Raw genomic sequence first — 72,089 nt, forward strand, 5'->3', positions numbered from 1 at the left:
ACAAATCCCATGCACTGCTACAGGCTGCGGACCGAATAGCTAAACAGCAGTTCTGCAGCAAAGGACCTGGGGATTACAATGGATGAGAAGTTGGATACGAGTCAGCAGTGGACCCTTGTTGCCAAGAAGTCTAACTGTATATTGGGCTGCATTAATAGGAGCATTGCCAGCAGATCAATCAACTTTTTTTTTAATTTCAAAATAGTTCTTTTTCAATGGCAACACTCACCATCATTTCAAATAAAACAGCATTTTACATCATGAAAAAAAAAAAAGATTCAATGAAAAATTTCCAAACAGCTCTACTATTACCCTTCCCTTTTCCCAGCATCTCAGCTACTTCTCTACCAAAGCACAGGACAGAGTTCTGTCTTTTCTGGACATATCAGAAAAGCATTACACAGAGTTAAACCTCAGAGCTATGGGATGCATAACCCTGAATGTTAATAACAGCTGCCAGTTGGACTCAGAGAGAAAGCACCATAGAATTTCACAGTGAATGAGCATTTAATACCTTTAATACATACACAAATATTTCCAAACAGTATTTGGAATACTGTTGAATAATGTCTTGCACAACGCTATTAGATAAAGACTCTAGAGCTCAATGGCTATTAGCCAGGACAGGCAGGGATGCAAAACCATGAATCTGTTTGCCAGAAGCAGGGAATAGGCGACACATGATGGATCACTTGGTGATTACTTGTTCTGTTCGTTCCCTCTGAAGCAGCTGGCATTAGCCACTGTCAGAGGACAGAATGCTGGGCTGGCTGGACCACTGGTCTGACACAGTATGGTTGTTATTTGTTCGTATGAACTCATTGGTGCTCTTTATTTAGATTTCCCCATTTTGTTGCTGTTACCTACATTTCAGTGCCAGGTTTCAACAGAGCATGTGCCCCTTTATACTTTAATATATATATATGCAGACATCCACCCCTCTGAACATCTCCTGGAGCAGTTCCCTCTCCCTCTCAGTCTCTACAGCGTGGCCTCAATGTATGTGTGTGTCACCTGGATTCTCCAGAGCCTGCGAATGGCAGCCTCATTTCCCCTCCAGAGACTTCACAATCTCCTTAGCACACAACAGTCCAAAGAATTTTGCAGCCAGCAGCAAATTTCAGTCCAGAACTAATAGCAAGCTGTCTCCTTGTTTCGAGCAAGCCAGGAAATCAGCAGCCTGTACCCAAAGTGGTACAGGTATTGTACTGCCCTCACAGCGCACACATCCCTAAGTCCTGCATCAGTCAGCTGCTAAGTCCACAGGGTTGTCTCCAACTCCCATACTTATGACCATTGTTTTTTGAGCTCCAGTTGGCTCCATTCTCAGATTATGAATGCATGGAACCTGCAAGACTGCTTGGCCTTAATGGAAACTTTCTGTACAGCTTCAGAAACTGCTATTCAGCATGTCTAGCAACTATCACGCCCCCTCTTCTAGATGTCTCTGGACCCTTCAAACTAAATTGCCCAAAATTTGAAATTTTGAAAAGACAGACAACATTTTGAAAAATTTTTGCAAAATTTCCCCCTCTTCTTCAACCAGTTCTAATATTCACCGTTCAGCATATTGAAGTAGCAGGAAGACTTGCTATCGAAAGCTCTCCAATAGATGGGAGTTTGTGCAGTAGTTGAACCTTGGGTGCTGATCCTGTGCCTGCATAGTGCTGCTTGCAGGATCGAGGCCTTAATAAACAGCTAGCTGAAAGCCAGCTTTCTTTTTTCATATGAGGAGTTTTCCAAATCCATAAGCCAGCTGACATGGTATGCTTCATGCGACACATGAGGAGCAGATAGCCATGCTTTTCTTGACAGTGATGCGATTCTTATTTCCTTCTTCTCACTTGCATTTTGTGCTGACTGCAGGCAAGTTCAGTTCTTTGGAGCTAATGTACATGTGCCAGCTTTGTTTGAGATAACAAAGCTTTTCGATAAGCTAAGTACAGGTAGGAGAATCAAGCACAGAGCCTCTATTTACAATAGAAACCTACACATAAAAGGCATGTGATTCTTAAGTTCAGAGGGCTCAAGAAGATAAAAAAAAACCCTGTCAGGCTGTATGCTTACTAAACTAAGAGAAAACTATTCAATATACTAGAGAGAAAATGATCAAAAGTTCAGAATGATTAACTATCCAAGGTTCCAAGAAGTTGTGTTGAAAAAGTAGTGCGCAAAGTAAGGAAAAAGCATATGAATCATATTGTTAACATTGTTGTTTAAATGTACCTGGGAAGTCTACCTAGGTATCTAAGCTCACTCATTATTAGCATGTTAGCCTAAAGTGAGATCTTGCTCTCCACATTAATGAGATTTCTTGATCACAGAGTGTTCAACAAAGTCACTATGTGCTTCCACTGCTACCAGCTAGTAACATTCAATTTCTACTAGTTATGTCATGCAACTAGGGACATTGTGATGCGATGGGCATTGTCAGTTTTATAGTTCTTGCCCATGCAATAATTGTTGTAACTCATGCTTCCACAGTGTGGCTCTCTGTCCCCATCTAGTGGCTGGCCCACATAAAGAATCCCCTTCAGTCTTTCAGATAACATGGCCTTTAGGCTCAGGCACTGGAGGCTTGTGATTTTAGCTCCAGAAGTCCCAAATTCAATCCCACCTACTGATGACCCATCCTGGGGTGTCGCATTACATACTGATTTAAAGGAATTTTCATCATTCCCCATTTTTTTCCTGGAATATAGGGCTGAGTGGGGACTCAATAAGCTAGGATCTCCTTCTTTTCCCTTCCCAGAAAATAAAACTGTACTTCTTTCTGTAATGACAAGCCATGTGAATCCCTGTATAATTTATAAGACTCACAAGGCACCAGTGGAACCTCAAGGAAGCAATCTTTAATTAGAGATAAAGGAGAGGGTTATCCATGCCAGTCAGACCCACACAGCAGTCTGCAGAGCCCAAATATATAAGAAACACAAAATTTTTCTCCTTCCTTCCTCTGTCTCACCTGAAATCTAAAACCTTTTAAGTGCCTCTCCCCCATGCCCTCTGCTCTGTTATCCCCTGATCTTTCCTAACTAGTTAGAACTGTTCAAAAGGGTGACCCAGGACACTTAACCCACCACTAGCCCAGAACACCAGGTCCACAGCCTGCATGTGTCAGCATGAGCTTCAAATAAATACACAAGGAACAAAAAGGAGAGAGAAATCATCAGGACTGTTAATTTGATACCAGCTCTTTTGATCTTCTCTTTGGATTGCAAGGAAAGGGGAAGTGTGCCTCCTTTTAATCTTCACTCCTGCTCTTTAAAGGCCTTGATAATGTTCCCACCAACCAGATCATTTTCATTTGCAACTCTAATTAATCTGTGAATAAATATACTTTGGAGAGGTGGATTGATTTAAATGAGGGCTGTCTTCCCACCTTTAATCTATAACACTACATTTCTCTTGAGAGAAAATAGCTCCTAGCTCGCACTCTTTCTTTCTTTCTTTCACCAAGTTCATGCATGACTCTCTCTCCTCTTTTTTATTATTATAAAATAATGGCCTCAGTAGGTGAATAAAAGGTTAGGCAAGTTTTACAAAAATGGGAGGCTATTCACCCTTGCTACCTTTAATCTACTACATTCTCCTCCTAATGAGTGTAAATTACCCAAGCTATTTCACAGAGTCTTTATACTGTACAATACCAGCTAGCAAGCCATTCTCAGAAGGGCATTCTTGTATTATAGGTATTAGTATTATCTTCAATCTTTTGTGGTGTGAAAAATGAGGACAACACGAGGCTTGACACAAAGCAGCAGCCAGGCACAAATGAGTTCTGTAGGCTCCGGAGGGATATGTAAAGGAATGGTTTGGCATGGACCTCTGCCAGGACTGTACAGGGAGGTGCGTGCATGTGTGGCTATGGGGGGAACAGATATAAATCATGGGATGGGTGGACCAGCTGGGATCTAACTTGAACCTTTACTCAAAGCTCAAATTGAACCCCAATGAAACTAATTTCAGGGCTTTGTTTTTGTTCATCTTTGTGCTTCACGGCTCAAGCCAGGATTGGGAGGGGATGAAATAAAACACCTCCTTCTTTTCTTCCGCAAGTTCCAGCCCAAGTTTGCACAGCCAAGATCTACAGAAACTTACACAAGTAGGTAACTTAAAGCATGTGAGTAGTCCCATAGACTTCCATGGAAGAGGCTGAAGAAGGTTCCCAGGCCTTTTAGCTGCTGATGCAAGGACCTTGCACAATAGCTGTGCCTGTGCTCTCACCTGAAAGGGTCTGGGAGGGGTAGAGAGGAGTGGTGGCGCCAACTCACCTGCAGGGAGCAATCTGCACCAGTCCAATGGCTGATAGAAAATGCAACCCTCCTCTCCCCCCACCGCCCACCAAGCATGGGAAGCAGCACCTGGAAAGATTGGGGCTGCATGAGGAAGCCCAGGGCATGGTAGCTATTCCACCTTCTCTGTAGAATCACAGACATGTAGGGCTGGAAAGGGCTTCGAGAGGTCATCTAGACGATCCTGCTATGCTGAGACAAGATCAAGTAAACCTAGACTGTCCTTGACAAGTGTTTGTCCAACATGTTCTTAAAAACCTTCAGTGGGGGGAAATCCACAATCTTCCTTGGAAGTCTGTTCCAGAGTTTAACTACCCTTACAATTAGAAAGTTTTTCCTAATATCTAACCTAAATCTCCCTTGCTGCAGATTACACCCATTACTTCTTGTCCTACCTCCAGTGCACATAGAGAACAATTGATCACTGTCCTCTCTGTAATAGCCCTTCACATGTTTGAAGACTCTTTATCAGGTCCTTGCTTAGTCTGCTTTTCTCAAGACTATACCCTGTGCATAGGCCTACTATAAAAGAGCCATGGTCTAGTCCCCCAGGATAGAAGAACATAGCAGAGGCAGGTACAGAATAGTTTGAAGAAGAGTCAGTTGCAATTTATTAAACATTAACCTTGCTAGGTAAACTCAATAGCTTGGAGCTCAGCAGGGGTCAGGGTTGGATTTTAGTAATGTGTCTCACAAACTCTTCACTGAACAAAACATTCCCATTGGCTCTGAAGGGAATCCATGCCAGATGGACTGGAAAATAGCTAAATTAAAACCGGCTAAAATACTGTAAAATAAATAGTTTTGATAAATGTCAAGGACCAAGTTGGAGGACATGTATAGGGGAGCATCACAGGGATAAGTCTTATTCAAGTCTTTGTTAGTGAGCACCCTAAAAGATACCTGCAGATGGGACAAGATTGAGGAGGAGCTGTGTACACCAGAGTGGGCAAAGAAATGAAAGGGATCTAAAGAGATTTAGGAATATGGACAGAAAATGAGATCCTGCAAGGCACAGCAATATATCTGAAACACACATATTCAATGGGAAAAGCAAGAAGCTTTGGGATTATAGTGTGCAGCAGATCAGATGTGAGTTTGCAATAGGATGTGGATGCAAAACAGTTCCACACAGTTTTGGGCTGCACACGCAAAGGCATATGATCTTGCCATAGGAAGGTAAGAGTCCAGGTGACCACAAGTGGAATATTGTGCTGAGTGAAAACCCTATCCAGAGACTTTTATGACCAATAAAAGGACATAAAAGACCTTCAGATGTTGTAACTCAGCATAGCGATATAGAGGTTAATATGCCAGATCTACAACTGGTTTAAATCCATGTTGCTCCACTGAAATCAATGGGCCAGATTCCTACCAGGTGTAAATCGATGTTGCTCCACTCAGGTCAAGGATCTAGCCCAGAGGCTCCATGAAATCCACTAGGGACTTTACTGATTGACATGGAAGACACTCAGATACTATGATGATGGGTGGCAGGACAAATCTCTGAAATAGATGGCTGATACCTTTCTGAAATCTGGCTGGTCCTTTGTTAAGGGGTGAGAAAGTTGCATTTGAGACTATAGAAAGGTAGTGACAAGATATAAGTAATACATTTTGGCAGTAGAAAGAAAACCTTCTTGATTTTCTTCTCTTCTCTGTAGGTTGTAACGAGGCTGTTTGCTAGACAAGGCCACTTTAATCCCCTCCAGTTATTCTCTGTAGTTACAAGTTGATTGAGGTCCCTGAGATGTCTATTATATTACATATCTTCCATTTTTAAAATTTGCCACTCGTGCTTATTATTCTCTGCTATAAGAATGCCTCATATTCAGGGATTTCTTTGTTTCATTCTTATTATGCACACCATCTATGTTCAAGGTCGCTAGTTACTCTATTATTCAGGCGGGCACTTTTTTTTCGTTATTTTTTTTCAGAACAGTCTCAGTTCAAGGTCTTATATTCTCCGTTTTTTCCCCTAAGTTTTGCCATTTCTTCTTCTTATAAAAACATTTTCCCTTGCTTCACATTCTTCAGCAGTTTCCATTCAATTCAATCTCGCTGAGCACATATCCACAAGGAACCGAGGGCAGCCTCAAAGTCAGTTGCTTCTGCTATTTTAAATGAAACAAAGACCACTTTTTATTTTCATAGATCTTCAGCAATTTACTGAGTTACAAACTGATTTACAAAGCATTCTTAGAAGTAGCCAGGAGATTTTCATACTAATATAGCCAGCATGGGCTAAATCTCATTCTGTGCTGCATGGGGACTGAGGTGATAATCACAACAGAAATTGAGAACTTAAAGCCCATGCACTGCATTAGAGTTTAACCCTACTAGGGATTAGCTCATGATACAGTAGGTAAAATAATAATGGAATGCCTATCAACCAATTAGGCTGAGGTTTAATTCGGAATAAATGACAAAAATAAAACTTTAGCCCATCAGAAACCAACATGCTTATAAAAATACTGTACAGTGTACTTATCAAAAACTAGGCATGTCACCAGGCTTTTATTGATAATTATTTGGGTCTATATTTATGTAGCATCATTCATGCAGAAAGGACCCCAATTGCTTTACAAACTCTCTCAACAGTGCAGAGGAATCATAATATCCACTACCTGAAGCAGAGCTCTGTGCAAGCTTGAAGGCTCGTCTCTCTCCCCAACAAAAGTTGATCCAATGAAATATATCACCTCCCCCACCTTATCTCTCCGATATCCTGGGGGCAACACAGCCACACCAACACCACATCCAATATCCACCGCTGAAATGCAGCCAGCTTCGGCAGGAGATGTGGCAGCTATTTAACAACAAACCACACAACACAGCTGTTTAGGAACTGAAATGAGGACCATCTTATCCAACTGGAAGTCAAGTAGGTGCCAGATCCATCCCTGCTGAGGCAGGGTGGTGTAAACTACCCCGCCACATACAAGCAGGAGCTACTGCACTTAGAGAGCTTTAGTTTCTGAAAGAGGCTCTATAGGAGCCTCAATGGCAGAGGATACCAAGGAGATGCCCAGAATCAATGTTTTATTTTGACAAACTCACAATCTTGATTACAACCATTTCTACATATTTTTTCAAATAAAGTTAAAGGACATTTTGAAATGGAAAATTGTTTCAAACAGTGATTTCAAAATGCTTCTTTTTGAAAATGGCAAAAAAAACTTTTAGATTTTGGGAGGGTTCAAAATGCACAATTTGTGAAATCGACATGATTTCACAAAGCATTTCAGTGTCACCCAATCTGGATTTTTTTGTCAAATATATATATGGCTAAAAATTTTCACCTAGCATGCACAGCTACTCCTGAGGTTGCTGGGAGCTGGACTTTGAACATCTAAAGTGCAATATAATGCTAAGTTTCAGAGTAACAGCCGTGTTAGTCTGTATCCGCAAAAAGAAGAACAGGAGTACTTGTGGCACCTTAGAGACTAACAAATTTATTAGAGCATAAGCTTTCGTGGACTACAGCCCACTTCTTCGGATGCATATAGAATGGAACATATAATGAGGAGATATATATACACACATACAGAGAGCATAAACAGGTGGGAGTTGTCTTACCAACTCTGAGAGGCCAATTAATTAAGAGGAAAAAAAAAAAAAAAACTTTTGAAGTGATAATCAAGCTAGCCGAGTACAGACAGTGTGATAAGAAGTGTGAGAGTACTTACAAGGGGAGATAGTCAACGTTTGTAATGGCTCAGCCATTCCCAGTCCTTATTCAAACCGGAGTTGATTGTGTCTAGTTTGCATATCAATTCTAGCTCTGTAGTCTCTCTTTGGAGTCTGTTTTTGAAGTTTTTCTGTTGTAATATAGCCACCCGCAGGTCTGTCACTGAATGACCAGACAGGTTAAAGTGTTCTCCCACTGGTTTTTGAGTATTTTGATTCCTGATGTCAGATTTGTGTCCATTAATTCTTTTGCGTAGAGACTGTCCGGTTTGGCCAATGTACATGGCAGAGGGGCATTGCTGGCACATGATGGCATAGATCACATTGGTAGATGTGCAGGTGAACGAGCCCCTGATGGTATGGCTGATGTGATTAGGTCCTATGATGATGTCACTTGAATAGATATGTGGACAGAGTTGGCATCGGGGTTTGTTACAAGGATAGGTTCCTGGGTTAGTGGTTTTGTTCAGTGATGTGTGGTTGCTGGTGAGTATTTGCTTTAGGTTGGGGGGCCTCTCAGAGTTGGTAAGACAACTCCCACCTGTTTATGCTCTCTGTATGTGTGTATATATATCTCCTCATTATATGTTCCATTCTATATGCATCCGAAGAAGTGGGCTGTAGTCCACGAAAGCTTATGCTCTAATAAATTTGTTAGTCTCTAAGGTGCCACAAGTACTCCTGTTCTTCTTATAATGCTAAGCACTCTGAAAAATCAGAACCTAGGTGGCACCCCAAATTAGTGGATATGTCTGACCTCAATCTCTTTGTGCTTTAGTTGCCCACCTGTAAAATTAGGATATGATTCCCCTTCATCTCATAGGGATATTGTGAAAATAAATTAATGTTTGTGAAGCACTCAGGCCAAAATAGGTACTGTTGTGATGAGTACGAAAGAAAAGCCCCAGGGAAATTAATAATTCTGTCTTCAGAGCAGAATACTTTATTTGTCAAAACATAGCTTTCATTGACTTCAGTTGTAGCTGTTTGTGCTCAGCACTTCTGTAAATCAGACCCCAGGGTCTCAAGTCAGGCACCCAGAAAATGAAGGACACACAATTAGTGACCACTTGTGAAAGTGACTTGCCCAGAATCAAACACTCCATGGCAGAGACAGGGATAGAATCCAGTTCTCCAGGGCAGCATTCAACTGCCTGAACCATGAGACCCTCCTTTCGCTTCCTGCAACCCCCCGCCTCGTTCACTACTTGCCTTCTAGCTTCTGCAATAAATGAGACAGGGTCCTACAGACAACAGCCTCCTTTACAACAAAACCCTGCTCAGACAGGTCCTTCCTGTGCACTGAATGATGCTGTAATCTTATTGTGATCATGTAATTAAAGTCTGTATCATAATACGTATGCATAAAAAGGTCAAATTACGGTTGCACAGACAACCTTAATCCTGGCATTGCCTAATGTTTGAGTGCTTGACTTTGCATTTAATGTTCTTTTAACTTGGCTTTTAAGTATAATTTCCTAATTTTTCAAAAAGACTATCTGGAAAAAATAGAAATTCCAACATGTGGCATTGTACTGGAACCCACATCATTCATCAGCAGGGTTGGAATTTTTAGATCTACTGCACAGACCTGAGTTTGAACTAATGGAGTAATTGATAGCAATTGTCAGTTGTCATCTTCTATGTGCACCAGCCATAGAGGGAGGGGAATGAAGTACACACTATGCCAGTGGGTTTCAGAGGTATCTGCTTTCATCTCAGGAAGGAGGAGACTCAGGAATCAGGTTCTGGAGGGGAGCATTCTCTAGTGGTTACAGATCCTTCTGCTTCTTCCCCCTAATCTTGGTATCTTCTGCCCCATTCCACCCAATCTGTCCTTCTCCCAGTCCAGTCTCTTCCCAACCCCTGGTTCTTTATTCCAATGCCAGCCTCCTCGACCACCAGTCCAAGTCTCCCACTTTGGGCTCTCCATCTAAAGCCCAGTCTCCCCCCCAGACTCCATCTCTCTCCACCTCCCCACACCCAATTCCAGTCTCCTTGCCCAGCCAGTGCCAGTTTCCTCTTCCTGCCTCCATGTCTAAATCCTTCCTTTCCCTCCTCCTAGCTTTCAGTCATCTCCTCAAACCCCCTTGTCTCCTTATCCCAGTTTTCCCCTTCCCTGGCTCCTTGTCCCAGTCTTTTTACCCAGCTAGTCCAGTTTCTCCTCCTGCCACACCAGTTCCTCATCAGATCTGTCTCCCTTTCCCCAACTACTGTTCCTTCCCCACTAGTCCACTTGTCGAGCCAGTCCCAGTCTCCCCTCCTCCCCCCAAACTCCTCATCTAACCTCACTGTTCCTCTCTCTGGCCAACTGGATCCCAGTCTCCACACCCCTCTTTCTCTCAGGCTCAGTCTCTCCCCATCCCACCCCCAGACTCCTAATCCCATTCTCCTTGCCCAGCCAGTACCAGCTTTCTCGGTCCTCACCTCCCAGTCCCAACCTCCCCTGTCTACATCCCAGTCTCCTTGCCCTGTAACAGCCTCCCCTCCTGCCCCCAGCCCCCAGTCCCAGTCTCCTTATCTCACCTCCCCACCAGCTCCCAGTCCCCCCTCACATCTCCTGCCTCTCCCAGTCTTCCTGCCTATCACTCCAGCCCTAATGTCACCTAGAGTTGCCAGATGTCCCATTTCCAACCGGAACACCCAGTCAAAAAGGGACCCAGGTGGCTCCAGTCGGCACTGCCAACTGGGCCCTTAAAAATTCGGTCGGCAGGGGCCCGGGTCTAAGGCAGGCTCCCTGCCTGCCCTAGCTCCATGCAGCTCTGGGAAGTGGCTGCCAGGTCCCTGCATCACTTAAGTGCATGTGCAGCCAGGGAGGCTCCACACCCTGCCCCCGCCCTGAAGGCCAGCTATGCAGTTCCCACTGGCCAGGAACCATGACCAATGGGAGCGGCACCTGCGGGTGCAAGGGCAGCACATGGATCCTCCCTGGCTGCCCATGCACCTAGGGGCTGCAGGACCTGGCAGCTGCTTCCTGGGAGCCGCAGTAAGCGCCACTGGGACCCTGCACCCCAACCCAGAGTCCCCTCCCACATCCAAACTCCCTCCAGGAGCCTGCATCCCACACACCCCCAACACCCTGCCCCAGCCTCCTCCTGCACCCCAAACCCGTCATCCCCAACCCCACCCCGAACCTGCACCCCCAGCCAGAGTCCTCACCCTAACCCCCTGCCCCAGCTCAGAGCCCTCTCTCACACGCTGAGCCCCTCATTTCTGGCTCCACCCAGAGCCCACATACCCCCTGCACCTCAACCCCCTGCCCTGCCCTCTCCCACACCCCCAACCCCTCATCTCTGGCTCCACCCCAGATCTCACACCCCCAGCCAGAGCCTTCACCCACCTACTGCACCCCAACTCCCTGCCCCAGCCTGGTGAAAGTGGGGGAGAGCAAGCAACAGAGGAAGGAGGAATGGAGCAAGTAGGGGGTAGGGCTTTGGAGAAGGAGCAGTGCAGAGACAGGACCTTGGGGAAGGGGCGGGTTAGGGGCAGGGTGGTTTGGTTTTGTTGCCAACTTTCTAACACCTTAGTGTCACCAGGCTCCTGGTCACGATATATGCCCTTCTCTACAACAGCTCTAGTCCCCTCTGCATTTGAGTCAGGCAGTTTCCTCCTCCAAACTGTCTAGGTACCAGCAGAAAGGTCACCCAGAGCACAGGAGAGACAGGCTCCCTGCTGCAGCACCCATCCCAGGCCTGGCATAGAGCTGCAATTACAGGTAAAGTTCAGCTACTCCCCTCTATCCCTGGGCTGGAACATGTGCAGTCACATGTGGGGATAGTGCACATGCTGTCTGGCCAGCATGAGGAGCCATCAGGCACTGCAGTAAGCTGAGTGAGGATGGAATCTTCAGAGAATTTAGTAACTAAGTTGTAAGAAGTCTCTATTGAGTATATGCAATTCAAAGGCTTTTAACCGACTGCATTTGGACAGATTTTCAAATAAATAGCAAAAGGCACATCCCTGTCACAAAGGCCACCTCCCTGCCAAATTTCGAGGCCCTGTTACCAAACATGCCTGGGGGCATTAGAGCTTTTCAAAGAAAGTGTTCCCAGATTTTTTTTAACCTTGCAAAAACAATGCATTTTTCTCAAACCTCATTCTCAGAGATGGCAGAAAACTTTTGGCTGAAACTTTCCAAAATCATTCAGCCTGAGGCAGATGTTTGGCATGGAAAATTTCATCTAAACAGTTAAAGATTGGCAAAGTTATAAGCAATTGAAAAAGGGTTTTACAGTCGGACATGTTGGGCAACCATAATTACAGATGGTGCTATCATAGGGCTACCATATGTCCGGATTTCCCCGGACCTGTCCGGCTTTTTGGTCTATAAATAGCCATCCGGGGGGAAATCCCGGACATTTTTAGATTTTTAAAAATCCCCCCCCCCGGTCAGCTATTTATAGATAGAAAAGCGGCAGCCAAGCACCGCTGAGCACCCAAAGCCCCTTCCCGGCTCCCCCCATTCCCTGCAGCCTTACCACGCCGCCGGCCCCGCAGCGGTCTTCCCCCTCCTCCCCTCCCCTGAACGCTCTGCCCCCTGCTCCTCCCCCTCCCCTGCTTCCCGCCAATCAGATCTTCGCGGGAAGTCTGAAAAGAAGCAGGGGCAGGCGGGGGGCAGCAGCAGGTAAGCTGGGGCGGCGGGGGCACGAGGAGGAGAGCTCTGGGGAGGCACAGCCCTGGCCAAGTGGCTCCCTCCGGCCCGGGCGGCGCCTGGCACCCCCAGCCCGGACCCGGCCCAGCTCGGGCCCCAGCACCCCGGCCGAGCACCTCCGGCCCGGCCCCAAGCCCCGCAACCCCGGCCGGAGCGCAGCCTGATTCCTGGGCTCTTTAAAGCCGGCCCTGGTCAGGGGACAAGGAGGGGGGGTTGGATGGGTCAGGAGTTTGGGGGGGGCTGTCGGGGCAGGGGTGTGGAGAGGGGTCGAGACAGGCAGGTAGCAGAGGGGGTTGGCTGGGTCAGGAGTTCTGGGGGTCCTGTCAGGGGCGGAGAGCAGTTGGATAGGGCATGGGAGTCCCCAGGGGTCTGCCTGGGGGTGGGGTTGTGGATAAGGGTTGGGGCAGTCAGGGGACAGGTAGGGTCGTAGGGCGTTCTCAGGAGGGGGCAGTCAGGGGACAAGAAGCAGGGCGGCTTAGATAAGCGGTGGGGTCCTAGGGGGCAGTTAGTGGCAGGGGTCCCAGGAGGGGGCAGTCAGGGGACAAGGAGCAGGGGGGGGTTCAGGGTTCTGAGGGGGGCAATCGGGGGTGGGAAGTGGGAGGGAGTGGATGGGGGTGGGGCAGGGCTAGAGCAGGACTCTTCTCTCCCCCCCCCTCCCCGGTGTCCTCTTTTTTGCTTGTGGAAATATGGTAACCCTATGCTATCAGTCCTGCCTATAATGTATAGATAGATCAGATAGTGACAGATTCAGACCAGAAGAATATAAAAGAGTGGTCCTATTGGGTACTGGGAAGTAGGCAGGTGGAAGCCTGCCCACAGCTAAAGGCCTCTTCCCCAGCCTAGGGAGGAGCTATTGAGCCCAGACTTCAACTGTAGTTGTGGGACCACGAAGGAAAAAACAAAACAGGACAGGTGTGGGGGTCAAAGGGCCATAACTAGGGAACCGGAAAGGGACACTGAGAACCCCAGACAGTGCCCACTGCTCCTCAAAAGCATCCAAGGAGCCAGAGGACACCGCCCAAAGGAACTCCACCCAGATGCGTGAATGGATGAAAAAAGAAAAAAAGGCCCCACAGTTGCAGCCCCTCCCCCCAAGCCAACCTCCTCTCCCTACTGTTATAAATGGCCACTTTGGCCATGGCTAGGAGGAGGTGGATGAGATGGTCCCACGACTTCTTGGGGCCATGGATGGGGTGAGCATATAGAAAAAGGTGCAGGGAAAAGTACACCCAGAACCCCAACAAGAGGTTCTGGAGGAGCTGGAAGAGGGGCTGCAACTTAGCACACTACAGATAGACATGCGCCAGGGTCTCCCTCACACCACAAAAAGGGCAGGTGTTGGGAAGAGGGGTGAACAAGGCCAGGTACATGCCTGTGCTCATAGCTCCATGAAGGAGCTGCCAACTAATGTCCCCAGCGGGGCCGTGGAATCAGGATGGAATACAGGCTGGCCTCCCAGGGCCCCTCATCCTCTCCAGCTGGTGAAAGGTCTTAGTATTGGGGTGAGACGTGAGGGTGAGGAAATGAAGAGTGTGAAGCACGAGCATGTACAGATGGTAACATGCCGTGGTTCAGAAATGAACCAGCTGCAAATTGCGCAGCCAACTCGGGGTACAAAGGAGTGGGGGTCTTGAAGACTCATGGGGCAGGGGCCCGATAGAGATCCAGAGGACCTGGGGTAAGGGGTGGGCAGGGAATACCCTCTCGCAGGACCCGCTTGAGGAAAAACTGAGAAGTGGGCAATAAGGCTACCTCCACCTCCTGAAGTATGTGATGGGGGGTGCCAAGGGCGGAGAGCCCCAGGCGTCTACCGAGCGCCTAGGGATCCACCTAGTCCACCCGGTTGTAGTCCAGGAGGTCTCCAATCCTGGTAGCTTCTGCCAGGACCAACCTCTGGTGCACCGAGGGGGACTCCACCACCTGCACATGAAGATTAGGAAAGACAAGCTTCCAGGTCCGGAGGAGGTCCTAGTAGAAGACTGGAAGCTCAGAGAGGTCTCGCAGAAGACCTCTCGGATGGAAATAAAAGAGCTGCCAGTCATATCAGAGCCCTCTGAGGTGGGGGAGGAAGGCGTGCGTTAACGTACACCACGCCAAGCTACCTGCATCATAAAGGAGTCTCTGCAGGGCCTGGAGGTGAAAGACATGGACCTGCATGCACAAGCACATCAGGCCCTGTCCTCCCCCCTCCAGTGGAAGAAGCAAAACCCCAGCAGAGACCCAGTGCAGTCTTAGCCAAAATAACTCCAGAACCAACTTCTGGAGCCAGGCCAGGAACTCCGGGGCTGGGCACAGGGTGTTGAGCCGGTACCAGAGCATGGACAGGACTAGTTGATTAAGCACCAGTGCCCTCCCCTGAAAGAAAAGGCACTGGAGCATTCCTACCCACCTCTGCAGTTGCTCAACCACCCTGCCCTCCAAATCATGCCAGTTCTCCGGCGGCGAAGGATGTGTGGCAGAAAGATAAACGACAAGATAGAGCAGTGGACCGGCACCCCACCAAATGGCCTGAAGCACGGGTGGGAGGGAGCTTGCCTGCCACCCAACCCCAACCATCAGGCCAGAGCTCGACCCAGTTGGCCTGGGCGGAGGAGGCCACAAAGTACACAGCTTGGCAGGCCTCCACCCACACCAGGTTGCCCGGGTCCTGAACCATGAGGAGCAGATCATTGGCATACACTGACAGGACCAGCCACATCCCTGGCTCACGGATCACCATCCCTGTCAACCTCTACCACAGGAAATGGAGGAAGGGCTCAATGGTCAGAGTATACAACTGGCCTGAGAGCAGCCAGCCTTGACACACTCCTCGCCCAAAGCTGACAAGTTCAGTCAGGGTCCAGTTGAGCCTGACCAAGCACTCAGCAGAAGCGTACAGCGCCTGGAGAAATCCCACAAAACTGGGCCCGAAGCCAAATGCCCACAGAGTGCCCAGGAGATACCCGTGGTCCATCCAGTCGAACGCCTTCTCCTGATCCAGGGAAAGGAGGGCTAACAACAGAACATCCCTACACCCAACCTCAAGGAGATCCCAGACCAAATAAAAATTGTCAAAGATGGTATGGCCCGATGTAAGTATGGTCAGCATGGACCCCAGTCGCAGCGAGATGGCCTTTGCCACGACCTTATAGTCCGTGCTGAGAAGCGAGAGGAGACACCACTTCCTAAGGTCGCAGAGGTCCCCCTTCTTCAGAAGCAAGGCGAGCACTGCTCGCCTGCATGACAGAGGGAGGATCCCGCTCTCCAAGGCCATCGTCTGGGCCGAGTCAAGGTCCAGGCCGAGGACATCCCAAAACACGCGGTAGAACTCCTCGGTCAGCCCGTCCATGCCCAGAGACTTGTTAGTGAGCATGAGATGGAGGGTTTCCGAGAACTCTGCCAAAGTGAGAGGCAGCTCTAGCCAGTCCCCGTCACCTGCACTGATCGCTGGGAGTTTGTCCCAAAGTGCCCCACGGGCATTGGCTTTGGTAGGATCTTGGGAGAAAAGGCCAGCGTAGAAGGCCCTGGCCCTCTCACGCATCTCCACCAGATCTGTGAGCGGGGTGCCGTCCTCTGCCAAAAGGCAAAGGACATACTTTTTCATCCCCCTCTTTCTCCAGGGCATAGAAGAAGTGGGAGCCGTGATCCATCTCCTGGAGGAGACGGATGGGAGATCAAACAAAAGCACCCTGGGCCCAGATATAGTCAAGGTCCCGGAGCTCCTCCTGCTTATCCCGGCATGCTCCGCAGAGGGATAGATCTCTGGGGCAGGCAGCCAGACGCCTCTCCAGCTCTAAGACCTCCCATTCCAACTGCTCTATCGCCACATCCCTCCGCCAGCTGGCGCCCCGGGTGTAGCTCTGGCAGAAGAGTCGGACGCGAACCTTCCCCACCTCCCACCACCATTGCACCAAGGGAAAGGCCTGCCTTTACCTGCTCCAGGCCAGCCAAAGCTCCTGGAAGGACACCATGAAGCCCACATCCAGCAAGCTCTTACTAAAGTGCCAATAGGCCAGCCCCGGGCTCTCTGGAGTAAGAGAGGCCTTCATGGCCACCAGATGGTGGTCCGAGAACAGGGCCGGCTGGACGCTGGAGGAGTAGGCCCGCGAAAGATGGTAACGAGATAAGTAAATGCGATCCAACTCGGAGTGGCATGACCCGGACATACGTAAAGGTGGAGTCATCATCCGGGTGGTGGTTGTGCCAGACGTCCACCAGGGAGTGATGATCTATGATCTCCTGGAGGATGTCCGCGGCAGCCTGGCACTGCTTGGTCCCTGAGCAGTCCCGTTCAAGGGTAGTGTTAAAATCCCCACCCAGAACCAGACACTCGTGAGGATCTAGAGATCCGAGGAAGGCGGACATGTGCTGGAAAAAACACACCCGCTCCGGGCCAGATATCAGGGCATAGACGTTGACTAAGTTCAATGTCAGCCCTTCCACCCGAGCCTGGAGGTGCAGCAGGTGACCTGGAAGGACTTCAGCTGTCCCCAGCACCTTGGGCTGTAGGTCAGGGGAGAACGGGGTAGCCACCCCAGCCTGACGAGCCAAAAGGTGACTAAAATACACCCTGTCCCCCAACTCCAGCTGCCAGCTAGCTTTGGCGACCAGATCCGTGTGGGTCTCCTGTAGGAAAATTACTGAGTACCCCCCTACCCAAAGGGGGGAGAGCACTTGACACCTGTGGAGACCCACCCTACAGCCCCGGGAGTTCAAAGTGGCAAAGATGGTCATCGGCATAAGGAGGGCTTTGGAAGATCCTCACAGGCAGACATGCTAGCAGTCCCTATTGGTCCCCGCAGCAAACTGTGACCTACCCCGAAAGCCATCAGGGAGTCACAGAAGCAGCGGGTCAACTGGTAGGCCCTTTGCCCTCCCCTAAAATGGCCCTCACAGCCCGGAGGACAAGATGAAAGTCCCCTCAGTGCTGGAGAGCGAGCTGCACCCTATTTCTGAAACCACAGGTATCCAGTAAGAAAGAGCGCAGCTTGTCTCACATTGCCTGGGGACAGGGGTCAGAGACACCTGACCATCCCCCGGTTGGGTTCCGGTACCAGCCCCGCCGCTTGACCCCAGCACAGGGGACTGCGATGGAGGGAGAACTGCAGCTCCAGATGGGCCAGGAGAGGGAAAAAAACAAAAGCCGCCTCCCAGGTGCCCTTGTAAATGGAAAATGAGGCAACCCCGGGGGTGTCAGCAACAGGAGGAGGGAAGGAAAAAGGGTTAAGGACAGTAGCAGGGGCTGGAATGGGGTCAGTGGAAGGACACAGACCAAGGACAGGGACAGGGTTGGGGGCTAGGGTGACCAGATGTCCCAATTTTATAGGGACAATCCCAATTTTTGGGTCTTTTTCTTATATAACCTCCTATTACCCCCTACCCCCATCCCGATTTTTCACACTTGCTGTCTGGTCACCCTAGTTGGGGCTGGGGTCAGGGACGAAATCAGGGGCCTGAGTGGCAAAGTCATCAGAGCTCGGCACCCCGTGACAGGGCACGGTGGTTAGAAGGGCAGCAAGGGCTCGGGGTGCTGGGCCAGTGCCCCACCGCTTACAGCACCTCCCTCGCACAAGCTCCCAGCTCCCCGAGGAGGGTGGCTGGCCAGCCAGATCAGAGCCAAGGAGATGACAGGAGGGTAAGGGAAGACGAGGACAGGGCACCAGGGAAAAGGACAGACTCCCCATGAGGCAAGCCCCACTCAATTCCCGCCACCCGCTCTGCCACCCTCTACTCCACGGGCCCTAGTCTACTACACACCACAGCGGCGGGGCCCGCTCATCTGGGCATGCCAGGGGGGGGAGGGAGGGCCTCCCCTGGGATCCGAATGGAGTTGACAGTGGTCACAGATGGGGGGGGCGACCCCTGGGACTGGGCGATCAGAGCCGCCAGCAATGAAAAAAGCTGACGTCCTTCCTGGTTCTGGGGGTCCCAGATGCCCCTCCGGACATGCTACGCCACCTAGCAGACAAAGCACTGGGCCTCCCCCAAAGAATAGTAAAACAGAAAGGACCCCTCCAGAGCTTCCCTGTCACACGCCACCTTGAATCTGCACCTGCCGGCGGAATGATAAAACCTGGGGGAAGGCAGGGTCCTTACAGCCCAATGGAAGGGAGTTGAGGACAGACAGGGGCTTCCCCAGGGTGGAAAGGAATGGCAGAAGGGCGGCATTGGGGAGGAAGGGAGGAACAAAGGAGACCACCACCCATTTGCCCAGGTCCTCCAAAGGCTCAAGGGGGTCATGAACGCCCCCCCACCGCCAAGCCCCTCTCCACCACCTCCTGGGCAGCAGCCTCCGACGCTAGAAAGAACACAAACTTTCCCAAACATCTTAGAGGCTGCCACCACAGCTGGGGGCCCCACCACCTCCGCCATCACCCACACGTAGATTTCCACATGGAACGAGGCCGACACCAGGAGGCAACACACCCCGTGCCCCATTGTGAGGGTGGGAAAGGATCCCCAGCCACCCAGAATGGTATTCCGGGAGGCTGCTGGAGCAGATGGCAAGACAATGAGCAGAGGGGTCGCAGCCACCTGGGCGTATGCCCTGGGGGCCAAGGAAGCAGCACCGCCAGGGTCGGGCAAAAACTGGGGCTGAAGCAGTTGATGGGGCCGCAGCAAGAGAGGGAACCACTGCCACAGGGTGTTTCACCTTTCGGGGAGGCCCCTTGCCCTTCTTTATCCCCCAGCCCTTCCCACCGGCCAAGGGAGCAGTCTCAGAAGTGGAGGCGGCAGAGGTCGCGGCAGCAGCAACGGAGTCTTGGGAGTCCCTTCCAGTGCTGGCGCCGGGGCAGGCAGCAAAGAGAAAGGGCAAACAGCTGCAAGAACAGGATAGTGGGTGAGGCAGAGGAGAAGGGAGCCCACTAGCCAGATGCAACAGGGGCGGGAGGACAAGTCAAAGGAAGGAGACAGGGAACGCGCACCCACGGGTGCCCAAAAACAAGTGCCTGCTCGCTGCTGCTACTGTCCCAAGATGGGAAAAAGGACACAGAAAACTGCTGGGCTGGGGAGTGGAGAGCAGAGCCAGATGGTAATTGGGAAGGTGGAGGGGGTGGTGGTGGCGGCAATAGGGGAACAGACAGACCAGGGGGAGGGCTCCATGCCACCCCCACCCCCCGACTCCTCACTACAACGGCTCCTACCACCACAGAAGCAAGGATGTTACAAACCCCCTCCACGAAGCAGGGCCTCCTCCACTCCCTCCTCAGCTCCAGCAGCAGTAATAGGCTCCCCAGCAGTAGCAGCAAGGGCAGCAGCAACCCAGACAGGGGAGGCCCCAAAAATTATGGAAAAAGTGGGACCTTACACTCCCCTCTGAGGGTCACACCAACAGGGTCCTCCCCGCAGCAGCAGCCGCCACCACCAGGGGGGCAACTAGCTAGCAGGACAGCCTCAAAAGAGTCCTTTTGAGCACCGGGATATGGGCGAGTGCTAGCCTCCTCCAGTCTAGGGAAGGACTATCAAACCCAGATCCCAACTGAATTAGGGGGACAATAAATGCAATAACGGGAACAGGCATGGGGGTTAAAGGGCCAAAACTAGGGAACCAGAAGGGGACACTGACTAGAGAACCCTGGAGAGCGCCCAGAGGGACTCTACCCAGATATGTGAACGGATAAAGGAACGAAAAAACAGAAAAGGGGCTGCAGCCTGGTGCACTGAAGTTACATGTGCGCCAGGGTCTCCCTCATGCCACAAAAAGGAACAGGCTTCAGGAACAGAAGTGAACCAGGCCAAGTACATGCCCGTGCTCAAGGCTCCATGGAGGAGCTGCCAGCTGATATCCCCAGCAGGCCGCGAGACTAAGATGGAATATAAACTGGCCCACCGGGGTTCCGCACCCTCCACTGCTGGCAAAAGGTTCCGCCACTTAGTATCTGGGTGGGACACGAGGGTGGGGAAATGAAGCGTATGCAGCACGAGCATGTATAGATGGTCTCTTGGCGCGGTTTGAAAACGAGCTGTTTGCAAGACATGCAGCTGGCTCAGAGTATGAGGAGTGGGAGGCCGGGAAAGCTCACGGGGCCGATGGAAAGATCCGGTGGGTCTAGAGTGAGGGGCGGGTAGGGCGCACCCTCTCGCAGGACCTGCTCGAAGAAAGCCCGAGCTGTGGGTACAGGGCTGCCTCCACCTCCTGGAGGATGCACCGGGGGGGTTAAGGGTGGAGAGCCCGTGGGCCAACTGAGCGCCAGGGGATCCACCCAATCCCCCAGGTTGTAGTCCAGAAAGTCTCCGATCTTGGTGACTCCCACCAGGATCAACCTCCGGCACACCAAGGAGGACTCCGCCACCTGCACACGAAGATGAGGATTGTGTAGCAGCGGCTCCATGAGGAGATTTACCCCCTCAGTGGCCACAAGGAACCTGGTTGCTGAAACCAGCCTCCAGGTCCAGAGGAGGTCCTGGTAGAAGACTGGCAGCTCAGAGAGGTCTCACGGAAGACCTCTTGGATGGAGAAAAAAGAGCTGCTGGTCGTATCAGAGCCCTCACAGGCGGCGGAGGAAGGTATTCACCAATATGCTCCACACCGAGCCACCTGTACTATAAAGGAGTCTCTGCAGGGCCTGGAGGCAGAAGACATGGACCTGCATGTGCATACACATCAGGCCCTGTCCTCCTTCCTCCAGGGGGAGATGGAGAACTCCTGCAGAGACCCAGTGCAGTCCTGGCCAAAAAAACCCTCCTGAATCAACCTCTGGAGATTGACCAGGAACACTGGGGGTGGGCACAGGGTGTTGAGCCAGTGCCAGAGCATGAACATGACCAGTTGGTTAAGCACCAGTACTCTCCCCCAGAGGGAGAGGCACTGGAGCAGTCCTGTCCAGCCCCACAACTGCCCAATCACCCTGCCCTCTAAACCGTGCCAGTTCTCCAGCAGAGACGGATGTGTGGCAGAAAAAGTAAATGCCAAGATAAAGCAACGGACCCGCGCTCCACCAGATGGCCTGAAGCGTGGGTGGGAGGGAGCTTGCCTGCCACCCAGCCCCGACCACCAGGCCAGAGCTCTTGACACAGTTGACCCGAGTGGAGGAGCCTGCTGAATAAACAGCTTGGCAAGCCTCCACCCGCACCAGGTCTTCAGGGTCCTGGACCAGGAGGAGCACATTGTTGGTGTACGCTGCCAGGACCAGCCGCGCCTCTGGCTCCCGCAGCACCAACCCCGTCAGCCTCTTACAAAGGAGACAGAGGAAGGGCTCAATGGCCAGAGTGTGCAGCTGACCTGACAGCGGGCAGCCTTGACACACTCCTCGCCCAAAGCGGACAGGTACGATCAGGGTCTAGTTGAGCCTGACCAAACACTTTGTGGAAGCGTACAGCACCTGGAGAAACCCTGCAAACTGGGGCCCGAAGCCGAATGCCTGCAGAGCGCCCAGGAGATACCCATGGTCCATCCAGTCGAATGCCTTCTCCTGATCCAGGGACAGGAGGGCGAACGACAGACCATCCCTACACCCAAGCTCCAAGAGATCCCGGATCAGATAAAGATTGTCAAAGATGGTACGGCCCAGGATGGCGTAGGTCTGGTCAGGATGGACCACGTCCACCAACACAGACCGCAGCTGCAGCGAGATGGTCTTCACCACGACCTTATAGTCCGTGCTGAGGAGCAAGACGGGATGCCAATTCCAGAGATCACGGAGGTCCCCCTTCTTTGGCAGCAAGGCGAGCACCACTCACCTGCATGACGGGGAAGGACCCCGCTCTCCAAGGACTCGGCCGAGACGGTGGCATAATCCGGGCCGAGGATGTCCCAGAACACGCGGTAGAACTCCACAATCAGCCCGTCCATGCCCAGAGATTTATTGGTGGGCATGAGATGGAGGGCTTCCAAGAACTTGGCCCGAGTGAGAGGCAGCTCCAACTGGTCCTGGTTGCCCATGCTGACCGTCGGGAGTTTGTCCCAAAGCACCCCACAGGCATTGGCTGGATCCAGGGAGAAAAGGTTAGTGTAGAAGGCCCGAGCCCTCTTGTGCATCTCCACCAGATCCGTGAGGGCGGTGCCATCATCTGCCAAGAGGCAGATGTGCTTTTTAGCCCACCTCTTCTTCTCCACAGTATAGAAGAAGCGGGAGCCGTGATTAATCTCCCACAGGAGATGGATGCAGGATTGAACAAAGGCACTCCGGGCCCAAAGATCGCCAAGGGCCTGGAGCTCCTCCTGCTTCTCTCAGTATATTCCACAGAGGGGTGGATTCCTGGGCCTGGCGGCCAGACGCCCCTCCAGCACTAAAACCTCCCTCTCCAACTGCTCTATCACCACATCCCTCTGCTGGCTGGCTCCTCGGGTGTGGCTACAGCAGAAGAGCCAGGCGCACACCTTCCCCACATCCCACCACCGCTGTGCTGAGGGAAAGGCACACCTCTGTTCCCGACAGGCCAGCCAGAACTCCCAGAAGGATGCCACAAAGCCCATATCCTCCAGAAGGCTGTTACTGAAATGCCAATGGGCCGGCCCCGGCCCCTCTGAAGAAAGAGAGGCCGTCACGGCCACCAAATGGTGGTCCAAGAATGGGGCCGGCCAAACACTGGAGGAGTGGGCCTATGAAAGATGACAACAAGAAAAATAAATGCGATCCAACCAGGAATAGCTTGACCGTTGTTCCTCCACCAGAGAAAAGTGAACGTAGAGTCGTCGTCTGGATGGTGGTCGCCCCAGATGTCCACCAGGGAGTGATGAGCTATGATCTCCCTGAGGAGATCTGCAGCGGTTGGGCTCGGCTCGGTCCCCATGAGGTCCCACTCCTCGAGGGTGCAGCTGAAATCTCCACCCAGGACCAGGCACTCGCGAGGATCTAAAGAACTGAGGAAGGCGGACACCTGCTGGAAGAAATGCACTCGCTCTGGGCCGGATGTCGGGGCATAGACTTTGACAAGATGCAACGTCAGCCCTTCCACCCGAGCCTGGAGGTGCAGCAAGCAACCAGGCATGACCTCTGTAATCCCCAGCACCTTGGGCTGTAGGTGAGGGGAGAACAGGGTCACCACCCTGGCCTGAGGAGCTGAAAGGCGGTTGGATCCGTGTGGGTCTCCTGCAGGAAAATAACTAAGTACCCCTGCTCCTGAAGGAAAGAGAGCACCTGACACCTGTGGAGACCCACCCGGCAGCCCCGGGTGTTCAAAGTGGCAAAGATGGATGGCAGCATAAGGAGGGCTGGGGATGAGCCTCATGGGCAGGGGCACTAGCAGTTCCCAACCCCAAAAGCCATCAGGGCGTCACGGAAGCAGCAGATTCGTTGGTAAGCCACAGCGTCACGCTTCACGGGCCCTTTGCCCTCCCCCAAAATGGCCCTAATGGTCCGGAGAACAAGATGGAAATCACCCCAGCGCTGAAGAGCAAGATGCACTCTGTTTGTGGAGCCACGAGTGTCCTCCAAGAAATAGCACCGCTCGTTCCTCTGCGTGGTGGGGACGGGGGTCATGGACCCCGGAGCGTCTCCCGATTGGACCCCCCAGCAGACCCGTGACCTATCGAGATGGGTAAGCAGGGATCAGATCCCCGCTGCAGCACCCGTCCCACCAGTGCCGCGCCACCCGCTTCAGCACTCAGCACTAGGGACAGTGGCAAAGGGAGAACTGCAGCCCCAGATGGGCAGGAGAGGGAAAAACAAAAATCGCCTCCCAAGGTCCCTTGTAAAAAGAAAATGAGGCAACTTCGGGGGCGGCAACAACAGGAGGAGGGAAGGAATAAAGCTTAAGGATAGGAACAGGGACTGGAACGGGGTCAGGGACGGGTCAGGACATAAACCTAGGATGGGAACAGGGTCAGGGCAAGGGACAGGGACAATATCAGGTGGCCAAGTGGCAAAGCCACCGGGACATGGTGCCCCTCGAACCGGTATGGTGGTCAAAGAGGCAACAAGGGATGGGGCACCCCCACAGCACTAGGCTCAGGGGCCCCACTAAATGAGGCACCCACGATTACAGCACTGGGGGGGGGGAGGGCTGCCGCCCTGCCTCATAGGGAAGGGCACCCATGGGCTTAGAGACCAGCTGCTTGGCGTCAGCCGTTGGCTCACTGGGCACGGCGGCAGCAGCCAGATTACCAATCGTGGCCAGGCAGATGGTCAGCTCCCTGGGCGTTGCAGAGGCCAAAACGGGGGCAACCACCTGAATCGGGGGGAAAGGGGGAGAGGGAGTGACAAATTGCAAGCATCCTGACTAAGGACCTCAAACAGGGGGCCATCCACCCCCTCGGTGCTTGGGGTCAAGCCCAGGGCCTCAATCTCATCAAAAATAGAGGCAAAGTCCCCACCTGCCTCTATGGGGTCCCCCTCAACAGCAGCCAGGGCAGTAGCCACTTCGGCGCCTACAGGGGGCACAGATGGCAAAGCGGCAGGGGGGACTCCTTCGTAACCCCCTCAGGGAGGGACGCCATGAGAGAGATGGTACCTCCGCAGCTGCAGCGACCTTGGCCGATTCCAATCGGTGAACATGAGCAGGGGAGACAGCGGAAAACCCAGCATCAGCAACCCCCTTCATAGTTTTACAGGGGGTCTCTTCCCCCTCGCCAACAAGAGGGGAGTGCTGGGCCCACACTCCCTGCTTATGGAACCTCCTTTACACGAGGTCCCAGCGCCTCGAAGAGGGGGGCTGGCCAGCTGGGTCAGAGCCAGGGAGCGAGGGTGATGACTGAAGGGTAAGGGAAGATGAGGGCAGGACAGCAGAGAAAGGGACAGACTCCCCCGAGGCAAGCCCCGCTCGATTCCAGCTACCAGCCCTGCCACCCTCTCCTCCAAGGCCCTGGTCTACCACCCACAACAGCGGCGGGTCCGCACGCTCATCTCCCCCGAGACCCAAGCAGAGTTGACAATGGTCACGGATGAAGGAGGAGCGACCCCAGGGACTGGGCAATCAGGGCCACCGGTGATGATAGAGCGGACGCCCTTCCAGGTGTCGGGGGTCCCAGATCCCCCTCCAAGTCAGGCCAGGGGCAATCCCTCCAGACATGTCCCACCACCCGGCATAGAAAGCACTGGACCTCCCCCGAAGAATAGTAAACCCGGTACTGGGCCCCTCGAAGGGACACCAGAAAGAACCCCTCCAGAGCCCCTCCATCACGCGCCGCCAGCGGCACTTGAACCTGCACCTGCCAGTGGAATAATAAAACGTGGTGGAGGGCAGGGTCCTTACAGCCCAATAGAAGGGGGCTGAGGACAGACAGGGGCTTCCCCAGGCGGAGAGGAATGGCAGAAGGACAGCATTGAGGAGGAAGGTAGGAACAGAGGAGAACACCATCCGCATGCCCAGGTCCTCCAAAGGACCAAGGGGAACATAAATGCCTCCCACCGCCAAGCCCCTCTCCACCGCCTCCTGGGCAGCAGCCTCCGACACCAGGAAGAACACAACCTTCCCAAACATCTTAGAAGCTGCCACTACGGCCATGGGCCCCAGCACCCATGCCAACACCTGCACGTAAGTTTCTACATGGGGCAAGGCTGATACCAGGAGGCAACACGTGCTCCCTGGTGAGGGTGGAAGAGGGGCCTCGGCTGCCAGGGGTGGTATTCCGGGAGGCATCTGGAACAGGCGGCAAGCCAGGGACGGCTCCAGGCACCAGCGCAGCAAGCGCGTGCCTGGGGCAGCAAGCCGCGGTGGGCAGCGTGCCGGTCGCCGTGAGGGCGGAAGTGAGGTAGCCTTCAGCAGCATGCCTGCGGGTGGTCCACCGGTCCTGTGGCTTCAGGGGCAATTCGGCAGCGGGCATGCTGAAGGCGCAGGACTGGCAGATCACCCGCAGAAACTCTGCTGAATCCATGCGACCAGCAGACTACCCACAGGCATGCCACCGAAGGCCGCCTGACTGCTGTGTTTGGGGCGGCAAAAAATATAGAGCTCCCCCTCGGCAAGCAGAGGGATCACAGCTACCTGGGTGTACGCCCTGGGGGCTGAGGGAGCGGCACCTCCAGGACTGGTGGAGGGGACAGCGGGTCAGGGGAAAAGGGGGGCTGCGGCCGTTGACGGGGCTGCAGCGGGAAAAGGAACCACTGCCACGGGGGTTTTCGCCTTCCAGGCAGGGCTCTTGCCCTTCTTTGTCCCCCTGCCCTTCCCACCGGCCGGGGGAGCAGTCTCAGAGGCAGAGGCAGCAGAGGTCGCAGCAGCAGCAACGGAGTCTTGGGAGTCCCTATCTGTGCCCACTGCCAACAGTGACTCAGAAGCAGCGATGGCAGGCAACCCAGCAGTGGCAGTCGAAGCGGCCATTGCAGGAGAGGGCGTAGGAAGGGAGACTGAAAGGGAACAGCAGGGGCATCCAGGGATGTCCCACCCCCTGAATCACCCACTACAGGAATGGAGGGATAGGGACAGACACTAGGGCAGGAAAAAGGGAATGGAAGGAAGGAAGGGGTAAAGGGGGGGGGGGAGAAATGGCTATCACACCCACCTACTAGGCTGAAAGCAGGGTGGAGGGGCACCAACAGAAAGGGCACAGGAAAACAGGAAACTCCTCCTGGCACAGGATGAAAAGACCGGCTCTTACAGCTGCACGAAGGAGCGGGGGAGAAACTAAACCATCATGAAGTGTGAAGGGAATAACTGAAGAAGGGAGAAGAATCTCAAGTGCTGGAAATAGAATGTGGGCACGCAGGCAAAGAGGGTAAACCAGAAAGGGGGGCGAACAGCAAGGGACTGGAATGAAGGATGGGAGGAACGAGTATGCCACAGGCAAGGAACAAAAAACAGGGTGGGCTCAAAAGCAACCAAACCAAAAAAAAAGGGAAATGGGGCTGGGATCAATGCCCACACCATGGGACAAAGGCAGAGCAACAAACCAACCTAGGGCCTACAAAGAAAGCAGCCCTGCAAAAAACAGGGCAGGGTAAAATGGAGCAAACAGGATGGCTAGAAGGGGAGCAGGCGGGGCAGGCAGCAAAGGGAAAGGGGGCAAACAGCTGCAAGGACAGGGCAGAAGGTGAAGCAGGGAAAAAGGGAGCCCACCAGTCAAATGCAGCGAGGGAGGGCAAGTCCAAGGAAGGGGAGAGGGAACGCACACCCACGGGCACCCGAAAAACAAGTACCTGCTCACTGCTGCTACTGTCCCAAGATGGGAAAAAGGACACAGAAAACTGCTGGGCTGGGGAGAGGAGAGCAGAGCCAGATGGTAATTGGGAAGGTGGAAGGGGTGGTGGTGGCGGCAATAGGGGAGCAGACAGACCAGGGGGAGGGCTCCATGCCACCCCCCCCCCCCCAACTCCTCACTACAACAGCACCTACCACCACAGAAGCAAGGATGTTACAAACCCCCTCCACGAAGCAGGGCCTCCTCCACTCCCTCCTCAGCTCCAGCAGCAGTAATAGGCTCCCCAGCAGTAGCAGCAAGGGCAGCAGCAACCCAGCCAGGGGAGGCCCCCAAAATGATGGAAAAAGTAGGACCTTACACTCCCCTCTGAGGGTCAAACCAGCAGGGTCCTCCCCACAGCAGCATCCATGGGAACAATCAACTAGCAGAAAGCTCTTAAAAGCATGGAAGATAAGTAGATCAGCCTTCAGAATGAGCAGGACCCTGTTTCCTGGGTAGCCAAACAAAGGCTACTCCAGACCAATTAAGACACCTGACACCTATTAAGCACTTAAGGCTGTTAGGCTAATGGAGACAGCTGGAACCAATCAAGGTCCCACTTACACTGTTTAAAAAGCTCTCCTTCCAGTACCCTCCAGCTGAGGTGACAGGAGCTGGAAGGAGAGGAAGTAGGGCTGACTTCTTAAGGCAAGGGTGAAGCTAAGAAAAAGGGACCATGGGGGAAGTGGCCTAGGGAATCAAAGCAGTGTCAGTGGTGAAGGGAAAGCCACCAATAGCTGCTACCAGTAGGGTCCCTGTGTGGAACCTGGAGTAGAGGGTGGGTCTGAGTTCCCTCTCCCCCATACTCTACAGAAATCCCCTGGAGAAGGGAAGTAGGACTTGGTCTAGGCAGGAGGCTGAACTGTGCCTATTGAGCTCCATGGAGCAGCTGCGACTGTGGGGTCCTATCTCCCATACTGGCCAGTGATGAAAGTAACTCAATAGGCTGTGGCTCTTGCCACTACACTGAGAAAGGGCAGTCACATTGGGTCCTTAATGAGTTTGAGGCTACTGAATCTGCCCAGAAGCATAGGACCCACCAATATAGGCTTGGAACTTTGTCACAATATATATAAAGGAAGACTCGTAGTGCACTGTGTTACTCCATTAGCTTTCCCATGTGGAGACCTTGGGTCTCATATTAGACTAGAAGTGACTGTAATGGCAGTACTTTTATCCTAGTCCCCAGCTGGCCACATCACTGGACTATCACACACTTTGGCACAAATCAACATAAGTAGCCATCTCTGAATGAAAGAGCCTTGGTAATAAGCAACAGGTGTGTTTCAGGACTGATGCAATGTGCGCTGTGTGGAATTTGCCTTGCACCTGGCTCCAGATGGCACTATCAGTATCTCCAGTTCGTAAACACTAAACTCACTCACAAACCTCCTTCCCCTTCTCTCACCCCTGAAATAAAGCATAGACTTGAACACAACAGACCTGAAAATCTTGTTGGACTGAGCCATAAACAAGATTGCATAGAGTCAGAGAAATGTAGGGCTAGAAGGGACCTCAAGAAGTCAGCAAGTCCAGCTCCCTGTGCTGAGGCAGGGCCAAGTAAACCTAGACCATCCCTGACAGGTGTTTGTCCAACATGTTCTTAAAAAACTTCCAGTGATGGGGATTCCACAACCACCCTTGAAAGACTATTACAGAGCTTAACTACCCTTATAATTTAAAAGTTTTGCCTAATATCTAACCTAAATCTCTCTTGCTGCAGATTAAGCCTATTTCTTCTTGTCCTACCTTCAGCTGACATGGAGCAATTGATACCTGTCCTCTCTATAACAGCCCTTAACATGTTTGAAGACTATCAGGTTCCCCCTCGGTCTTCTTTTCTCAGGACTAACCATGCCCAGTTTTTTTTAACCTTTCCTCATAGGTTAGGTTTTGGAAACCATTTTTGTTGCTCTCTGAACTATCTTTAGTTTGTCCAGAGTTTTCCTATAGTGTGGTGTCCAGAATTGAACACAGTACTCCAGCTGAGGCCTCACCAGTGCCCAATAGAGCGGGACAGTTACCTCCTGTGTCTTACATTCAACACTCCTGTTAATACACTTGAGTCCTCTTTGTTCCCCTTTTTGAGAATAAATACTATGTTTGTCCTTCTCCAGTCCTCTGAGACCTCACCTGTTCTCCATTATCTCGAAGATAATAGTTCCAAGATTGCTTCAGCAACTTCTTTAAGTACTTTAGGATTAATTTCATCAGGTCCTGCCAACTTGAAAACATCAAACTTATCTAAATACTCTTTACCCTATTCTGTCCCTATTTTGGCTTGTGTTCCTTCCCCCTTGTAGTTAATATTGATTGTGTTGAGTATTTGGTCACCACTCACCAAAGAAAAATAGCCATTAAACACCTCAGCTTTCTTGACGTTATCAGTTATTAGTTCTTCTTCCCCACTATGTAGAGGACGTACACTTTTCTTCATCTTTCTCCTGTTCCTAATATGTTTAAAGAACCTCATCTTGTTGCCTTTTATGTCCCTGGCTAGGTGTAACTCATTCTGTGCCTTAGCCTTTCTGATTTTGTCCCTACATGTTTGTGTTATTCTTTTGTACTCTTCCTTAGCAACTTGTCCATTTTTCCACTTTATGTAAGATTCCTTTTTGGTTTTCAGGACATTAAAATGGTCCTGCTAGAGCCATACTTGTCCGCATTGGGATGGTTTGCAATTGTGCTTTTATTTTCATCTCCTTGAGAAACTGCCACCTCTCATGAACTTCTTTATCTTCCCAGGGACCTTACCTACCAGTTCTCTGAGTTTGTTGAAGTCTGCTTTTTTGAAGTCCATTGTCCTTACTCTGCTGCTCTTACTCCTTCTTTTCCTTAAAATCATTTCATGATCACTCTCACACAAATTTCATTCCACTGACAATTTTTCAACCAATTCTTCTCAGTTAGTGAGAATCAAATCTAAAATGGCTGCCCTCCTGGCTACTTCCTCCACTTGTGGCATTAATATTCACAAGCATCACCTCAGTGAATTCCACCCACAACAGTGCAGATGATTTCTGTTGGCATCCAATAGGGGCCACCCAAGAAATATACTAAGAGCAGGGAAAACATATATAGCAAATGATATGGATTTATACTGACTGACACAGACCCTACACCTTCGTGCAGGTATCCTCTCCTGCTTTATAATGTCATGACACATTCCTTTTCTTTATAGAATTATTATTGCTTATTACTAAGCACCCATAATGTCTGTATGCTAGATCTGATTTCCCATTGAGTCATTGTGATTTAGTGGGTGCTAAGTGTTTCTGGAACTCTGGCTTTTGCACTGAGATGTGTAGTGCTAAGCTTTCCTGAAAATCTGACCCTAGCACCTATCTATATCCTGGTACACTGTGTATCTGTGTGCATTTGTATTGATATGCCTGATAGGATCGTCAGGCTATAATCTGCATTCTGGCCTCTCTTACACAATGACATCCTTAGTTTGAATTCAGGACCAATATAAATTACCTTCCATTCTTTTAAACAATTTTCCATGCTGGTTCTCAAGGCTCTAGTGCCCCAAGTTAGTGTAACCACAGGGAATGATGTTTGTTTTATTTTTAATCTTTTTTTCCTTTTATTTCTTTCTCTCTTTTTTTGTTGGGTTTTTGTTTTGTTGTTTCCCGGGTTTGGTCACAAGGACATGGGGAAAGACATTCTTTCAATTCTTCACGCATTGTGGCTGACTGAAATGGGAAACAAGACAAAGGCAGAGAAGAAAAGCTTTTTATGGGCAGCCTAGTTGGAAGAAAATGAATCACCTAAGCAGATATGTTTCAATGATCTCAGGCGAACCACACTCTTTATTCCGCACACCCGCGGCTAATTGTTCAAGAAAATGTTCATCTGCTTCATAATCACAGTCATAATGGAAGTTATGTGACATAACTAAAAAAGTTTATTCAAGGGCCTGCTTCTGAAAGTACAACTATAATGCACTTTCTTCTGGAGATTTAATAGAATTTCCTCTCATAGAAATTGGATGGGTAACAGGTCTTTTTTTTTTTTTAATTTGAAACTATGTTAGTTAAAAGCCTTTCCTGCTGTTTGATAGGGACTTGTGGTGTATAGAAATAGGATACTCTGACTGATATTAAAAATAAGGTAGAGGGGGTTAGGATGGGAAGAAGCAGTAACATATTTAACCAACCACCCAGTTGGACTCAGTTTCTAATGGTCACTTCCTTTAACACATCAATGATTTATTTTTAATGGTCTTGTTCTTATGTAAATGTTTGCCTGGCACACAGGGAAGGTTTTTAGAAGATCTACCTTTAAAAACTCACATTACTCTTGGAACTGCTGGTGAAATAGAATTTTATGTCTGAATGAGATTCCCCAATCCCAGACCCATTATTGTTAGTACTCTTAACGTGAGTGCCAAGAAACCCTAACCAAGCATCAAAGAATCATAGAAGATTAGGGTTGGAAGAAACCTCAGGAAGTCATCTAGTCCAACCCCCTGCTCAAAGCAGGACCAATCCCCAACTAAATCATCCCAGCCAGGGCTTTGTCAAGCTGGGCCTTAAAAAGGATAGAGATTCCACCACCTCCCCAGGTAACCCATTCCAGTGCTTCACCACCCTCCTAGTGAAATAGTTTTTCCTAATATCCAACCTAGACCTCCCCCACTGCAACTTGATACAATTGCTCCTTGTTCTGTCATCTGCCACCACTGAGAACAGCCTAGCTCCATCCTCTTTGGAACCCCTCTTCAAGTAATTGAAGGCTGCTATCAAATCCCCCCTCACTCTTCTCTTCTGCAGACTAAATAACCCCAGTTTCCTCAGCCTCTCCTCATAAGTCATATGCCCCAGCCCCCTAATCATTTTCTTTGCCCTCCACTGGTCTCTCTCCAATTTTTTCACATCCTATCTGTAGTGGGGGGCCCAAAACTGAACACAATATTCCAGATATGGCCTAAGCAGTGCTGAATAGAAGGGAATAATCACTTCCCTCGATCTGCTGGCAATGCTTCTACTAATGCAGCCCAATATGCCATTGGCCTTCTTGGCAACAATGGCACACTGTTGACTCATATCCAACTTCTCATCCACTGTAATCCCCAGGTCCTTTTCTGCAGAACTGCTGCTTATCCAGTTGGTCCCCAGCCTGTAGCGGTGCATGTGATTCTTCCATCCTAAGTGCAGGACTCTGCACTTGTCCTTGTTAAACCTCATCAGATTTCTTTTGGCCCAATCCTCCAATCTGTCTAGATCACTCTGGAACCTATCCCTACCCTCAAGTGTATCTACCGTTCCCCCAAGCTTAGTGTTATCTACAAACTTGCTGAGGATGCAATCCATCCCATCATCTAGATCATTAATGAAGATGTTGAACAAAACCGACTGACCCCTGGGGCACCCCACTTGATACGGGCTGCCAACTAGACATTGAGCCATTGATCACTACCCATTGAGCCCGATGATCTAGCCAGCTTTCTATCCACCTTATAGTCCATTTATAAAGTCCATACTTTAACTTGCTGGCAAGAATACTGTGGGAGACTGTATCAAAAGATTTGCTAAAGTCAAGGTATATCACATCCACTGCTTTCCCAATATCCACAGAGCCAGTTATCTTACCATAGAAGGCAATCAGGTTGGTCAGGCATGACTTGCCCTTGGTAAATACAGGTTGACTGTTCCTGATTACCTTCCTCTCCTCCAAGTGCTTCAAAATGGATTCCTTGAGGACCTGCTCCATGATTTTTTCAGAGACTGAGGTGAGGCTGACTGGTCTGTAGTTCCCCGCATTCTCCTTCTTCCCTTTTTTAAAGATGGGCACTCTATTTGCCTTTTCCCAATCATCTGAGACCTCCCCCGATTGCCACAAGTTTTGAAGGATACTGGCCAATAGCTCTGCAATCACATCAGCCAACTCCTTTTTGCATTAGATCTGGCCCCATGGACTTGTGCATGTCCAGCTTTTCCAAATAGTCCTTAACCTGCTATTTCACCACTGAGGGCTGCTCACCTCCTCCCCATACTATGCTGCCCAGTGCAGCAGTCTGGGAGTTGACCTTGTCTGTGAAGACCGAGGCAAAATAAGCATCATCTGTTACTAGGTTGCCTCCCACATTCAGTAAGGGTCCCCCACTGTTCCTAACATACCTGTAAAAACCCTTCTTGTTACCCTTCACATCCCTTGCTAGCTGCAACGCCAATTGTGCTTTGGCCTTCCTGATTACACCCCTGCATGCTCTAGCAATATTTTTATACTCCTAACTAGTCATCTGACCAAGTTTTTACTTCTTGTAAGCTTTTTGTGTTTAAGCTCACCAAAGATTTCTCTCTTAAGCCTAGCTGGTCACTGCCATATTTGCTATTCTTTCTGCACATTGGGATGGTTTGTTCCTATGCCCTCAATAAGGCTTCTTTAAAATAAAGGCAGCTCTCCTGGACTCCTTTCCCCAACATATTAGCCTCCCAGAGGATCCTGCCCATCAGTTCCCTGGGGGACTCAAAATCTGCTTTTCTGATCATGGCCCACTTGTGTTAAATGTCAGAGGGGTAGCCGTGTTAGTCTGAATCTGTAAAAAGAAGTGAGGTTCTTACCCACGAAAGCTTATGCTCCCAGTACTTCTGTTAGTCTCAAAGGTGCCACAGGACCCTCTGTTGCTTGTGTTAAATGCTGTACAGATTAATAGCAAGCAAGACAGCTCTCGTCCTCTAGTGCCCCTCCTCTACTTGCGCTACATTGATGATATCTTCATCATATGGACCCACAGAAAGGAGGCCCTTGAAGAATTCCACCTGGACTTCAACAATTTCCACCCCACCGTCAACCTCAGCCTGGACCAGTCCACACAAGAGATCCACTTCCTGGACACTACAGTGCAAATAAGCGATGGTCACATAAACATCACCCTATACCGGAAACCTACTGACCGCTATATGTACCTGCATGCCTCCAGCTTCCATCCAAGACACATCACACGATCAATTGTCTACAGCCAAGCCCTAAGATACAACCGAATTTGCTCCAACCCCTCAGACAGAGACAAACACCTACAAGATCTTTATCAAGCATTCATAAAACTACAATACCCACCTGGGGAAGTGAGGAAACAGATTGACAGAGCAAGACGGGTACCCAGAAATCATCTACTACAGGACAGGCCCAACAAGGACAATAACAGAACACCACTGGCCATCACATACAGCCCCCAGCTAAAACCTCTCTAGCGCATTATCCACGATCTACAACCTATCCTGGAAAATGATCCCTCACTCTCACAGACCTTGGGAGGCAGGCCAGTCCTCGCTTACAGACAACCCCCCAACCTGAAGCAAATACTCACCAGCAACTACACACCACACCACAGAAACACCAACCCAGGAACCAATCCCTGTAGCAAACCTCGTTCCCTACTCTGTCCCCATATCTACTCTGGCGACACCATCAGAGGACCCAACCACATCAGCCACACCATCAAGGGCTCATTCACCTGCACATCCACTAATGTTATATATGCCATCATGTGCCAGCAATGCCCCTCTGCCATGTACATTGGCCAAACCGGACAGTCCCTCCGCAAAAGAATAAATGGACACAAATCGGACATCAGGAATGGTAACACACATAAGCCAGTAAGTGAATACTTCAATCTCCCTGGTCATTCTATTACAGATTTAAAAGTCACTATCATTGAACAAAAAAACTTCAGAAACAGACTTCAAAGAGAAACAGCAGAACTAAAATTCATTTGCAAATTCAACACCATTAATCTGGGCTTGAATAGGGACTGGGAGTGGCTGGCTCATTACAGAAGCAGCTTTTCCTCTCCTGGAATTGACACCTCCTCATCTATTATTGGGAGTGGACTACATCCACCCTGATTGAATTGGCCCTGTCAACACTGGTTCTTCACTTGCGAAGTAACTCCCTGCTCTCCATGTGTCAGTATATAATGCCTGCATCTGTAACTTTCACTCTATGCATCCGAAGAAGTGAGGTTTTTACCCACGAAAGCTTATGCCCAAATAAATCTGTTAGTCTTTAAGGTGCCACCAGACTCTTTGTTGTTTTTACTGATCTGAGTCCTTAGACATCAAGGTCAACATATAGAAATGTCAATGTCAAAGCCAATGTATACAACTGTATATGTGTATGACCTTTGGATAGAGAAAACATTCTATGATCCCTTTTTACATAGAAAATATTATATATAAGTCCCTTTGACTGAGAGCACAATATGTGTATTGTGTAATATATTGACACCTGCAAGCCTTTATGAAGGAAAGACAATAGTTTCTCACCGGTTAAGATTGAACCAGGCCTACAATTGAAATATATCTCCTAAACATATGTTATTTCTCTCCCCAGTTTCATAATGAACTTTACTGAGTTTTATAATGATAGTTCAGGCTGAGATTTTCCAAGGAGCCTAAGGGAATGAGGCACCCATTTCCAGAGGCATATGGAAGAATATTTTAGGAAAGCAGATTCCTGGACTGCAAGCATCATTTTTGAACAAGCTTGACAAAAGTTGCTTTTCTTATCATGTAACATGGCACCCTTGCACAGGTTCTTGGCAGCAGTGTCAAACTCAGAAGCCTTTTGGATCTAAATGAGTGAGCTTCTACTGTCCAAGCTAAAAGACACAGCTCTTTTAGCCATGGCTGTAGCAGGCTGGTCAACTTCTATCTGTGTCCCAGCCACCACTAGTGGAGAACAGAGCACTACATGGCGTGAGTGGGTGTTATAATAGTATAAAAGAAGTTAGTCAAAGTCTTCTCAACTTTATTTGCATATGACAGACTTCAAGAAACTAAGGCTTTCCTCATATAACTCCACCCAAAGGAAGGTTGTAAAGTCTTCAAGGGCAGGTCTTACAATCTCTTCATGCACCACTAGCACAGTGGGGCCCTGATCCTGATTTGGGCCTCTGGGACTTTCGCAAGATAATTAAAAAGAAATCATAGGCATCAGTGAAAAACTGATGTAGCACAGAGTATTGTAGTGCATCTGCAAACTGAAACTCAGTTAACCTCCATCAGGAACCTGTAAGAAAGGTCTTCAGTCAAGAACTGTCTCTAGACAGGGCATCCATGAGGCCGAGTCTCTGGACACAGCATCAGTGGAAAAAAAGCATCATCACAGTGTCTGAAAAAACACAGCACTGCAGCTTCAGCAGTCAAACCATGGAGTCAAGTTTTGTGGGTTAGAGCACATTTGCAGAAAGGGCTTCGCTTGTCTTTCTCTATAAGTTGGTCACCTGTATCTGGAGCAGGTATTCTGGAGAAGGCAAGGGGCAGTACCAATTATTCAGAGGATATGCAGCTACCATTCCCTTTACCCCACCACTGTCTCCAACATTTGTCACCTCTTTGTGGATCACTGACAGTTGCTATTTTAGAAGCCCACTAACAGACTAGACTAGATAAAGGAATCCTCTGGTGAAATTCTCTGACCTGAGTTATGCAGGTTGTCAGACATTAGATGCTCATAATGTATGATCTCTCTGCTGTGTCTTTCATGTCAAGACAAATAATGGATGTTTTCCTTTTGTTGAGACACTGGTGGTTCAGAAATAATTTTCCTGGAAGGCTGATTTCCAGTCTCCTCTAACTCCAGAAATTAAAATACCCATGTTCCAAATACCCTGGTAAATTCTATGGCACATAGATTTGCAGAAGATACTTCAGAGTGGCTTCTTTTTTAAATGCTTATTTAAAATGTAGTAAAAGTATAAATCAGGAATCATCTGGTAAATACTTTCCATCTTCACCATTTCCTTAGACTAATTTTCAAGCAACGAAATTGCCTGCATGAATAATTGTTGGGTGTCCCTCACCTTGAGTCCTTGTCACACATTATGTCCCACATTTGGGCCTGGGTGGAATGAAAGGACAACCTACAGAAAGGCATCTGAGAGCCCTCTGAGAGCTTTAATTCCTGTGTAATCCATTAAAATTCAGGGGGCTGCACAGGTGTCACAGACAACATAAACTGAACTAAATGAGGTTGCACAGTCATAGATAAAGGCTTAATTTGGCTGGCAAAACCTCTGTTGCTGGGATGGAAAAATACCATGGTGACTGGGACTGGCAACTGGGAGTAAGGAGTAAAAACCCTTTTTGCTATGTGATCTGAGAATATTTAATAAGGAGATCAGTGAACCACAATGAACATGGAACCCCATGATGCAATTTCTGCCAGGTCACTTACAGGGTGAAACCACATTTTAAGTAATTTGTGACAAGCAATGTGGCAGATGGAGACAAGTGGTAGAGAATTGGAGGCTAGTACATTCAACAGATAACTATGGGTTTCTGAATCCACTGTGTAAGGCACAGTTATGGAATAGGTCATGCACTTGCACAAAAGACTTGGCCACAATTCTGGCATAGAGGCAGTCAGAGGAGCAAGACAGTTATCTAGCCATATCTTGCACAGCTAGGCATACACATGTTTTAATATTTACTATGTGTGAACATGCTGGGAGGACATCCATTTTAGTACTGAGCTCTCACAATAAAGATCACAATAGCCATATTTTTTTCCAGCAGCGACATCTCAGACAAGGTCTATTTGACTCAAAATAGAAAATTAGTGTTCTTAAATTCCCTAGTCCTGCCTGCCTCCTGTGAGCACTGCATAAATTACTCCCAACTCCCATCTTCTGTCTGAGATATTTGAAACCCAGTTGCTTACACCCTAGCCATCTCTGCTTCAGGTGCATTCATCATCCAGTCAAGAAGCAGAAGCCAACCCACCTGAGTAAGAAGATCAGTCACATGAGATGAATATCAAATATCAAATTCTTGAAAGAACAGCTGTAGCTAACTTTTCCTAAGCAAGCCACAGACTTCTGGTTTGACTGCAGTGGAACTATGCCAATTTGCACCAGTTGAACATCTAGCTTGTATTTTGTCAACAAACATTTTCATTAAATAATTGTTCAAATTTGCAGAATCATTGTTTGCTCAGACTGAGAAATTTGTCAAACAAGTCCTTCATTATAAATAGTTCACCCAGTCCTAAACTTAATACAATTTAAGGAGGGTTTTCTGAACTGTAAAATTAAATTAATCTATTTTTTGAAGGTCCTCAGATTCTAAATGTCATGAAAGCCTTGATACAGCAAGGTACGTAGGCATGTGCCTAATTTTAAGCACGTGAGTAGCCCATGGATTGTAATGCATACCGCTTAAAGACAGGCATATGCTTGAGTGCCTTGCTGAATCAGGACCTAGACGCTTCCATTGACTTCTGAACTAGGCTTTGGGCCTGCCAGTTGATTTTAATGGGCTTTCAATCAGGTCCTTTAAGGGGAGGTGGCAGCTTGGATGCTAAATTTTCAATTTTCCTTAGAAGCCGTGTGTATACAGATGTTTGTGGGGGTTTGTGTGTGCGATTGTGTGCAAATTGTATATACTTATCGACAGGACTTTGTTCCCCACTCAATGGCTCTCTTTTTGTGGGGACTATAGAAACCATTTCAAGGCAAAGCCCTGTCTATCGCTTTTGTTTTTCCCACCTAGTTTCACAGGAGCCTTGGCCCAGGCATTCACCACTAGCTTTTGCTCAGGTCGCTTCCATTGTTCCTTCCCCCGCCTTCCGCTGAAGGCCTGACAGAATGCATGGAAGGTCAGTTAGAATTGAAGCTTCTTTTATCTGGAATCTGCCACCAGCCCTAAGCTGGGTCCCCTTCTTCACACTAAGGCCTAGCCAAGCATGAAGGAAAATAATTTTACCCAATCTCTCTGCTCTAACGCGCACCAACCCCCGCCCTCTCTTTCCACAACTCCCCACCAACTGAAAGAAAAAGACCTTGCCACAATGAAAGCACAACAAGATAGAAATCTTTTAGGTGCTGCTCTAAATGTGGTTGCAGCCTTCAATTCATACCCATTCAAATATCATCATATCCACTGTTTATCCCTTTGCAACAAAGCAAAGAAAAAAAAAGAAAAAAAAAATTAACCTGATGATTAGGCATGTTCCATATAATTGGAATGGACATAGGAAAGAGGACTTGATTAATTTACCTCATGAATTATGCATCACTTTGCCATTCCTCCTTCGCCACCCCCCCCATGCCTCTCTGAAGCTTTATTATGTATATGTCTTGAATATTGTCACCTGTCTTCTCTTTTCTGTGAAAGCTGTTTTCCAATAAGTATCAGTTAAGGCTTGGTGTTTAATCCGCTATGAGCATTTACACTCTACTGCTGGGTTTGCTTGATTCAGGAGGGAAACATTCAACATGGGGGGGGGGGCGGGGAACGACACATGCCAGTGTATGTAATTCCTAAATAACAAGCTCAGGATTTACTGAACGAGACAAAACTAAGTTGTACTAATGAAACAGTGACACTTCAGACGTGACTGTAATGCCGCCATTTAAATTTTAAAGTAATTAAAAATGAAAGGACAAGTTTCCTTTTCCAGCCCGCAGTTCAGTGAAACACTTAAGCGCCTGCTTAATTTTGACATCTGCAGGACCAGTCATGTGTATAAATTAAATGCGTGCTTAAGTGCTTTCCTTAAGAAGTGACATTTTCCTCAAAATCATGAAATGAATTTAAGAGGAATATTGCAAATATTGGTGGGCCAAAAGTTGGAGCTACCTTTTTTCGTAGGAACGTGTAAATTGCCGGACTGGATCAGACTCATGGTCCATCTAGACCAGTACTTAGTCAAGAAACCCTAGAAATAACATCTGTTTGTAAAGTTCACACCTCTCTTCATACATGTGTTCCCCCATCCTCACCTCCATTTTTAATGAAAGAAAAACGTCAATGGAGCATTTCTGTGAGGGAGAACATTAACAAGCAGTCAATAACCCAACACCCAGGAATAACTGTACTACAGCAAAGCACATGCACTATAAGCAAAATGTGGATGTTGGCCCAAAATAGTAGGGGGCCAACATTTGTTAGAAATGTGAAGTTTATAAATGAGAAATTTCAATCAACATTTCAAATCTTGATTTTAAAAAATGGAACATTTTTGAAGAAATCTTAAAGTGTTTTCTCATTTTTCCATCAAATGTAGAGGTGGTGGAAATTGTGAAAATGTGGATGAAATTTTTTTAAAATTAAAAATGGAGTATTTTTTCCTGGTTTTTGACCAGCTTTAAAAACGGATTCAGTTGGAAGCTTCCAAAGGCTAAACCTAATAATGAGCAAAATATATATTTTAATAATGGAAGTAATGCATCATACTTAATGCTGATTAACTAATTTCTTTCTGATTAGCAGGAACATAACTATTCCCAAACTGTTTTTTATCAAGGTACTGGTATAGCAGTCTCACTCCGTTCAGCATAGCACTTAAACACATGCTTAAATCCCACTGAAGTCAGTCTTTTAGGGACTAGACAGTTTAGGGTGGCAATAGAACTGATCTGAAAATTGGTTTTCCTCCCAAGAAAAATGTCAACAAAAAACACTTTTTTGTCAAAAATTTCAGTGGAAATTTTCTACTTTTTGGTGAAAACCCAAACTCCTCCCCCCCCGACACACACACACACATACACACAAATTAGGGGGGGGGGGATTTTTGGCAACTGAAAACTAAAAACTTTAGTCTGAAAACCGAAGTTTTTCATTAAAAATTTCTGGGGAAAAGACTGTCCACCAAACTCCCACCAAAAATTCAGGTTTGGGATAAAATTTTCAGAGTTCAGGTTTTCAGCTTTCTGGGAGGGAAACAAATCAACAAAACAAAAATAACCCTGAAAACTTGAGGAAATGTTTCAATGAACATTTTCATTTAGTCAACCACCCCAATTTTCCATCCCGCCCCAAACTTCCAACCAGCTCCACTTGGTCATACTTCTGACCGGAATTCTATACAGCAGAGAATCACTTAGTGGTTGAACAATATATTAAAAGGAAACATCCTTGCCACCCCCCACTCCCTCATCCTGTCTCTTGCTAATCGCTCTGGTCTTGCTTGTACATTGTTTGCAGCAATGTGACAGTTCATCTACTCCTTCAGCCTCCGCTGCTAATGCAACCCAGTTTACCCTGTCAGCTTCTGGTGTGAAGAAAATGTCAAGAACCACCTGGAGGAGAAGAATACAGCCTGGAAGAGGAGCAGGGAGCCTGGCAAGGAGAGGAGGGTCATGACTTGATGTCAGAAAGCCACAACTCAGCCCTGCCTCCCATAGACCAGAGACTATCCCCACTCCCTGGCACAGCATACCCTAGACCTGCCCTCTTGACCCTGGACACTGTCTAGCTCCGAAGGTCCCAATCCAGAAAAACACTTAAGCACCTGCTTAGCTTTTAACATCAATGGCTCACATGCCTAAGTGCTTTCCTAACCCAAAGCCCAGCAACCAAGATCCTGTATACATTTGTGTGAGTATCTCTAGTCATTTCAGTGATCCTATGGAAAATTAGCAATGGCTATACACTGCAGTCTATTCACCAAAAATATCAGTGGGGTAGCAGGCCCTGTGTTACAAAATAATACTCTACAGGGTAGGAAAGGGAATGTGCAAAGAGAGGGAGATATGGCTTGGTCAGGTTCTCCATGGTTTCTGATAGGTCATAGAAGTACCCAATCACTGAACTGTTAGAGGTTGCTCCATCACTAATTTATGAGGCTAGAGTGTGGTTTATGAATTCATAGATAAAGCTTTTTTTCCCTACCCTGGAAAAAGTAACTTTTTGGGGGTGGGGAAGGAGGTGTCAAAATGGCAAATTTCCCAGGGCGACAATACATTTCAGACAGACTTTACTGGCTGGTATCAACCAAACAATCAGACTTGCAGAAAGAAGGCAAAAAATCCCCACTCCCTTTTTAGCTGGTTGGAGCATAACTTTGGAAAATTCCAAGAATCAAAGGATAACAGGTATAGGACTCAGAAATCATACATCGAAGAAAATAGCATTGAGATGTCTAGGTACCATCCCTAGGTCCCCCAAAATTGGGCAATCTTGCAGTCCAAGGAGGACTCCAAAAAAAAAAAAAAGCTATTGACTGAGAATTTCTGGGGATACATGGAAACAGGAGACTTTCTACTGCTGGTTCTTTGCAGTATGCTATCTAAATTCAAACTCAGCCTGGAACTCACTGAGGGATCAGTTCAGCAAAATACTTAAGCACGTGCTTAATTCCATCCATCCCTGTTATGCATGTATTTCATTGCTTTGCTGAACAGGAGCCAGAGTGAATCTGCTCCCTACTGTGAAAAGTGACCATGTAAACATCTTCTTACTCAGCAGAGCTATGCCCTGTTTATTTTCAGACTCAGATCTGCACTGACTTCAATCACAAAACGGTTTTGTTACTTTTTATTCTAACTCTTTGCCGGCAGAGCAGAGCCAGTACTGCCATGGGAGAGGATCTGGACTTCAGTTTGGCTCACACATCACTGACAGAATTGTTACCTAAATTCCATTTGTGAAGTCACACTGCACTTCCTAACACCCATGCAACTCCTGTGAGGACAACTGTAAAAGGGCACAGTTTGGCCAGCAGAACATTTATTACTGGTGAAGTTGCATGTGTCAGAAAAGACATCTTGACTTTGAGATTCCAAAGTAAGTTTGCCATACTGGCATTTACAAAAACAGTCTTCTTACTGTAAACTGAGTATGTTTGATCTGGAATTTACTAAGAGCCTGTTTCATGTACCATGTGCTAGGTAATAACATGAGAGGACTCCATGTTGCTAAAACAAAACTGTCTTTTTATTAAGTAAACTATTTATAAAGGTACTGCAACTGCACCTAAAATTCCAGCCATGTGCACACAGACTGCCTTCCTGGTGCTCCTCCAAATTCTTCCCTCCTGCAACCCTCCAACTTCTATGCACACCATGCCCTTTTAACCTCATCACATTCAGTAATCTTGACAGGACCGACTGCAGGTACGTGTTTTGTGCAAGGACAGGACCATACCTTAGATCAGAGTCACGTTTTTCGAAGGCAAATAATGCTTTCTGTCTCAAATCAAGTGCTTGAACTAGGAAATACTGAGATGTCTCTTTTGGTTCTTGTGCTGCTCTTGAGAGATGCAGGAACAGTTCAGTTGTGTCTTGTTCCTGATGCTCCTTAGTTTCAGCAGGCTCATTAGTTTTTCTCTCCAAGTAACTCCTGAGGCATCATCCTGGGAAAACTGCTCTGATTACAGTGTCCATATCTCTCCCTCAATGTACCCTTTTTGAATCCCACTTTCCATTTGGGTAAGACTAATTGTTTACACTTAACCTATCCTTTTGCTGGGAGTTCGCAATCTGTCCTGTTTGAAAAATTTTTTAAAAATGGGTTCTCTTTTCTGGGGAAGGGGAGACAGATTTTCCACAGCGGGTTGGCTTTTAATTTCCTTCATTCTTTCTTAAATCTGTATTTCAAGCAACTGTAATTTCTTGGCATATAGTTTCTGAATTGTGTCTACTTTAGTTCCTTCAGTTTGCTCTCTCTTGCAAGAGCACTGTTGTGTAAAATCTGATCTTTTAACTCTAGCAATGTAGACAATTCCTGATCTTCTAACTCTTTCAGCTCTTCACTCTTTAAGTGGTCTCTTATATAGCTGATTAAAGCAAAGGGGCTTTTTACTGCAATTTTACTTCAACTTGTCCCAGGAAGACACAAAGAGTCAGACTTCTCTTAAATGCTCATCCTTTAGCTGGTATAAGAGTCCTCCTGCCTCCATGTGACGGCCCTCCAGCTCTCTAACAGCCAGAGTGTTTGCAAATGAATCTTCGCTGGCAGCTTTCCTTGCAACAATCTACAGCACCTTCTGGGTAGGTTCATCTCAGAGGGGTCAGATCACTGTAATTCAGTGGCTGGCCAAATGTTACACTCCTAGACATGGGGCAATTTTAAAATTGGAGTTCCATTAAACTTGGTATCCAAAACCACCCACACAGCTTGCGCAAGTCCCATTGTGCTGAGTCCTTTCAGAGAACGCCACACTTTGCTGCTGCAATCACACCCTGCTTCTCAGAGAGGTCTCCTTTGATTGCTTCAGCTAAGCTCCAATCTTTAAAGGGACAGTAAATATAAACCTTGCATTCTTTAAAGTGCTACAAGGGCCCCTTTAAGAGCAAGGCAAACTAGGGCTCTCAAGTGATTAAAAAAATTAATCCTGATTAATTGTGTGATTAATGACACTGTTAAACAATAATAGAATACCATTTAAATATTTTGGATGTTTTCTACATTTTCAAATATATCAGTTTCAATTATAACACAGAATACAAAGTGGGCAATACTCAATTTATTTATTTATTTTTATTACAAGTATTTGCTCTGTAAAAAACAAAAGAAATATTTTTCAATTCACCTAAAACAAATACTGTAATGCAAACTCTTTATCATGAAAGTTGAACTTACAAATGCAGAATTTTGTACAAAAAAACTGCATTCAAAAATAAAACAAAGTAAAATTTTAGAGCCTGCGAGTCCACTAAGTACTACTACTTGTTCAGCCAATCGCTCAGACAAACAAGTTTGTTTACATTTGCAGGAGATAATGCTGCCTGCTTCTTGTTTATAATATCACCTGAAAGTGAGAACAGGCATCCTGATGGCACTGTTGTAACGAGCATTGCAAGATATTTACGTGCCAGATGCGCTAAAGATTTATATGTCCCTTCATGCTTCAACCACTATTCCAGGGGACATTTGTCCATGCTGATGACAGGTACTGCTCGATAACAGTCCAAAGCAGTATGGACCAACTCATGTTCATTTTTATAATCTGAGTCAGATGCCACCAGCAGAAGGTTGATTTTCTTTTTTGGTGGTTCGGGTTCTGTAGTTTCCACATCGGAGTGTTGCTCTTTTAAGATTTCTGAAAGCATGCTCCACATCTCATCCCTCTCAGATTTTGGAAGGCACTTCAGATTCTTAAACCTTGGGTCAAGTGCTGTAGCTATCTTTAGAAATCTCACATTGGTACCTTCTTTGTGTTTTGTCAAATCTGCAGTGAAAGTGTCCTAAAAACGAACAACACGTGCTGGGTCATCATCCGAGACTGCTATAATATGAAATATATGGCATAATGTGGGTAAAACAGAGCAGGGGATATACAATCCTCCCCCAAGGAGTTCAGTCACAAATTTAATTAATGCATTATTTTTTTAATGAGCATCATCAGCATGGAAGCATGTCCTCTGGAATGGTGGCTGAAGTATGAAAGGGTATACGAATGTTTAGCATATCTGGCATGTTAATACCTTGCAATGCTGGCTACAAAAGTGCCATGCAAATGCCTGTTCTCACTTTCTGGTGACATTGTTAATAAGAAGAGGGCCCTAAGCTGGACCCTGCCAAGAGGAGGATCAGCACTCCCTCACAGCTTATGCAAGGCAACTCCATCTCCAGACGGCTTAGTGCTTCCTTGCAGAACATCCAGCACAATACCATCATCAGAAGGGTCAGCGCCTCCCCGCAGGTAACTTCACGGGACCCTGTCATCGGAAGAGCTAGCGTCACTATATAGGCTACACAGTGAGACCCGGTCGGTGGAGGAGTTACCTGTGCTGCTAGGACCACGCAACAGGATCTCACCCCTAGGCAGACCAGCATGGCTTCCAGGACCACCCAATGGGACCTTGCCCCCTAGAAGGTCTCACTGCATCAAAGACCCCTCAGAGAGAACTCACCCACAGGAGGACCAGCATCACTCCAGAAACTCCCAAGCAAGACTGCATCCCTAAAAGAGCCAGTACCGCTGCCTCTAAAACTGTCCTTCCTAAAAGGACCAGTGCTGCCCTAAAATCCTCATTCTGGAAGATCTGGGTGAACTGAGTTATCAACACCAGAGGGAAAAAGGCAACAGGCTAATTCCACCACAGTTTTCCAGCCTGAGCCTGTGGAGATCAAGCATCTGGAAGAGCAGCAGCCCACGGTGAGGGCCACCACACCATGGCAAGCCGCTTGGATGGAGGAGTTGGCCAGGAAAGTCTCCTTCGAGGACTTTGACCTCTTTATAGACAGACTCACTAAAGACCTGTCTGCAGAAATTGTATCTGGGAGGAAATGAACTCAGGAGAACACACCGACTGCGTACAGAGCTCCTGCATCCAGACAGAACCACAACAACATGAGGGAAGTCAGGAGAAGGAACATCAGTCACCACTATGACCCAGCAGCAGCATCCAGGATCCAGAAGCTCTACCGGTCAAACCGCTCTAAGGCTATGAGAGAGATCCTTGACGGACCCTCAACCTACTGTGCAATCCAGTCCGGGAGACTATTCTCGTACTTCAAGGGGGTGTTTGACTGTGTAGCTCAGAACGACATGCAGCATCCAAAGTGCCTTCATCCTCTATCCTGGGTTGATTATGCAGAAGACCTGGAACAAGACATTACCTCACAGGAAGTAGAGACCAGACTTACAAAGACCAAAAACACAGACCCAGGAAAAGATGCCATTCGCTACAACTTCCTCAAAAAATGAGACTCTGGTTGCCTGGTTCTAACTGCCTTTTTCAACAAATGTAAACAGTTCCACCGTACTCCTAGCTCCTGGAAGAAATCTATTACTGTGCTCATCTACAAGAAAGGCGAGCAAGATGACCCCAACAACTGAAGACCCATCTTTCTCTGTTCTACCATGTACAAACTGTATGCCAGCTGCCTCGCAGCTAGGATCACAGACTGGTCGGTGAACCAAGGAGCCATCATCTCCATCCAAAAATGGCTTCATGTCATGCGAAGGCTGCTACAAACACAACTTTGTCCTTCAGACTGCCATCCACACATCCAGGAGGACATGGAGGCAATGTGCCATAGCATGGCTCAACCTGGCTAATGCTTTTGGATTGATGCCCCACCAGCACATTTTTGACACACTGTGAGAGTTCAGGATGCCTGAAAGCTTTCTCCAGCTGGTCCAGGAAATGTATGAAGGTTGCACCACCACCATCCGTTCCATGGAAGGAGAGACGCTGGAAATTCCTATCCCTAGAGGCGTGAAGCAAGGCTGCCCTCTGAGCCCCATCATTTTCAACTTAGCCATGGAGCCGATCATTCAAGTGATCTCCAGCCGTCTAGGCGGTTTCGATCTATATGACAACAGAGTGAATATTCTGACCTACGCAGACGATCTGCTCCTGATTGAAGATAACCCCGAGAGTCTCCAACAAATGCTCAACATCACCAGCCAGGCTGCCAAGTGGATGAGACTCTGCTTCAATTCCAGGAAGTGCACATCCCTGCATATCAATGGCAGTAGAAGGGACACAGTCCAGGTGACGCTGTTTCAGATCCAGGGTGAACCCATGATCTTCCTCGAGAATAGGTAAGCATACCAACATCTCGGCACACCCACGGGTTTCCATGTCCAGCAGACACTTGAGGATACCATTGCAGAGATCCTATGAGATGTGGCCAGGATCAACTCCTCGCTACTCGTGGCAGAAGATAAATGCCTTGAACACCTTCCTGATCCCCTGTATCTCATTCATCCTGAAGGGATCTGCTGTGGCGAAGGTACCTCTGAACAAGGAAGACAACACCATCAGGCAGCTGGTGAAGAAGTGGATGTTTCTTCTCCAGAGGGCCAGGAATGAACTGGTGTATATCTCACACAGGCAGGGTGGTGCCAACATCTCTCGAATGGGTGATCTGTGCAACATTGCCATGATCACTCACACCTTCCGCCTTTTGACGTTCCCGGATACCACAGTGAGGTACATCACGGAGAGTGCTCTGCAGGATGCCATCAAGAAGCATATCGCCAGGACCTCCTCACGCGCTGATCGTTGGTGCCTTGTGGTCGGTGGTCAAGGAACATCTACATAGAACACATCACCGGATATCGGCAATATCAGGAGAAATGAGCTGGAGTGTCGATGAGAAGCGCAGTCAGGAAACTAATACAAATATTTTCCAGATGAACAGTTTTTTTTCCTCTAAATGGACAACCTATCCTAAATTCTGAATTACTGAGAAATAATCTTCACTCATTGATATATTTTGCTTTCCGCCACCAACTCTCTGTATAACTTTTTTTAGCATGGATGCTAAATATCTAAACTGTATTCTTAAATTCATTCCCCTAATTTTGGGTTTTTGCTGATTATGCACTATATGTATCTTATGACTTTAAAAACAAACTTTGTATTTGTGGATAATCTAAGCACTATACCCAAATGTATAACCCAGGCGGTTTAGGTTGGCCGTTAGGAAAAACTTCCTAACTGTCAGAATGGTTAAGCACTGGAATAAATTGTCTAGGGAGGTGGTGGAATCTCCATCATTGGGGATTTTTAAGAGCAGGTTGGACAAACACCTGTCAGGGATGGTCTAGATAATACTTAGTCCTGCCTTGAGTGCAGGGGACTGGACTAGATGACATCTTGAGGTCCCTTCTAGTTTTATGATTCTATGTACAGACACTCTTTCTTTCAACCTATGTATTATATATATATTTTTTAACATTAGCTTTAATACTTTTTTTTATATCTGGCATGTAAATACCTTGCAATGCCAGCTACAAAAGTGCCATGCAAATAACAGTTCTCACTTTCTGGTGACATTGTAAATAAGAAGAGGGCAGCATTATCTCCTATAAATGTAAACAAACTTTTTTGTCTTAGGGATTGGCTGCACAAGAAGTAGGACTGAGTGGACTTGTAGGCACTGAAGTTTTACATTGTTTTGTTTTTGAGTGCAGTTATGTAACAAAAAAAAATCTACATTTGTAAATTGCACTTTCACAACAAAGAGACTGCACTACTGTTCTTGTATGAGGTGAATTGCAAGGTACTATTTCTTTTGTTTATTTTTACAGTGCAAATATTTGTAATCAGAAATAATATACACTTTGATTTAAATTACAACACAGAATACAATATATGAAAATGTAGAAAAACATCCAAAATATTTAATAAATTTCAATTGGTATTCTATTGTTTAACAATGTGATTAAAATTGCAATTAATCGCAATTAATTTCTTTAATTGCAATTAATTTTTGAGTTAATCATGTGAGTTAACTGTGATTAATCGACAGCCCTCATGGAAACCCTCCCTAGGATATAAAGTCCAGTCTTACCAGAAAGAACCCAGTGAAAAGCCTGTAGAAATTTAAGGGATCACTGACTAGAAAGAGCAGAGAAGAAGATTGTGTAGGAACTTAAGGGACCAAGATGCTGATCAAAAACCCACTGAAGTCAAATGGGGCCAGATTCAGACACCTAAGGTATTGCTGAATTCAGTGTTGTAATACCTAACTGATTTAGGAGCCTAGATCTCCTTTTCAAAAGTGATTTAGGCACTTAAAATAAAAAATCCCATTGACAGTCAATTAAAAATCTGGGCCCTAGGCACTTCTGAAAATCTCACTAGGTGACTATATGCATCTTTAGGAACCTTTGAAAATCTGGCCCTTAATGCCTGGTTCTGCACCAGTGAAGGCAAAGTGAGATGAGCCATTGAATACAGTGAGAATAGGAGCAAGTTCCTGGTGCCCTGATTCTGGCTTGTCTTGTGAATTCCTATTCTTTTGTGTATTTGTGTTAATCAGTGAGCACTCTTGTTAAAATTGCAGCCCTGAGTCAGGGCATTCGATGCCTGGTTCTCTGACCTTGCATCACAATCAGGTGTATTTTAAACCGGGAACCCTTCAAAAGGAGGAGGAGAACTCTAGAAAGCTAGAAGGAGATTATCATATTCCAGGGGGAGCTTTTTTGCATAAAATGAAAATAAACTGAACTGAAGGATTACAAAACCAAACATGGAACATTACATGAAGCAATAATTACCTCCTATTATTTCTCTGCACTCACCAAAACAGCTATTTAGACAAACAAAAGAGCAAAGAAAGGGAGAGACCAGAACTGAAAGTTGTTTTATCTCTACTAATCCCAGCTGCTTTGATAAGTCTGTAATAGGATCATCTGGCCTCTCTAAAGTGCAGTGTATCTGTGAAAATGTTCCTTAGCATACGGTTGTTGGTCAGGTGTATGTTCTGGCACCTAAGCAATTATGCAATATTGTGCCTGTTTGGTTGTAGACATGCTGTCTTCAAAATAAAAATCACCTGTATTTTGCATATATGAATGAGAAGAACTTTGTATGGTAGCTCTGGTGGAAACTGCTTCTGAAAGATGTTTTATTACAGTTTCATTTGTCTATATTTTATTTATTTATTAGTTGTGTGGTTAATTTCAATCCAAGGGCCAGATTCTGATATTTTTACTTATGTCTAGAGTATCTTACTCACAAGTATTCACACTGACTTCAATGGGACTGTACATGGAGTCAGATACTATGTGATCTGAATGAGGTTTGTGGGATCTGGCCCTGCATGAGCTCCAAGAATTATGAGCTCCTATATTAAACAATTGAAGACAGCTGGAGTGTTGCTGTAGGTGGTATTGGGGACTGCACCTTTAACTGGGTTATCTTTCCAGATAGGAGGTCTCAGGGATAAGCACTGCAGAAGCCCATGTTCTGTTACGCAGAGGCATTTGGGAACTTGATGGCCGAATAAAGAGGATCTCTTTCAAGCACCTTGGGCCAAGAGTGATTAACAAACACTACAAACTTCAGGTCCTGAAGTACCATTTAGCATCTGATCCTACCCCCATTTAAGTTGAATTTTAAGATCATTATTTGTAATATTATGTGCTGTGCACACTAACCTGGTTGCTTCAGATAAAACCTTTCCTGTCGGCTTTTATCCCAAGTGGCAGATGGCTCATGCACAGCTGCTGATGGATCAAATCTTCTCCATCAGCAGCTGCCCTTCTCCCTGTGCATAGGACTCCCATCGTCTAGCTCTAGGTATAAGCAGTAAAAAGCCTAGGAAATTAATACACAGAAAACTTTGTGGTGAAACAGCAAGAATTGCTACTTGTATAACACACCTCACACAAACCCACAAAAAGGAAATGAAAGATAAGCTGCCTATCAGCATATATGCCCTACTATTCCAGCCCGAAGAACACACCTTATTATGTCCACAACTGCCATACTTCACAGGCCATGCACTACAACCTGAGCTCTGGCCCCTTCCCTGGCGTCCCAACCTTCCTCTTTTACCACCTTTCTGCAAACAGCCCTTTGCCAGACTATGCCCTTCCAATACAATCGACTAGAATACCAAACAGTCACCACTAAGAGCATTAGGGGGAAATAACCTAGTTAAGGAGTGTGTGCAGAAGGCTATGGTTGAGGGAAGCAGAACTCAGAACCAGGGCATGGTCTGTGGTGTATGGTAGTTGTGTTAACATAAGTTGTGTTCCTGCTTCACTTTGTTGTTCACATACAAACAAACACACACTCCACTATAGGTAAATATTTACTAGACAAATCTAATCCTTAATTTTCCTTTAAGAGGATCTTTTCAGTGGTATTGGAGTGATTGGTTGTATTAAAACTAGGGTGATCTGAGGTGATCCAAGCTCCTTTTCAGTTTTGAAAGGTAGTGGAGTGATTGGTTGAGATACTCCCATTATTATTATGATTACTAGTACCTAAAGACCACAAACAAGTCAGGCCCCATTGTGCTAGGCACTGTACAAACATAAATGACATTCCCTGCCCCCAAGGATTTACAGTCTCAAATCCCAATTGTTCATTCCTTATAGGAATTATAGAGGATACCTTCATATGTTCTGCTTGCTATTCAAAGGGGATGCAGTAGCTGGCTGGGTTGTTCCTAAGGATGTATTCCCTGTGGATATCTCAGAAGATATATGCCAGTGACTGTTCCTATTCATAGTAATAATATGAATTGAAATGAAATATCAGCAACCCATCTTATTCAGCATATCTCTATTTCAGATCTGTATTTTGAAAAGAATATTGAAAGCATAATAGGGAGGCCTCGGTAACCTGCTCTGTCTTATTATACAATCCACACTAGTTTTCCACTTTTTATTGAATTGGTCACTCAGTCATACTAAACGTGGCAGAAAAATAAAATGAAATAAATGAACCAATAAATAAAATCAGAGTTCCCAGAGCTTTTCTGACTGGGAAGCTAGAGTATTCTCCGAAGTTTATCAGAGAGCAAACTGCCCTGGTTAAAATAACATTGTGCAATGGAACAGAAAATAAGATGTTCTGGTGAATAAAATATATTCTTTCACTGTAAAAATCAAAGATGTCTTAGATGAGATTGGATTTATACCCAGCTCCCTCAGTTATCCCCTCTTGGCACTACCAGGATAGCTGTGCCTGCCTGGTTTCACCCATCCATCTAGTACCCCAAGAGGACAGGTGAGTTCTTTCACCACCAGTCCATCTCTGCTAACCAGAGAGCTTTTTAGTATGTTGTGAAAGTGAAGCTGTTTAGTTTGCCGTGACATCTTATTTTCTGTTCTGCTGCACAGCGTTCTTTTAACTACAGCAGTCTGCTCCCTGATAAACCCAGAGGAACTTAATACGGGCAAAAAATCTTGCATTCAAATGTGTGTGTGCATGTTGGAGAGAGAGAAGAAATAGATACTTGCAGGGGTGGGGGGAGAGATCGACAAAGGGACATAGGCATTGCAAAGCCTCATCCTTAGGTACCCTGCCGCCCACTGGAATTGACAGCTCTGAGTTGGGTGCCCAGGCTCGCTATACAATACATGGGAAGAGCTGGGTGCCTAACAATGGGATTCTCAGAAACCAGTGACCTGAGTGTGAAGCCACCTAAGCTATCCAAGGAAATGCCAAGGAAAGGGGGTGGGGGTCTAAGTCCCACCCTTCAAAGGTAGGTTGGTGCCGAAGTCCCTTTATAAATCTAGCCTTACTGTAGTAACTGTGCTTCTTTGCAATACTTGCCTTCTTGGGTCTCCACTGTAGATGATGCAAGTGAACTGTGAACTGGAGGAAAGGCTCTTTGTGGCTGCATGTGCATCTCTGCCTGTGTTCTCCTGCCCCTTTCATCCTTGCATATATAAAGATGCACAGCCCCAACTGCCATTCAGTTTCCTCCATTAAATCAACAATCTGTTGTGAGACTTTGAAACAGTAGGGAAGGAACACGTGTTATGTGAATCCCACTAGGCCATCACCTTGAAGAACCTCCAGGCAGGTAACCTTTCTTTTCCATCTGAGCATGGTTTGCATGCATCTGCTCTGTAGATGATTAACAAACAGTCTCTAGACCAAATCCAGGTATGTCCGAATAGTCTTATTTAAATCAAGATTGTAGGCCTGCTCTGCTGAACTGACTGTCTGTTATAGAGACCAATTCCAGGGAGTAATGCCATGTAAAGGTATGGATGGATCTCCAATAGCAACATTGCAAATATCTCCAGATCAGACCAGACCAGCGATTCATCTAGTCCACTATCCTGTCTCCAAAGTCACTAGAAACAGATGATTCAGAGGATGGTGTATGAATCCTGCAGTGGGATAATCTGCCATCCCACTTTGGTTTCATCCTGATCTCTTGCAGTTAGAAATTTGCATAAGCCCTAAAGCATGAGGTTTAAGATCCCTTCCAAAATGTTATTGTCCTTAATTATGATAATTCTGGATATTCTTGATATCCATATAAATATCCAATCTGTTTTAAAAAATCTTGATAATTTCTTGGCCGCCACAACTTCCTGTGGCAGTGAGATCCACAGTCTAATCACACTTGTGTGGAAAAAGTATTTCCTTTTATCGTTTTTGAATTTTCCACTTTTTACTTTCATTGAATGTCCCTTTGTTCTTGTGTTAAGAGATAGGGAGAACAGAATTTCCTGATATATCTTCCCTAGATCATTCATTATTTTATATATTTATATCACATCTACTTATTTATCCCCTTGCTAAAATAAACAATCCTAATCTTTTCTTCATAAGAATATCCAGCCCTTTGATCATTCTCATTGCTCTTCTCTGTGTCCCCTCCACTACTGCAATATCCTTCTTGAGATGGGGTGACCAGTCCTGGCACACATTAGATAGGCTTCCTTCGCCCAGTGGAATGTGAGCTAACACCTGTCAGTATCAGAAACGCCACAATTTCATACTAGAAAAATATGCAGTCTAATCCACTTGGACAGTCTCTAAATGGAAATTGACAGACCCCTAGCATTATGTCCATGTGTTACAGACAAATTAGGTGTTCAGCAGAATGGCTTACTCCTGTTCAGAGAGCAGCTTGGAGTCTTCTTATCATCAGTCTAGCCTCCCCTGGTAGTGAGCTGAATTTAAGATCCAACAGACTGAGCAGGGGGAATGAAGGAGAAGGAAATATTCCTTCTTTCACTGCATTCACCAGTGCACTGAGCCCTGGGGTAGATCATATCCCAACAGTGGCCTACCTAGGAGTGGAAATTTCGGCAGCTTCTCCCCCAACACCATGCCCGCTCCCTAGCCCTGGTGCCCCCCCCCCCACACACACACATAGGGCTGCACCTGCTGAGCTGGGCACGCACATGGGATGGCTCAGAAAATGGCAAGGCAGAGCTGCTGTAGTGCAGCATTCTGAAGGGCAGGCGCATAACTCCATCCTGGATTTCACGTGCCCAAGGCAATGCCTCCACACTGCCGTGGCAGCGCTACAGTGCTGCTCAGATTTGGGTTGGCCTGAATGGTAAGTGGGCGGGCCATACCCCACCCAAACCCATCCATGGCCAAGCCCCTGCATCCCAAGAACCTAAGATTGGCAGCTATGGAGCTGTCTAGTTAATAAGATATATTTTAATTAAACAGAAGATTGACTCATGATGCATTTTACTTACTTTTCCCATCAAAATCAGATGTATTTAAGCCTTAATTGTCTTCTCAGAAAGAGGGAATAGTAACACATTTGTGATGTTACACAATTCAAAGTAACTTTCACCCACATCTCCTTTACACAACTGAACTGAATATGGAGACCGACCGACCGACCTGAAAAAGGACACAAAGAAATAAAGCAGGAACAATGAGATGCATTTTATCTCTGGCTAGTAGCCAGCCTCCTTCATTCTCCATCTTGCTATTTTTCAAATTCCATTTTCCCAGCTGTCTAGGTAACAGCTCTTTCAATTGTTTTAAGGTTAAAAGCCCCACCAAATGAAACATATTCAGCTTGCTTCATAGGGAGGATCGGGGCACTTACTTGCGACAATGATGAAATATCCAGCTAGAAATGTAATATCCAGCTAGAGAGGACTGCTGTCATGCCACTGGGGGAGGAGGATAAGGCTCTGGTACAGGGAGGACACTGGCTGCTGGTTACTTCTGGCAGCAGGCAGTGCTCCACCCCTACTCCCAACCCACTCACCATTGTGATGGAGAACCATTATGCTTCCCTGGCAATGAGTGATGAGGAATCACCCTGAAAGGTTGAAAAGGAGAAGCCATGTACCCCCAAGGCTGGGAGGACAACAGCCACCACTCCCAGGAGAAAACGTAGGGTAGTGTTGGTTGGAGACTATCTTCTGAGGGGAATGAAGGCACCCATCTGTCGCCCTGACATGGCATCTGGGGAGATATGCTACCTGCCAGGGGCCTATATCCGAGATGTTATGGAGGGACTACTACCCCATGCTACTCATTCATGTGGGCACTAATGATACAGCAGATTAGAAGTGACTACAGGACTCTGAGAGTAAGGGTGAGGGAGTTGGGAGTGCAGGTGGTGTTCTCTCCAGTCCTTCCAGTCAAGGCAGAGACAGCTGCATCCTGGAGGTGAATGCCTGGCTGCGAGAATAGTGTCGCCAGGAAGGCTTTGGCATCCTTGACCATGGGATGCTGTTCCAGGAAGAAGGACTACTAAACAGAGATGGGGTCCACCTATCGAGGAAGGGGAAGAGCATATTTGGCTACAGACTGGCTAACCTAGTGAGGAGGGCTTTAAACTAGGTTCAAGAGGGGCAGGTGACCAAAGCCCACAGGTAAGTCAAAAACATGGAGACCTGGGAATAGGGTCAGAATCTGAGGGGGAGCACGGGCAGTTATAGCAGAAATAAGTGAGAGAAAAGAAAGAACTGGGTGGGGAATCAAATCAGTATCTTAGAGAGATTTGGTGGGATAATACGCATGACTGGAATATTGGTATAGAAGGATACAGCTTGCTCAGGAAGGACAGGCAGGGGAAAAAAGGAGGAGGTGTTGCCTTATATATTAAAAATGAATACACTTGGACTGAGGTTAAGATAGAAATAAGAGATAGACTTGTTGAAAGTCTCTGGGTAAGGATAAAGGGGGTAAAAAACAAGGGTGATGTCATGGTAGGGGTCTACTACAGACCACCAAACCAGGAAGAAGTGGATAAAGCTTTTTTTAAACAACTAACAAAATCATCCAAAGCACAGGACTTGATGGTGATGGGCGACTTCAATTACCCAGACATCTGTTGGGAAAATAACACAGCAGGGCACAGATTATCCAACAAGTTCTTGGAATGTATTGGAGACAATTTTTTTATTTCAGAAGGTGGATAAAACTACTAGCGGGGAGGCTGTTCTAGATTTGATTTTGACAAATAGGGATGAACTGGTTGAGAATTTGAAAGTGGAAGGCAACTTGGGTGAAAGTGATCATGAAATGGTAGATTTCACAATTATAAGTAATGGTAGGAGGGAGAACAGCACAATAAAGACAAAGGATTTCAAGAAGGAAGACTTTAGCAAACTCAAGGAGTTGGTAGTGTGGCAAATTGCCGGCACTACTATGATGGATCGCGTGCTTTCTCTTCTTGGGGGGGTTCAGGGTGCCATTTCTTGCCCCTGAACTGGGATATTAACTGCCCCACTAGTGTCCTAGAGGAGGGGAGTGGAGAGGGAGGGACCCGGGCCCACCCTCTACTCCAGGTCCCAGCCCAGGGACCCTAAGGATAGCAGTAAACCACTTGAACTAGCAGTTCCTTCCCCTGGGCTACTTCCCTCTCCTGCCTTTCAGTTTGTGGGGGCTTCCTGCCCTCCCTCTGCACAAGGCAGGTGTCCCTTTACCTAGGGTCTTGGTCTTCTTAGCCCACCGCAGCACTTCTCCAAACTTCCCTCTGCTTCCCTCCAAACTGTTCTCTGCTCCAACTCCTTCCCCTGTCTGATTGAAGCAGGGGGGTTTTATCAGGTGACAGACTTCAGGTGCTCTAATTGGCTTCAGGTGCTCTAATTAATCTATAGCAAACTTTCTTCCCTCTACAGGGAATAAGACTCCCTTCTAACCCTCTCCTGCTGCCCTCTGGCCATGCTGTATCACAGTAGGTAAAATCCCAAGGGAAGCAAGTCTAAGGGGGGAAAAAATTGAAGAGAGTTGGCAGTTTTTCAAAGAGACATTATTAAGGGAACAAGAGCAAACTATCCCACTGCGTAGGAAAGATAGAAAGTATGGCAAGAGAGCACCCTGGCTTAACCAGAGAATCTTCAATGATCTAAAACTCAAAAAAGAGTCCTACAAAAAGTGGAAACTTAGTCAAATTACAAAGGATGAATATAAACAAATAACACAAGTATGTAGGGACAAAATTAGAAAAGCCAAGGCACAAAACAAGATCAAACTAGCTAGGGACATAAAAGGAAAGATTCTACAACTACATTAGAAGCAAGAGGAATACCAAAGACAGAGTAGGCCCGTTACTCAATGAGGGGGAAAAGACAATAACAGAAAATGTGGAAATGGCAGAGGTGCTTAATGACTTCTTTGTTTCGGTTTTCACCAACAAGGTTGGTGGCTATTGTACGTCTAACATAGTGAATGCCAGTTCACTATGTTAGAGTCTGATAAGATAGGATCAGACTCTAAAACAGGGAAAGCACAAGTCAAAAATAACTTAGACAAGTTAGATGTCTTCAAATCACTAGGGCCTGATGAAATGCATCCTAGAATACTCAAGAAGCTGACTGAGGAGATAGCTGATCCATTAGCAATTATCTTTGAAAAATCATGGAAGACGGGAGACATTCCAGAAGACTGGAAAAGGGCAAATACAGTGCTCATCTATAAAAAGGGAAATAAGGACAACCCGGGGAATTACAGACCAGTCAGCTTAATTTCTGTACCCAAAAAGATAATGGAGCAAATAATTAAGCAATCAATTTGCAAACACCTAGAAGAAAATAAGGTGATAAATAACAGTCAGCATGGCTTTGTCAAGAACAAGTCATATCAAAGCAACCTGATATCTTTCTTTGACAGGGTAATAAGCTTTGTGGATAGGGGGGAAGCGGTAGATGTGGTGTATATCTTGACTTTAGTAAGGCTTTTGATACTGTCTCGCATGACCTTCTCATAAACAAACTAGGGAAATACAACCTAGATGGAGCTACTATAAGGTGGGTGCATAACTGGTTGGAAAATTGTTCTCAGGGAGTAGTTATCAGTGGTTCACAGTCATGCTGGAAGGGTATAACGAATAGGGTCCCACGGGGATCGGTCCTGGATCCAGTTCTGTTCAATATCTTCATCAGATAATGGCATAGAGAATAAACTTATAAAGTTTGTGGATGATACCAAGCTGGGAGGTATTGTAAGTGCTTTCGAGGATAGGATTAAAATTCAAAATGATCTGGACAAACTGAAGAAATGGTCTGAAGTAAATAGGATGAAATTCAATAAGGACAAATGCAAAGTACTCCATTTAGGAAGGAACAATCAGTTGCACGCATACAAAATGGGAAATGACTGCCTAGGAAGGAGTACTGCGGAAAGGGATCTGAGGCTCATAGTGGATCACAAGCTAAATATGAGTCAACAGGGTAATGCTACTGCAAAAAAAGCGAACATCATTCTGGGATGTATTAGCAGGAGTATTGTAAGCAAGACATGAGAAGTAATTCTTCCACTCTACTCCATGCTGATTAGGCCTCAACTGGAGTATTGTGTCCGGTTCTGGGCACCACATTTCAGGAAAGATGTGGACAAGTAGGAGAAAATCTAGAGAAGAGCAACAAAAATGATTCAAGGTCTAGAAAACATGACTTATGAGGGAAGATTGAAAACACTGGGTTTGTTTAGTCTGGAGAAGAGAAGACTCAGAAGACAATTGAGAGGGGACATGATAACAGTTTTCAAGTACATAAAAGGTTGTTACAAGGAGGAAGGAGAAAAATTGTTCTTCTTAACCTCTGAGGATAGGACAAGAAGCAATGGGCTTAAATTGCAGCAAGAGCAGTTTAGGTTGGATGTTAGGGAAAACTTCCTAACTGTCAGGGTGGTTAAGCAGTGGAATAAATTGCCTAGGGAGGTGGTGGAATCTCCATCATTGGGGATTTTTAAGAGCAGGTTGGACAAACACCTGTCAGGGATGGTCTAGATAATATTTAGTCCCACCTTGAGTACAGGGGACTGGACTAGATGACCTCTCGAGGTCCCTTCCAGTTCTATGATTGTATGAAACAGACCCCTCCAGGCTCACTTTGAAAACCAGCAAGTGTACCTTCACAAAGTCCATGTGCTGACAATAAACTCATAAGCCTTGATTCTGTAAGTTTTTCCCATATACAATTTCTTAATTAATTTAAATGTAAAATGGCTGGCATGTCCCTTTCATCTAGAGCTGGATGAATAATGGGGTTTTCATTTTTTGGAAATTTCAAAAAGTTAAAAAAAATTATTTACGTTGGCCCTAAAATGGTAATTTTTGGTGACTCAAATTTTTACTTCAGGGTGAACAAAACATTGTTTCCACAAAATTGAAACGCTTTGTTTCAATTCTGACCATTTTAAAATATTTTTTATTAAAAAAAAAATTAAAGAACTTTTTGACACTAAAAGTGGTTCTAAACCCAAAAAATTGAAAATGTTAAAATGAAATTTAATTTTTTTAGAATTTTGTTCTGCTGTTGTTGTGAAATTGACACAAATTTGAAAAATGTTTTGGTGTTACCAAATCTTCATTTTTTGCCCCTAAAAAGTTTTGGACAAAAAAATTCATCCCCCTCTACTTTCCTCCCACAAGAACTCTGAGGTGTTACCTAACAATCATGAACTGGAAAGAAAAGCACTCAGATACCAGGATGATGGACTACAGTATAAAACCCTAAATGAGAAAGTTTGTGCATAAACCAGAAGATTTGAAATTTAATATGGGAAAGTGGCACACAGCAACAGTACTGCTAAAACATTGGTGACCATAACATTCGATTGGACAGCACTAATACAGAGGTTATATGAATATAGCAGCACCTCTGAATAAACAGCGGTGACAGAGATTTCTAGCAATGGACATGTGCTTTTTAAAACTCCTTCCAAAGATAGCCATAATAGTAACTATGTCATTTGGAGGGTTACTGCAGAAAGACTATGAATGACACCTCTCCAAATGTTAATTGTCAACCTGAGGTGCGGTGGTGAAAGGGTTCCAAAGGTCATTTTTACCCATAAACATCTTACTATATGAAGATGTTATTGGAATGAAGTCTGAAAATTGTGTTCACTGAATTTGTTTAGAGTAAAAATTTCTGGTTAAAAGCTCTCCACTACTTTAAATATTATAGCCTATGTTCAGGCTTTCATGTGGTCTCTTTATAGTCACTGACCTGCATGGCATGACTATCTCATTTGCTAATGAGGGCTTACATATGAGCCATTGTTCATGAAATTATTAGCCTATGCCCCATTATTTTCCATTGAAAAGACATGGCTCTGTGGCTAATGAACTCATCAAGTGGAGCCCTGGCACTTCTAGAAAGTGTATACTTACCACTTCACCCAGCATAATCAACACACCAGCAGCAAGCATTCCCAGTATTGACAGGAATCACTCCTTTAAGCAGCCAGGCAACAGAAACCCCTCCTTCAGATGTGGCTTCATGGAATATCTCCACTTCATGGAAGGAGTCTCAGGCACCATGCTGGGTGGAGAACATTCAAAGCACTAGCCACAGTCCCACTGGCATGTACAGCAAGGCTGCCGGCAACATTGCAAAGTCCGTTCCGTTCTCTCAGAGCTCAGGCAAGATCCTCAGGGCCAACCCTGGGGCCCTATGAAGAGGACAGTGCAAAGGCATAGAAAGTTCCGTACAGTGATTGCGTTGCACAATGAGAAGGCAGCAGACAGCCTGCAATGGAAACTACAGGAATTTCTATTCCCTGGCTACAAGTTTGTGCCAGCTTTAACTCTCTTAGGAGAGCAACAGTTTAGGTAGAGCCTCTAACCCAGGAGTGGGCAAACTTTTTGGCCCAAGGGCCACATCTGAGTATGGAAATTGTATGGTGGGCCATGAATGCTCACGAAATTGGGGGTTGGGGTGTGGTAGGAGGTGAGGGCTCTGGCTGGGGGAGCGGGCTCTGGGGTGGGGTCAGAAATAAGGAGTTCAGGATGTGGGAGGGGGCTCCGGGCTGGGGCAGAGGGCGAGTGTGCGGGGGGGAGGGGGGAGAGCTGTGGCTGGGGGAGCAGGCTCTGGGATGGGGCTGGGGATGAGGGGTTGGGGGTGCAGGGTCCAGGTGGCGCTTACCTCAAGCAGCTCCCGGAAGCAGCGGCATGTCCCCCCTCTGGCTCCCACGTGGAGGCGCAGCCAGGCGGCTCTGCACACTGCCCTGTCTGCAGGTGTTGCCCCTGCAGCTCCCATTAGCCATGGTTCCTGGCTAATGGGAGCTGTGTGCGGAGCCTCTTGGTTGCCCCCTACGCATAGGAGGCAGAGGGGAGACATGCCACTGCTTCCATGAGCCACGCGGAGCCATGACACGCACAGAGCAGAGCAAGCCCCCGACTCTGCTCTCCAGCTGGAGTGGGACAAGACCTGGACTTCGCTCCCCGGCAGGAGCTCAAGGGACAGATTAAAACATCTGAAGGGCTGGAAGCGGCCCTCGGGCAGTAGTTTGCCCACCCTGCTCTAACCTTTCCCCGTGGCACACAGTGTAACACGGGGAGACCCAGCTTCAATTCCCTTGTCCTGCCCAATACAGTGAAGGCATTAAAAGAGTTTTGGGCTAAACTTTTAAAAATCAGCCCTCGGTACTTTAGGAAATGGATGAGGATGGCAGTTGGCAGCCACTGCTGCCATGCTTGTTGCCCAGGCTGAAATGCAGGGGAAGAGGTTGTGGACTTCAGAGAAGACATGAGGTAGGCAGTTTCCTTCTGCAGGTCCATAAGAATGGATGCTCCAGCCCCACTGAAGAGCTGTGTGGTGGATTGAGGACCGTGGTTGGAATTGCAAGCTATCACCTTAAGAGTGTGTGTGATGGGGGGGTTCCCTCGTGCTGCTTGCAGGCTAGAGGGCCCTAGCAAAGAATGCAAGCAGAGTCAGTTCTAGACAGACCCAGCTTAAAGCAAGTTGGGGTAAGTTGTGCCTCAGTATCTTAGGGAGCGGCCTGTTTTTTCTCTCTCTGTTTCTGTGTGTTATGATTCTGACTTCTAAGTAATAAAGTACTGTTACATTGCAACCTACCAGAGAGAGTATTTATGTTTTTATCTAATTTCTCTTTGTGTAAGTCATGAGCATAACAAGCTGCCCCTTTGGAATTCCCTTTTGGGCTTCCTTTCTCACTATGCTCACAAGAAGCCTGGGTGCCACTGCTTACCCCAGCTGTGTCTGGGCTGTGCAGGGAAGGGAAGGCTCACACTACGGGTGAACGCTGCTGCTCCGATCTCCTGTTTGTCTTGCTGATGGAATTCTGTTGTCTTCTGAGGGGATGGTGGGACATGAAGTGGCTGCTTCCCAGCCCCACTCCCACTGCAAGCTACAGAACCCTGAGTTGAGACAGCTTCCAGACATGGCACTGGCTCCACTTCCGCCTCCTTGAGTTCCACTCTTCTTAGCACTTCTAGGCCCCTCTTTCCTTTGACTTGCTGGGCTCTGTACCTTACAGTGCAGGGAAATATGGGGACGTATTACTTTTAAGAATAGACCCACTAGAAGTGTGTTTATGTTTCTCAACCACTGAGCATTGCCACCTCTGAAACATTTAGCGTGTGGCATGTATTTGTGAGTCTCCATCAGAAATAAAATTAATATTAATAACAAATCAAATACCATCAATGAGAATCACTCTGGTGTGACAAACTCAATTTCCAGCCTATGGCATCCCCCAGTTCAGCATATTAATATCGTGCTGACCTTCCGAACCCTATCAGGGAAATCAGCCCAGTAGAATAAATAATAGAAAAGAGTTAGGGTCATCCACATGCTAGGGATCGCTAATTCTGGATGGCCTAGATGAATGTAGGGAAGCAGCAGTGGCTTGGGGTACAATACAAAGAGCACTCCTGCTCACTGTGTCCTTTCACAAAATGGCCATTGCCAAACTCCTCATTTCCCTGAAGAATAATTAGGTGAACAGTCTGCACTAGTGCAGATCCTCCTAGCTCCACCAAGCGGAGGCAATGATATCAGCATGGCACAAGGTCCCAGTTTGAGTGTCCAGGTGCAGTGATGCACTGACGGGACATACATACACTTCAGCCAGTCTACTAGTAGTTCTCTAACAATTTTACCCTTTCTCCAATTCATAAGAGAAAGATATGCTTGTAGATCACTTTCCCTATAATTAGTTGACATACTCCTAGAAGTCTTTGTATTCTTTATGCTTATGCTAACAGCGTGTAACAATGATCCAAACTTCCAGAATGCTTTACTGTATTCCTGCTAAGCTTACTGTGAACTTCTGTTCTGTGTATCCATAGAATCTGTCAGAGATGAGCTGTATATTAAAGCTTCCCAAATATAATAGTGTTTGGTACAGCTGGCACAGCAAACTAGAGAGAAGATAGATGATTTTGACTGACACTTGACCAATATGTAATCAGTACCAAGCTAGGGTTGGGTCAGGATGTATCTGGTTTGCTGATTTCTGAGAAACGATGTTCAAATCAAGATAAGAACTGGGTGTAACCTTCTGTTTGTTGTAAACCAGGGTAATATATAATGAACAGAAGTGAGCCCATCATTTTGGAGCAGTTTGAATGCTGCGAGACTCTGCTTCCCAGATCGGATTGGTAAAGTATTATCCCTTTCCTTTCTGGGTTGTGCTATTTTGTCTTTGACTAATAAAGCTGGCTGAGCCTGGGTTATTGGACACCTCATCAGTAAGTTAGATGGAATCCAAACACTTCCAATCCCAAATCTCACACTGCTTGGTTCTCTATATGTTTCATGCTGCAGGCCATCAGGAAGGAAACTTCAAAATGGTGGCCCATGGAGCACTGCCTGAGAGCCAGTGATATCAACCCACTCTTGTGTCTAGCTAACCAGTTGGCAAGTGGAATGTCTTGGAGGGAGAGAACAGTCTCAGGCTGTCCTTAGCATAAAAATTATTGAACACTTTTTTTCAGTGACTACTGCAGGTAAATCCCACCTGAAGGCCCTTTCTCTCATTAAATGTGACTGCCTATTCCCCTGGGGAGAGAGCTGTTTCCCCTCCAGAGCAGGAGTCTCTGCCAGTTGGAGAAAGGCACCAGCCGACACAGGGACCCAGGAACCGGGTGGCTGGCTGCTCTGGGTGCCTGAAACTGGGGAGCAGGGACCATGCCCATCAAGAGAAATATGGGAATCTGGTACCTGATGTTTGATGGGCTCCAGCCCCTCCCATTTCACTTTATGTACACAGATGTTTTGGGGGCTCTCCTGAGCTCAGGGCCCCAGTACAAATGTCCATCATTTCTTTCCCTCTCATCAGCTCTGGTGGGGACACCATGCTGCCACAGTTGCCTTGATTGTGCTGCTTCCTCAGCCTGCTATGTATCTCCAAGACAGCGGTGAGTCTATCCTGACACTTTCCCACAACCCCACCTCTGCCAGAGCCCCGGTGCTATCGCGCTCCCTCTGCACCTCACCCTGGGCTTCTCTGCATATACCCCTAACTCCAAAGCGAGTCCCCTTCCCAGTCAAGGTGAGCTTTTGCTGCCTCTGAAACACCAACACCCCTGAGCTGCAGGAGGCCATGGGCCAGACTCCATCCCACACAGCTGTAACCTTTTAAATTGAACACACATCCTCTTGGGTTCGCAATTCAAAGTGACACTGACAACACTGATGAATTTCTCTGCCCCTGCCAGAGCTCGGCCTCTCCCTCTGGTGGAGGTCATCCCCTCCCTGCACACTGCTAAGTTATCCATGGCACAGATGACTTATCCCTGCTCAGTCTTCCCCTTCTGCCCAGAGCCAAGCCCAGCACTGTGCTCTCAGTCTGCATCTCAGCAAGAAAGGAGAAACACTCCCAGCATGCGCAGTCAGTCAAGGTCAGCATGCCTCCCCCTCGATTGGGATACAATGGCATTGTTTTATGAACATATTTGCCAGTCCCTCACCCCACACACTCTCTGGGTATCATTTTGGTTCTCCCTGGGGTTTGGACCTGGGCTCTCCAGAACTAAAGCACAAGCCACTGCATCTTGAATTGAAGGTATTTACCACTTGGTGGCTAGCTATAGCCACCTTATCTGCTCTCTGGGTCAGATACAGAGGAGAGGCATATTATACGTACCACATAGTGACACACAAGCACACGTATCCCTAGAACAGTAGATTTATTGAAGGCAAAGGTAGGATAGTTTGGTATGATCCTCCTAAAATATTGGCATCATATGAGCCCCTACACTCATTCCCCACACCCACCAGATCACGATCCCTGTTGAGTGTCTGGAAGAGAGAGAGGAAGCTCTTATTATAATATGTGTTCCCTCCCCCACCACAGAAGAAACAGAGGATAGATAATGCTTGAAAAACCATTAGAAAAGAACGAATATGGAGCTGTCTCCAAAGAGCCGCTTTCCCTATGTGGCGAGCGCCTGGTGGATTAACCTTTTGTATATGCAGAAATAGGAAATGAATAATTGAACAGTGCTTAGACGCAGCAATGTCTCCTGTCCCGCATGCTGTATCATCCAGATTCGCAGCTCACTTTACAAAACCTCTCCAGCGACACCTTTTAATTGGGATGTATGGAAGGACGGGGTGGGGAAAGGATAATGAGTGTTCTTTGCCTAATCATCCCTAGCAAGAGGTGCTGTATGGTTTAATATAATTCTGTAAACAAAATGATACACAACAGTGAAGCCATCAACAGCGATTTGATCCACCCCAGATTGGTGATACAGCATTAATTAAATGTCCCCCCCCCCCCCGCTATATCTCTCTGTCAGTATGACTGGTTTATAGCTACAGCTACAACCTTTCAAGTGGATCTGCGTGGCTGGGCCCTCTACATAGTTGCATGATCGTGACCTTAGTTCTGTCTCTTTCCCAATTAACACACTGTGCAGTCCCTCCTTGCTGCTGTGACAGCCAAGTGAGGGAAGTGCCCTTACAAATATACTCCCTTTACTCTTATGCATGTAATCCTGGGAATTCAGGAATACTCACAATGGAAGCACCCTCAGAGTGAGAAATCACTGTGGCATCCTAATAGCACAGAAGTATAATAAGAAAGAAACGAGCTGGGCAAGAAGGGGGCGAGAGAATGAGACAGGTGTGTGTGAGATCTTTGCAACCAAGCAGATTTTTCTCTGATTTATTCTGTTTCTTTTCCTGGAACATGTACTGTGTTCTTGCACTTACCCTTTGCGACGGCACATTGATGCAGGTATTTTTCATCACCATATCAGACTGTATTTCTAATTCAGTTCTTAATCTGTTCTCTAAACTCTGACATTTTTACAATTTCCCAGGTGAGCCTCAGGAATTCACAGCCGTCCAGGACAGTTGGTAGCAAACGTGATATAGTTCAACTACCTGACTGAGGAATGCTCAGGACCCCTTCACACCACATCAACACAGCTGGTAGCCCTTTGGTTGGGGGTGTACCGTGTGGTGAATAGTGCTCCTTTTCTTAAAGGGATAGCAGCTAGCACAACACTTTATAAACTTCAACTCTCCTGCACTGGTGGAGTATGTCTGGTTACCTGGGTTATTCCTGTAATTGCTGAGGCTAGGCTTGAATGAACACATCACATGTATGCAGTGTTGCTGTCGCCATGTCAGTCCCAGATATTAGAGAAACAAGGTGGATGGGGTAATATGTTTTACTGGACCAACTTCTGTCTCTCTCACCAACAAAAACAAAATTGTCTTCATTTACAAATTGTCAGTGATGGAGGACCCAATATGACCCTCAGTAAATTGTTCTAATGCTTAATTACCCTCCCTGTAAAAAATTTACACCTTATTTCCTGTCTGAATTTGTCAAGCTTGAACCTCCAGTTATTGGATCATATTTGACCTTTCTCTACTAGACTGAAGATCCCATTATTAATATTTGTTCCCATATAGATACTTACAGACTGTGATCAGGTCACCCCTTAACCTTCTTTTTGTAAAGCTAAATAGGCTGAGTTCTTTGGGTCTGTCACTCTAAGGCAGGTTTTCTAATCCTTGAATCATTCTCATGGCTCTTCTTTGAACCCTCTTCGATTTATCAGCATCCTTCTTGAATTGTGGGCACCAGAACTGGACACAGGATTCCAGCAGCGGTCGCACCAGTGCCAAATATAGAGGAAAAATAACTTCTCTACTTCTACTTGAGATACCCTGTTTATGCATCCTAATATTGCATTAGCTCTTTTGGCCACAGCATCACACAGGGAGCTCATGTTCAGCTGATTATCCACCATGACCTCCAAATCTTTTTCAAAGTCACTGCTTCCCAGGAGAGAGTCCCCCATTCCATAAGTGTGTCCGACATTCTTTGTTTCTAGATATACACATTTACATTTAGGCTTATTAAAATGCATATTTGCTTGCACCCAGTTTACCAAGCTATCCAGATCACTTTTTATCAGTGACCTGTCCACTTCATTATTTACAACTCCCCCAATATTTGTGTCATCTGCAGAATGTATCAGTGATGATTTTGTGTTTTCTTCCAGATCATTGATAAAAATGTTAAATAGTATACAGGTTTCAGAGTAGCAGCCGTGTTAGTCTGTATCCGCAAAAAGAAGAACAGGTGCCACAAGTACTCCTGTTCTTCTTTTTTAAATAGTATAGAGCAAGAACCTGCAGACTTCACTGAAAACACATCCACTTGATACCAATTCCCTATTTACAGTTACCTTTTGAGACCTCTCAGTTAGCTAGTTTTAATCCATTTAATGTGTGCCGTGTTAATTTTATATAGTTCCAGTTTTTTAATTAAAATGTTGTGCAGTACCAAGTCAATCCAACCTTACAGAAGTCTATTATGTCAACACTATTACCTTTATCAACCAGACTAGTAATCTAATAAAAAAAAAATCAAGTTACTTTGACGGGATTTTCCCCCCACAAACCTATGTTGATTAGCATTAGTTACATTACCCTCCTTTAATTCTTTATTAATCAAGTCCCATATCAGCTGCTCCATTATCTTGCCCAGGATTGATGTCAGGCTGACAGGCCTATAATTACCTGGGTCATCCTGTTTACCCTTTTTAAAAACTGCTATAGCAGTAGCGTTCTTTTAGAACTTCCCTGGAGCTCCGAGTCTTATTGAAAATCAACATTTTCAGATGTTATAATCCCTTTTGGCTGGGATAGAAAGAGAGGCAAAAAGGTCCTTCACCAAGCCAGACTGTATCATTTAACCATTTTCTTGGTCTTGGTCTCACAAATGTCCCTAGTGGATTTAAGTTTGTGTACCTTAGCATGAGACAGTAGGCCATTATTACTTAAATTGCAGTAGTGCATAAAAGATCAGGGTTCCCATTGTGCTAGATGCTGTGCAAATATATAGGCCCAGTCCAGAAGTCAGTGGGAGTCTTTCCACAGACATTCATGGGAGTCAGATCAGGCCCTAACTGGAGACCTGATGAGAAAGTAGCATGGCAAACAATCATAAGAGGGAGATAGGACCAGAGTACCAGTCATAATGAGACATGTCTGCACAGTCTGGCTAGGTGCATGTTGTGATGATTCTGAATCATTTAAATGTTGTGTTTATTTATTATCTGTGTTCGTTATGTCCCCATCATGCATTGGCTGGTTTCTTGTAGGAGGCATGGTAGAAAAAGATTCTGATAAAGCATTTGATGGAGAGAATGGGAGCTTTATGGCCTAGATCAGGAAGGACTTGTCATGGCATTTGGAGAAGCAGGGAAGATAGCAAGAAAACAGGGGTGGTAGAAGCAGAAAAATGGGGTTTAAAGCTGGCATCATTGGAGGAGCAGAATTGGCAGGGTCCATGCCAGCATATTCTAAAACCATGGATAAGACCCGTCCTTACTTTCTGGATAACTTACTAGCCAAGTGCATAATGTATTGACCTTGAGAGGAGTTGGGCTCCTTCACCCTAACTAGGGGGGCTCAGAGACAGATCCCACTCTCAGCATAGGCACCCTTGTGAAAGGCCAGCCATCGATGCTGTGAAGACCTCCCCTTCAGTGTCTGTGCTCCATCCCACAGGAAGCCTAGACACTGGTCATGCAAACTTCGCTGGTTGATTAGCTTACCGAGTGCCTCTGCAATTCACCATCCTTTTGCCAATTCCTAGAAGGTACCTCTGCAGCTGCGATGAGAGCCTGCATCACACTCTGCCGCAACATTACTCAGGACATCAGCCTAAAGTTGACATAGAGGACTACAACTTGTGAGTGTAGTCCAGGTTAGAGGCCAAAATCTGTGGGTGCATTGACATCCTAGCAATTTTCAAAGATAAATCAGAGGGATCAACAATATTTGAAGATTAAGAGTTGTGCCTGCCAAAAACTATAGATTTATAGAAACCAGGAGAATATATTATCTGATGATTAGCAGACTTTGCCACTGCTATTTATGATATAAATGGGGCTTGGTTACATAGAGTCAGCCACCTGCTTCCCAACCCTGTGCCCACGCTAGAGTAGGGGCTGGCCAGGCAGGAGTAATCACGCTATCCCACTACAAGAGCAGTCCATCTGGCGGTTAGTGCACCTGGGTGGGATCTAGGGCTTTATACCCTCTCTCAGATTCCTGTCCGCCTGGAATAAGCAGAGCCTCTGCCATCATTTCAGAAGGAGACTTCCCAAAGTAACATCCCAGACAGTGAATCTACCAGACCCCACAAAATACTGGGCACACGCATGCTATTCAGCTCCCTAGTGTCCAGCTTCCTTGCCAGTGCCTGTCTCCTGAGACCTGCCAACTCATGACATGCTCCTAGTTACTATGGCAGCCCATCTGCAATGGGGCCTTTACCGTCATGAGAGCTCTGACCCTTGATAGGTTGTAGCCCCTGTCTGCTCCTGTAGGAGGCCTCAAGGCTGGTGGGCAGTGACCTGAAGAGACCAGGGGGGCAGCCTATGGCATTTGGTACTGACTGGGCACTGGGAAATGGCTCTCACCCTCTCAGCCCTGGCTGCTTTGACCCCATTCCTTGAGGGACCTTATCCTACAGGGACTGGTCCTTTTAAAGTGTCCTCTGAAGATGGCACTAGGATGCTGACCTAAGTGTTACATGTTTTGTACCAGGTGCTATGTTCCCTGCCAGTCCTCATATATGGGGGTGTCTGCACCTCAAAGTACCATGGTATCTCTTTGGCCTGAAGCGTGCCCATGTCCTACTTGGCCTGTAATCAGATTGTTCCATCCATGGATGCTATGGGTCTCCTCCTCTGGCTCCTTTTCCCTGCCCTGTCTGACACTGGGGTCACCCAAACAGGAGCTGTGAGGAGGTGGGTGGTGCTGTGGTGTGTAGACAACACTTGCTCCCATGTGATTGCCTGTTTGTGTCTGGCTGTGAGTATGTATAATGGATGCTTTAATGAATAAGTGCAAGGCAGTATGTAGTGGAAACTCCTACAGATACAATTTGAGGTGCTTCATATTCATAACTCCGTTGACACTTGCATCCAGATATAGCCTTTGGAAAAGAAGAGGGATCTAAGGTGATGTATATGGGAGCCCTTTGCATGGGGTGAATTTCATGCATTGTGAACCATTTTTACTGGGAGACACGGACCCTTTTGAAGCTTAGCCCATAATGCACAAACACATTAGTAGGGACAAAGAGTCTCCTTGCTGTTCTGCATAGATGAGGCTAGTGAAGATGTTGGAGGCTGTGTACCAGCTCGGACTGTTCCACATCCCCTTCCTTACCTCAGAACCTTCGGCTTTTCAGCTCTGCTGGTGCAGTGGTTGGTGGGTTCTGGGCTGGGGAGGCTCTCTGGATGACTAAGAACTATATGTCCACACATTTACCACTCAATGTTTTTTCTTTGGAGTCATGGGTAAGAATCCTGGAGCAGAAGGTAAAGTCAATGCAGACAAGCAAAGCAGCTTCAGATGGATGTGCAGAGGTCTGCACAGGTCATAGAGCAGGGGGAGGGACCATCTGGGCCATGGCCCAGTGACCACATTTTGGCCAGGCCAATCCTGAGTAGCACTGCAACCCTGTGGGCCCAGTCACAAGGCCACTCACTCAGATCTGAAGGTAGTGGATGCAGGGCATCATGGGCCAGGGGGTCAGGAAGAGGATCCTTGAGAGGGGGAAAGGATAGTCAGGCAGGGAAGAGCCAAATCTATGCCCCCATCACCACTTTAAATGGCACTGTGCAGCCCCTGGCAGAAGGGAAGCACTGGGCACTATATGACTATGTTCCATTAATCCCTGGTGATCTGGGGAATAGTGTTCCAGTGATTTCTGTAGGCTAGAGTGAGTCCACAAAGCACCCTCTGCTGAAGGAGTTGCAGGTATAGCGAAACCCCACCTCCTAGCTACGGTGTAAACAGAGGACTGTGT

Source organism: Malaclemys terrapin, chromosome 9, assembly GCF_027887155.1.
Source record: "Malaclemys terrapin pileata isolate rMalTer1 chromosome 9, rMalTer1.hap1, whole genome shotgun sequence".
Lineage (NCBI taxonomy): Eukaryota > Metazoa > Chordata > Testudines > Emydidae > Malaclemys > Malaclemys terrapin.